This window comes from Euphorbia lathyris, chromosome 8 (genome assembly GCF_963576675.1).
Source record: "Euphorbia lathyris chromosome 8, ddEupLath1.1, whole genome shotgun sequence".
Lineage (NCBI taxonomy): Eukaryota > Viridiplantae > Streptophyta > Magnoliopsida > Malpighiales > Euphorbiaceae > Euphorbia > Euphorbia lathyris.
The window spans coordinates 55485320-55557408 of NC_088917.1; the positions used below are offsets into that span (position 1 = coordinate 55485320).

A 72089-nucleotide genomic window follows, 5' to 3' on the forward strand; every position below is an offset into this window, starting at 1 on the left:
GTTTGATAGGAACCTCACGACATGAACGACTCAGCGTGTCAAGGTATGAGCGGGACGCTCGAGATGGCCCATAGGGTACGTGCCTAAGGGTATGACTTGGACTCGACGACATGAATCACTCTATATGACAGGTATGTGCCAAAAGTTCAACTCGAACTTGACGATACAAATGACTCGACATTGGAGATGTAAGCGAAATGCACGTGATGATATATATGAACTTGCCCTAGATTCGACTTGAACTCAATGACATGAATGACTCGACATTTGACCTGTGAACAAGACGTACCAAACCGCGTATGGGGGTGTGTGCCATAAGCTTAACCCTGACTGGATGGTATAAACGACTCAGTCTTTGATATGTGAGTAAGGTGCGAGGGATGACACACGGAATGTGCGTCAAAGGTAGGTCCAGAATTGGATAGCCTAATGACATATTCGTGGACTACAAATATTGCCGATGACAAGGCGACATGTGGGACACGTTTTGACAAGGCCCAACGTATGACTAAAGTGCAAGCGATGACATACGGGATATGCACCGAAAGCTGATACGTGTTCGAAGCACTAGTGTCACATGTTTGGAATACTGACGCGTTACGATATACGGTGACACACCTGGTACGTCTCATATCGATTTGGCTGTTTTGAAGATGCGACGGGGTGTCTCAAGAAGACCAAGGATGCGCGGGTTACCCTAGTACAATGACATGTCGACATACAAGGTACGACCGAGGGTACCAATGGGGTGTGACGATGACCTACTATCCAAGAGGTTAGTACAATAACGCATAAATTCATTAGATGTGACGAGGCGACATATAAGGCGCCAGTTAAAGCGCGGATGTGACGTCGTGACTTCGTGTGAAGCGTGCGTCAGAGGGTCAATGTGAACCTGGGGTCCGGATAGTGGGATGATGTAAATACGAGGGGGCACTATGACGACCCACGTGGCGCACCTAAAGGTACAAATAGGAAGCGTGGATAACACACCAGTCAAGGGTTCGTTTCGAAGCCCAGGGTATTGCCCATAATTCTGAAATACGGAGGTGCTACGTATGGACTACCTCCCCAGATGCGAATGATGACAGGTAAGCGAGATTCGTGGGAAACAGTTAACTTGGCCCTTAGATACCGATCGTATAACAACGTAACTTTGGAGTATAGGTGTATGGTGCGCCGACATGTGTGGCATGTCTTAGCGTACGAAGGTCATGATGACAACTTACGAGATGAGAGGTACGGATAATATAACGACGTAATTTGGAATCACATGGGCATGGCGACATATGTGGGTATGTTTTGAGATACAAAAGGGGGGTGACAACGACCTGGGAGATTATGGTTCCATTCGAGTCCAAGGTACCGGTCGTAATCTTGAGATGTGTTGACTAAGGCGTAGCGACATACATGGTATGTCTTGAGGCATAAGTAGGACGTGTATGAGACATGTGACGAATGGTTAATTCGAATCTCGGGGGAACTGATGCCGTGACAATGTTTCTTATTTTTTTTTGGAACTATCGATATGTTGTCAGCGACGTGGCGACACACATAGTATGTCTTGAGTCGACCATGCGGAAAGTGAACGGAATTTGCCCCACGATGCGAATGTTATGACAAACGAGGTATGACCACCAAGCAGTTTGGGTCTGGTAAGGACGCATATCCAATGAACAATATTCCTAACCATGATAGAGGGAGACAGAGTACGTCGTGACACATGGGATATGTCTCCGGATAACTTAAACACGGTGGCAAAGACGCATGTGATATGCCACGATGCACAGGGTATACCCCCTAATGGTATAACAGGACGATGAAGATGTGTGCGGCGTATCCCACACAAAGTATAACACGATGAAGACGTAGGGAATACCTCAAGGTCTAAAGGTGCTCCTCCGGACTAATATATGAGACACATCATAACACGCGGGGTAGACCTTTTGACGGGCATGCGAGACATGGTGAAGACGCGCGAGATACATTGTGATATATGGGGCATGTCTTCCGTTAGGCACCTAGCAAGGCGAGAACTCAGGTCATGATATACGGGGCATGGCTCTAGACTAGCGTATCTGATACGAAAGACGCATATGCGACCTATCGCGATGTACGACCTTGACAATACTCGGACATAGGCGATGTATGGCGGTGCATCGAGTACACGTCTTGACTAGCGTATAGCTGACGTGATGGAGACGCATGGGACACTTCACGATATGGAAGGTGGGACGAGGCAAGGACGTATGGGATGCGTCCCGGCTCAAATGGTATGCCTTTTGTCTAACGTATATAACATGGTGAATAAGCACCTGATATGCCATGACATACGAGGCATGCAACTCATGCCCCTCACTTGGCGCAAGGAATGAGGCAAAGATGTACAGGATGCGTTATGACACACATAGTACACCTTCTGACCGGTGCGTAATGACATGGTAGAGATACAAGGAATGGGTCATAATATACGAGGCACAAAAGGAAAAAGACATATGGGATACGTCACGACATAACAGGTACGCCTCCTGATCGGTGTCTGAATGATTAATGGAAGATGCATGGGGTGCGTTACGTCTCATGGAGTATGACAAAGTAAAGATGCAAGGAATACATCACCACATGACAGATGGGACTCATGACGGGTGGACACGTGATGACACGATGCAGTAAGGATATAGTGGATACGTCACCAGGGAACAGTACGCCTCTTAATAGGGTAAGGACATATTAGAGGTGTCGCAACATACAGGGTATGCTAAAACAAAGGCGTAGGGGATACGCCATGACATAAAGGTTGTACCTTCTGACTAGTGCCTACAATACTAGAGAAATGTACGAGGTATGCTACCCTACGTAAAGTATGCTAAGGCGAAGACGCATAGGATGCGTCATGACATTATGGACATGCCTCCTAGCTAGCATACAAACGACATGGTGAAGATACATGAGACGCGCCAAGGACGCATAGGATGCGTCCCAACACATAGGTACGATAAGGCAAAGACGTATGGGATACGTCACGACATAATTGGTATGCCTCCTGATGGACACGCGACGCTGGGGCCGACTCTTTCTCACATTCCTAATAAACACTTCCTAAGTCTACGAAACCTAGAATGGCTGCACGCAATTTGGTTAGCATGCAACGCTCTATATGGTATGACTGCAATGATTCGTTAAGCATAGAATGCATTATAACTTAATTCGGACTCGACTGATGTACAAACAGATAGAAATCCATACGAACAAACTAGTTAGCGAAAATCGTGCATAACGCGTAATTAGATTGCAATGAGAAAACGTTAGATAACAATCACATCATCTCTCTTCCATCCTTATTCCTCCACACACTCGTTGGTCCAAGTCTCTTTCCTAGGATTTTGGTATGGGCTCGCATCGTGGTCCAGAGGACGTGTGATGCCGTCGATTATTGCGGAAAAATAAATCATTCACCAAACAATACAATTCTTTTTAACGCATCAGCGTTCAGTGACTAAGATATCGACCAAATCGGATTGTCCTTTCGAATAACTCGTCTTTCGTTATTTCGCGAGATGCATTAGTTCAGGTTTTGACTCCCTTTTGAGCGTATCTCGGATTTAGACGTGGTACGAGTTATTCTTTTGGTTCAATCGTTCGTTATTGACAATGACTCATTCCCCTTTATTCGCGTGGGTTCGCGTCTCGATTTTTGGATTATGACAGGATCTTTTGGATCTATCGAGATACGTAACCACGTGTTCGTTTAGTGATGAAATCACTTTTTGGATTTTATTTTAGGGAACGGACTCATCACGTAACGTGTTTGTTTTTAGCATCAAGAATCCGTTTGCTCGTTTTGGCTACGTGAGAAGACGGCGAGTCTTATTTGAGCGCACGGTAATCTTTCGGCTAGCAATAAATTTTTATTTCTTCCAATTTACGGGATATATCATCCTAGCGTGGTTATAAGAAATCAACGTTTCGTTTAATCGCATGCTTATTCGAAGCAGGGATATTACCGTTCTTTTTCATTTAGGCACGAGTTAAGCAAACACACATGTCGGGCCATATTTCTTGCAGTTTTGGTAACGGTCGAAATGATCGAGCCATTAGTCAAACCCACAGTCTCGTCCATATGGTGCAATCACACGGTTTCTTAGCTTAATCCGGCTTCGTGATTTTTGAGCGGCGTATATACCAGTTCGAGGCACATATTTAACGACATTGGTTCATTTTCTTTAACTACTCTCGGGATTGACATATATCGTAGATACAGAATGATTTTGGTCGTTTGTTTATTTTTGCTTTTCTTTTATTTTCTTAGTCACTTTCGCGAATACGTCCATTTCTCCTTAGAACAACACAAGGTATAACGTAAGAGCTCATTTTTTATTCGGAAGGGACGGGCCAGGTTCATGAAACTCTTTACGTTACAACGGGGTCATTCAAAATAGAAATGTTCTTCGTTTCCGTTTTGTCATAATCTCGTTTTATCCTAACGTATTTAAAGAATGTGAATAACGGCTACCGTTAATATAGTCTTTTGAATCGAGATATAACTATCCTTAATACCAAACTGATTCGTACTAATACGTGCTTACGTCACAACGTATTTCCTGAACATGTGCCTTCTTCGGGACACGGAAAGCGATCAGGCGGGTCGCACAAATTCATTCATACGAGATGACTAAGTCGTCTTTAGTCCGAATCGTTTTGATGTTTTCGGGGTAGTTTATATATCGGTTCAAGAGTATATATTAACGTATCGTTTCATTTTTTTTACATAGTTTAGGATTAGACACGTATCATGGCAATTTGAAAACATGAATTGATTCATTTATCACACAAAAAATGGTAACGGGTAATCCTATGGCAACTTCTAAGGCTACTATATGCTGACACGGCTGATCGCGGGACCTCACAGGACCGCACAAATTCGCCCCTAACGAATGGATGGGGACCCTTTGGCGCCTTACTGTAAGGGGGAACTTACACTAGCCTCTTTCGAGCGACGAATGGACTCTCGCTAGAGGTTTCGCGGAAATTACCCAAAAGGTTTGCAATAATGCTTATGAATGCATACGAAAAGAAATAATACGATCCGTCCCCGTTAAGGGCTTAATACACGCCTTCCGGAATCAAATTTCTCGCTTCCCCAGCAGAGTCGCCACTTGTTAGACAAGGTGCCGACGGCCTCGCCCGGCCGGACCGGGGGGTGGACACCTCATGGCGACGTAAGCGGTGATTGGCGCCGAAAGCAACCAATCATGGAATCAAGCTGCTCGGTGGGACCGGAGCCCGGAGTATGGAAGAGTCGCCACCCACGAATGGGAAAATGAACACCGATCCCTTGCGGGAGACCGGTGAGGGTTCGGGAAACTTAGGTACGAGCCGAGAAGGCTAGCTCCTTTCCGGAGAAAGGCTACTAGGCACCCCGACATCGCCCGGTTATGAACCACCGGCCTCCTACTCAGCGTGTTAGGCGATAACGGACTAATCGTATATTTCTTTAAGTTTAAAATTCATTTGAAACCTTTTCTTTCTCATTTTGAAAACCGTTTTGAGCATGTCATTAAAAGCCATTTTAGTAAAGAATCACCCATTTTGCATAAATTTAAAGTATATAGGAGAGAGAGGGGGAGAAGAAAGAATTGATTTATTCACAGTGTGATTTATGCTTTATATCGTATATTACATCTACGCTAATCTCACTCCCAAAAACGAGTTTGTTTACATGGTTCGTGCCTTAATCGCCGTTGGAATGATTTAGGCACGTTTTAAAAACCCCGTGAATTTACATGATGTTCGCTCGAACCGTCGTTGGAACGATTGGAGCGTTTTGAAAATGTGGAATAAAAAACTTTAACTCCAAAAACGTGGTTAGACATACAAGTCCATTTATTTTGTACAAAACCATTTAATTAGGAAAAACGATTCAAGACTCCACTATTTACAATGAAAACGATTTTAATTACAAGGTTCGCTTAATCCGTCGTTGGAACAAATTAAGGTTTTAAAACGTGATGTTTAGGAAATGGTTTAAAATGGTAAAAAGGTCTTTTATTTACACCTTAGGAATATCTAGAAAAACCTTAGCTTAAATGAACAAATTAAACTCTCTTTTTGTGTTTTTATTTTCCCTCTTCACTCAATTAACCTTCGTTTGAATATAATTACAACAATTAATGAATTAAACTCAAATTCACCCAACCAAAACACTTTTCAAAACATAAATATATATATATATATATATATATATATAGGAAAATAGAGTAAATATACATAGATATACATATGTACAAAAAATGAGTAATAATACCCACTAAGACAAAATAGAGAAAATAATACACATTAATAAGTAAAAATAGCGATGAAAATACTACTAGGTATAATATATTTTTATTCAAATTAAAAACATGTAAAAAATGAACAAAGTTCATAAATGTAGAAAACAACCTTTAATCCAAAACTATTTTCACATAATAGATATCAAACTAATATTTAATAAACCAAGAAAACATCTATCAACTAATTATTCCAAAAGTCTCCACAAAAAGGGGAAAACTATACATATACATATACATATATATATATATAATTTTATAGGCTAAAATTAATGAACTTCAAAATATAAAATAGGTAAGTATATAATATATAAACCATAATTACATAACCCCAAAATAACCTTAATAAATATTTTACATAACCATATAAATATACATACAAGAGTAAAAGTTAATAAAGAAATAAAAGAGGGTGAAAATGCATTTTTTTTAGTTCCAGCAGCTTTAACGGAAAATCCGTCACTAAACTGCCTTTACAGAAAACTGGAGAATTACAGCAGCACTCCTTATACTTTACAGATTTATTAAAATCATTTAGATTAAACCTATTCTATCGTTTTGGACCTCCGAACTACCAAAATAGGATCATAGTCTATAACGGAGGCTCCTAAAACGACGTTTTATTTTTAAAACGTTAATTAGAAAGGCTTTCAAAACTTATAATTACAACGTTTCTTAATCCCGAACTACCTTTGAATCGGATCACGGTTCATATTGGGATGTTAAAACGAGGTTTTTTATTTCAAAACAAAACCAAACGTTTATTTAATACGAGACAAAAATTAAATAAATACGGAAGATTAAATAAAACGTGATAAATAAATAACTGACTAAGTAAATAAAACTAGGGTAATTAATTTATTAGTCCCTATATTTTGACAAAACACACTGTTTAGTCCCTGTATTTTCAAAAACACATGGTAAGGTCCCTAACCTTTTTCTCAGTGAACTGTTTAGTCCTTCCGTCTGTTTGTTACATTTTTTACCGTTTATGACTTCGGAAATGACTAAATTACCCTTTACTATTTACCTTCAAACTTTAGAAGAGTAATCCAATTTAGAAGAAGAAGCTATTTGCATGGAGAACAATAAAAAGAACAGACTCAACGCTTACGAATTTGAACGATTAAGAAGAAAATTAAGAACAAGAACACTCAAAGTTGATTTCAGATGCATTAGAGTTTAAAGGAAAGCAAAATAAAGGAAAAGAAGAACACAAATCCAAATTGACTAACAGAATCTTCATGAGAGTCTAACGGCATGGACTAAACAGTTCACCAAGAAAAACATTAGGGACTAAACAGTTCACCGAGAAAAACGTTAGGGACTTTAGTGTGTGTTTTTGAAAATACAGGGACTAAACAGTGTGTTTTGTCAAAATATAGGGACTAATAAATTAATTACCCATAAAACTATAACATAAAAATAAATAAATAAATAAAATAAAACGAGTCTAGTCCTCGGATAATACCTCGAGATCGGTATTGACAGTTAAAGTCGGTTGATTCCACGAATCGTGATTTTTCGGTGTTTTTTGTGTTTTTGGTAAAATATTTAACTTTGGAAAATTTGGATTTTTTAGGAAAAAAATGTTTTTCCCAAAAAAAATCACTTTCTCTCTCTAAAAATTTCCTTAGAGTGAGAAAGCTCTCCAAAAATTCCCCCCAAATGCATGGGGATCCGTGCCTTTTATAGGCACGGATCCCAAAAAAATTTTGGGCGTAGCCCGAAGGGCGTCGGGCTACGCCCAAAAATTTTAGGCCTACGCCCAAAATGGTTGGGCGGACGCCGTTGGGCGTCCGCCCGACGGATGTTCGACGCACGCCCCGCTACCGCTGGGCGTGCGCCCCGCTACCGCTGGGCGTGCGCCCCGCTACCGCTGGGCGTGCGCCCCGCGCTGCCGGGCGCGCGTCCAACTGCCGTCGGGCGCGCGCCGGCTGCCGCTAGGCGCTCGCCCAACGCCGCTGAGCACCCGCGAGCCGTCCACTCGACGACCGCAACCCCTACAGATCCTCTCGTGATTATTGTTATTATTATTTCTTTAAATTATTGGAACCAACCGCTTCAACCGTCTTGTTATGGGTTTTCGTCACAGGTCCTCCGACTCTGTGTCTACGGCTGTCCTACGTTAAATTCGGCCAAGCTGACCAAAAGCTGAGTTGACAAACTCACCAAAACTGTTAAGTTAGCATAAATAATTAACGAAAAAGTTATATTAGTTCCTAACACCCCATTGGAACTAATCACACGGGACCAACAAACTCGAATGCATCGTTTTCTCTACAAACTCGAAGTGTTCTTGCGTTTCTCAAAGTGTTTATTGTCGATTTCAATGGAAAAAACATAGAGAATGTAAGTATCTATTGTATTTCTGCGATTTCTATGTTTTTAGGGTTTGTGTTTACGTGTTATCTATTTGTGCGATTTTTGTTTAGTGTTTAAGGTTTAGTTGTGTTTTTTCGTTCTTTTTTAGCTATAGTTTGGGAAATGGAACTTATAAATAGTTCAAAATGATAGTATGAAATTGATTTTTCTCAGATCTTGATTTCACATATATGAGTTTATTTCGCAGTTTTTGGAAACTCATATCTGCAAAGTAGTATTTCTCTTCGCGGTTGAGTTAAACTGCGAAGCTATTGAGTGAACTGCGACTTTGCAGTTTTGTTTAACCATGAAGAAAATTCACATGATTTGCTTCGATGTGTGCGAAGTATCACATACAATTATAAATTGCTTTTCTTTCATTATTTTCCTAAAATTTTCTCCATTTGTGTGAAGGTTGATAATTCTAAGAAGGATTTAAAGAAGATAAAGAGAATAGTAGTTGATGATAGTGTGAAAGGTATCAAATTCAAGTATCCGTTTAACTTCAATACAAAAGCGCATAAGGAAAATCAGAACCGTTGAGCTTTGCACAAGAACATTTACTAGGATCTACACAATTGCCTCTACAATTGCATCCATTTGCAGCAACAAGGAGCTTAATTTTCTCTGCAATTTGAAGAGATTTACAATAAGTAAACCCAGGTGGAGGAACAAGCGGATCATCAATCATATTTGTAGCCGGAATCGCAAAACTCTCTTCGCCTCTACTGATATCTTCACACACTAAGCCTCCAATCTCTGAAACTGATTGAGGAAGTCATTTGTTAACAAATTGGACCTAGTTTGTTGTTAGTATTGGGTATCCTTCAACTCGTCTCAAGGCAAAATTTGAACACTTTGTATCCTAAAATCCCAATTTCAATCCAATACTGAGTCACCTTGTACAATTCATAGTGTGTATAGATTTTTTTAGTATAGTTGCTCACCAATATGTGTCCACTAATCACTCGAACAACCACAATGCTCAACACAATTTTTGAATGTCAAATTACCAAGCTTCATTTCTTGATCTTTAATCTGACATTTGTTTCCAAACAAATCATTTCTGCCTTGACTAGTGTAAATTATTTCATCTGTAGTAACTTTGTCATGTCGATATCCAAAAATTTAAAGTATTTTATACTCAATATTAGATTATATTATTATTGTGTTTAATTTAATAATTTTAGGTATAAATTGAAAGTTTTGGGTAAGTTAAAAAAAATTATAAATTAAGGGATAAAAATCAATATTGAATTTAATTAGAAACCACATACACAAAATTAAAACTAGAAATTTGTATTTGATAATTTCATTTTTTTGTTATGAAAATTATGAGGAAGTTGAGCAAATGTCCAAAGATGACAAGTACGTGTTCTGCAAAGAGCAACCTCGAGGGCTTCCATCTTTGGGGAAGATACCATGTGACATGGCATGGGATCCCAGAGATACTACACATATTCTTACCCTTAGTAAATTGAGATCTAAGGAGGAGGATAAAGGTTACCTTGAGACGTCTCTTGAAAGAATCAATACTCCTAGAACCAGGACCGGTCCTGCTAATTTATGGGCCCTAGGCGGAATAATAAATAAAGGTCCCTTTAATATAAAAAATTTACTTAAAAAAATTTAAAATATATTTCAATACATGATAAACAAAAAGTATTTTATTAATTTCTTATTTATCTACATATTAAATTTATTTGGTAAAAAAATTAAATCACTTGCTATGTGCATATATCACGTGTCAAAAATTGTGTTATTTGGCAAAAAAAAAAAAAAAGAACAAATTGATTAATTTTTCATCAAAATGGATTAAATGACTTAAATACTTCAGGGGGAAATGTTACCAAATTGTAGGACACAATTTTACATACCACATAGGCTAAATATGAGTTTAATTCGTAAATTAATCTTCAATCTATATTCAAAAAGTCAATTGGATCTCTTTTAAGTTTAAAATATTAATTATTTGGACTCTTTAAAACTTAAATAATTTTTAGGGCTTTTTACATGAATATCACAATTAGTGATAAAATTACAATTAAATCATATCATCAAAATTAATTTTTAATCGGTCATTATTTTTCATATATAAGAAATGAAGTTTGATTTTATACTCTAATTCGAAAAATTCAGACCAAATTCATAAATTTTAAATCCTAGTAAATATATTCTAGACTCTTAATTTATAAACCTTAACTTTTAAAATATAATAAAAATAATGATTTTATTAGTTTGACTTAATTTAAAGCATAATGTAAAAGTGGATTTTTATATAAATTTTTTAATATAAGAAATTCTTTTCCGAAAAAAAAAATCTAAAACCTGCATTATGCTGTGTTGGGATCTATGTTGTGTTTGTTGAGAAAGAATCTACCCTATGAGGAGTCTATGAGAGGTAATCTTGTGGTGAAGAATGTGAACTTTATGAAGTATTTTATGACTGGGAATGGCTTCCTGATGGATATAGAAAGGATGGAAGAAATTCAAGACTTGCAGAATAGTGGCCAAGTTAGTGAAGATGCGAGTTTAGAAGTCTCGAAATTGTTGACTCAAAGTGAGGAAGGAGCTAACACGAATGTTCTAGGGCTCACTAGGAAGTGATATGAAGGTTAGTGAAGTCCGGGAAGATTCAACTTAGAGTCATGTTGGGGTTTTGAAAAGTGCTAAAAGGATCGCCCCAAATTGGGTTAATATGTTTCACCGGGACATTCCATTTGAGGTTGGCTATGAGTGGAGAAAATTGGTGGGTAATCTTCAAGCTAGTGATGTACAGACCAAGAAGGTCCACGACCGGTCCGTTTGATATAATGTGGGAATGTGGTAAGGTGTGCAAGATATTGTTGGAAAGTAGATTGACAAGCTTCGTCGAGATATCCCATTTGATGCCGGTGGAAAGTGGGGCACAAATGTCAAGGAAGATGAGGGGCAAGTCACAAGTTAAAATATAGGATGAAGTTCGTTTGAAGAAGGTGACTCGGGAAGCTTGTGGAATGAGCTTCTTGAACTTATTTCGAACAACACCTTAGTTCGATTTGAGAGCTTTGAGCCCGTTCAAGCTTAACGAGTTTCTTCCATACTCAACAAGTAACTTGAGGTCATATTCTTTTCAAGAGGAAGTGTATAATGCGGGCATCTAGTCGACTAGACGATAGGAGACAAGTGGTGGAAGAAGCCGGACAAAAAGAGACAATGCACCAAGACAAAGGAAATACCATTTATGTGAAAATTGACCCCACAGGTCGTGTGGGTTATTAAAAATTTAGCATCAGAAGTTTCAGCACTGAACCCACTTATCGTGTGGAATCCACTCGCCGTATGGCTAGTCCACTTGCCGTATGGCTATTCCTACTCGTCGTGTGGCTATTCCCACTCGTAGAGTGGGCTCTTTAAAAAGCCTTGCAAATAAGCTTTGCCCTTACTCCAGCTCCACTCTAATTACAACTTTGTCACCCCTTATCTACAACTCATCCCTCTACCCTATTTACAAGTTTGCCACCCCTTAACCCATTTTACTCTTAACTTTACCCTTTTAATTATTTATGTAATTTGGACTTTATGTAATTTGTCAATTATGTTTTGAGATGATATAAATTCATCTCTTTTTTTTGTAATCAACTCAAATTTTATCAAATCAAAATTATATCTTTTCTTTCAAAGAGCTTGTTAGAGTTTTATACCTTCAACAATGGGGGATTTATAATTTTCTACGGATTTAAGTTCTGAAATCCGAGATTAACTCCTTCTAGTTTAGCTAGAGAAGAACTCTCTTTGTTGATTTAAGATTAAAATCAACTCGTCCAAAACCGATCTGTAATAAAAAAACACATGATTTTATAAATATAAAATACCACAGTCGTCTATTTATAAATATATATATATATATATATATGATCATTTTTATAAGTTTTCTATTTTTTCTTTAATTTTGTTATTCGGCTATAACTAAGATTTAAAAATAAAAAAGAAGGGTGAATTACATGAATATCATAATTAAGTATAAAATTACAACTAAATCATATCATCAAACTTAATTCTTAATACGTCATTATTCTCTATATATTATGATTTTACATCATAATTTAAAAATTCTAGACTCCAATTCATAAATCATAAACCATATAAAATATATTCTAGACTTCTAATCTATAAATTCTAATCCTTAAATATATTAAAAGTATTGTTTTTAACTAGTTTGACATAATCCAAAATTATGACTTGACATAGTTGTAAATAGTTTCTAAAATATGAATTTCTGTGTAATTTTCCCAAAAAAGATTGATGGAACTTGGAAAATAAACAATAGGGATAGTTACACAAATATTCCCCTTTCAATAAATAAATACAAGTTTCCACAACTTGTAAAACTAATTCTTATTTTGTCAGATCTCTAAAAAGTATATATTTCCTGTATTTTAATCCCAACTGTTTTTTTGACAAAAGCAAAATAAAAAACTGCTTATTTGATAATAGTATAAATTTATTGTGTGTATTGATAAAAAACCAAAAACAATTTACATAACTGTAAAATAATATTCAAATTTGAATTATCATATAATTTTCTCTAAACAATATTCCATTCCTTTGGGCATTAACTTCTCTTATTCCAATAGGCAGAATGTAAGCCCAAACAGGCCCGTATTAAAGAAAAATTTAACTGGGGTGAGTACTTTAAGGAATTTATTTCTAATTCTATTTTTTTTTATTTAGTACGAAAATGAATTTATTTTAATTTTTACAATTCAAATTAAATAATTAAAATGAAATCCTTAAACAAGCCCGTATTAAAGAAAAAATTAACTAGGGTGAGTACTTTAAGGAATTTATTTCTAATTCTAATATTTTTTATTTAGTACGAAAATAAATTTATTTTAATTTTTACAATTCAAATTAAATAATTAAAATGAAATCCTTTTTTTTTTTACGAATTAAAATGAAATCCTTAAAAGTAGATATGATATGAGGTTAGGCTTAACGATAAGAAAGTGATTTTTTGTAATACTTTCGTTTTAATTTTTTTTTTTGCAATCGATTGATTAATTGATTACATTTTATGCGAGTTTAGAAGGTTAAATGAACATTTTATATAAATTTATGGAGCTATCGAAACAGTATGAAAGTTTATGGGACTAATCAATCTTTTTGGATAAGTGTAGAACAAATCATGTATTAAACCAAAAAAATAAAAATAAAAATTGAAGATGGATAATTAATGTAGAAAGAAACTATTAAAGAAATGATTGACAAGGCTAGTGTTTTTAGTTTTGTCATCTAACAAACAAACAAACTCGGGAAATTTCCCCCTCTCACTAGACTGATTAGTAGATGCATCTAATCATCTAATTTAATTAAATATCACACTAATACTTCTTACCATATTCTTTTTTATTCATCTATCTCAACTACACACTTTACTTCATTGACGAAAGAAAGAAGTTAGGTACAATTACTACTATCAATCAATAAAATAAACAGAATAAAAGAATCAAGTAAGGAGAATACAAAAGCCTCAAATATAATTAACCACGAAGCAATTACATAGATTAGTATTCGGGACAAATATGGTACTGGATTCAGGTTTCATTGATAAAGAATGTTTAAAGTATTTTTTTTTTTTTAATCTACAGCTCAATTGATTATTCTTGAGAAGTTAAAGGTTGGTATATAAATTTTTATGGAGTTTTTTGAAAATTTCGATTTATAAAGTAGTAGATGTTCAAAATTTCCATCTTGAATTTGTAACAGTGATATACTAATTACAAAAAATAACATCCTAAATATATTGAGGATGGTATGATGCACATCAAACTTAAAAGTACTTAAAGAGAAATTATGTATAATTGTTGAGGAAACAATAAAAATGATAATCTCTCCGCCGCCGTCGTTGTGAGAGTCTCAGTCTTTGCATGTAGTGGGAGTTTTTCTTCTTGTTTTTTTTGTGGATTTAGTCCCAGCCTATCTTTGATTTGTTTTGTTCAGTTGCTGTGGTGGCATTCGCGAATCGTAGACTTCTCTGGGTTCTGTCGTTGTTCAGTTGCTGTGGTGGTGGCGGATGATACATCTGATGAGGCGGCTAAGATGATGCACCTGATGATGCCACGATGGAGATGCACCTGACGAGGGAACGATATCTTTTATTACTACAAGCGAAACCGTACACTTATGGAATTCGCCTAACAAGATTGGGTACTGAAGTTTGTCCATACTTATCGAGAAGGTAATCGAGTAGCGAGCTGGATAGCAAATTTCGCAGGGAGTCATCCTTTGGGTAACCACGAGTGTGGTGTGTCTCGTGCAAGCATATGAGACATTATGAGATATGACATGTGTGGAGTTAGCTTTGATAGATTGATTTTACTATTTTTGCTATTTTTTCTGTTGTTTTCGGGCCTTAGCCTTCCTCCTTCTACCAAAAAAGATAAAATAATATATTTTACTATGTTATCAATATTTAAATTTAAATAATCTCATTTCATATTAATACTAAAATAATATACGAACAAACTTAAGTTTTTAAAAGTTGAAAGGTTAAAATTAACTTGAGAAATACTTTAAACATTATACTAAATTTCCCTATCAAAATTCAGGTTAAGATAAATATGATGTGAATTGTATCTAAATAACATCAAACTAATTAACCAGTTTTTTTTAAAATAATGGTAATTAATTTACACACATATATGAAAAAATGGTACTCACTCAAATTAAAAAATACAATTAATATAGAGTCAAACTAATAAAATTACATTGGTTAACAAAAAAAAAAAAATTCTTTCTCATGCATGATTGAGGAATAAGTTAATCTTCAAAAACATATAGACTAAGACAAAAAAATTTATGTTTGGACCAAAAAACTAAAGTAAATTTTTTTAGAAATCTAGAATGATTTATATTATGAGAAAAAACTAATTTGCTAGAATGACTTAGATAAGGGAATGAAAAGAGTAATTAATTTCATAAAGTCAATATCACAAAACTAAAGAGAAAAGCAATGTAATGGGAAAATACACTAAATTTGTGAAAATAGGATTGAAGGGGAAAACATAAATTTTTGCACGGAAAAGATGGACTTTTCATCAACTTAAGTTACCACACTTCCTTTTGGTATAAGTTTGGAGGGATAACTATCTTATAGGATACCGGATAAGATATTTTTACATTTTTATCTATATCCCACCATTTATATTCCTTCTAATAAATGTCCTTTCATCTTATTAACCTCAAAACAAGTAGTATAGTTTAGTTTTCTTTTTAGTTATTCTAAAAAATATTTTTGTTAAAACATGCCAAAAACAATATTTTAAAAACCAGATCGATCGATTGGATTGCGAACCAACCATGAATCCGGTCCAATTGCAAGTTCTACGATTTAATTATATTAAATCGGATTGAATCAGGATCAAACTGGGAACTAACATCAAATTGGTAAACCAAATTGATTCAAAGTTTTTTAGGAGTCTTTTTAAAAAATAAAAATCTAAAAATCAAAATCTGGTTTGATGATAAAAAATAAAAAATTAAATCTTCAATTATAAATAGGAATAATTTGTTAAAAAAACTTGAATTTTAATATTCATATTACCGTAGATCTTAAATTATTATGAATGATTTGTGTAAATTTTAATATTTATTTAAATTATGTTAAATTATTAATTTGTTTTTAAATTTGTGAATTTTTATACTATATATATATTTTTTTGGTAGGAATAGGAAAGGAAAAACAAACAGACAAAACCTAACCCGGGATTAGTCTATGAAGGCTGACCCCAACCCTATCCTCTAGGAGGGTAGACAAAAGAAAAGGAGGAGGAACAGAAAGGGTAGAAACACCTAACATCCCCCCATGCCCAGCGGCTGCCAAGCGATCCGCCACGCGGTTTTGTTCCCTATAAATATGGGAAAAACTAAGAACCTCAAAGGCAGGACGAAGCCTTAAAATAGCTTTGATAAGATTCTGGCTATTAAGACAAAAAGCCTGGTTATCAGAAATCCTGTTGATTGCCTCCAAATTATCAGATTCCACCGATAGCCTCTTAACACCCATGCGAATGGTAAGTTTTAAACCCGACATAATACCCTAGAGCTCCGCAGAAAAGGATGAGCCCATCCCCAAATTATGGGTAAACCCAGCCAGCCAAGCGCCACCAACATCCCGAAGAACTCCTCCAACAACAATTCTGCCATTGCTAAGGCAGGAGCCATCCGTATTCAACTTCACAACCCCTTCTCTGGGCTTACTCCAACCAACTAAATGGACCACATTATCCTGGGAGGGTCTAACAAGGGGCTCTCCTTCAAAGCTTTTTGTAATAACAGAGAGCTTTTTCGAGAAGTAATCAAGTAAGTCAGGAATAAGGACAGTCTTCTTAGCAAATAACTCATCATTCCTCTATTTCCAAATTTGGTGACAGATAATACCGAAGAAAATGTCACCATGCTCCATATTGGCCAATACCTTCCCATTGGCTCCATCAGAGAACCAGTCAACTTCAGAATGAGCCATGAAAGAAGGAAGGGTGTGGTGAGGGAGAATCCCCTCCCAAATCTTTTTACTATTAGGGCAATCCCTCAGAGCATGGCACAAGGTTTCCACATGGCCTCTGCATCTACTACAGGCTCCAGACTCAGCCAAGTGCCTTCTGTGCCTATCCGCATTAGTGAGCAGCCTGTCCTTGACTCCCAGCCACAGGAAACTTCTAATGCGATAAGGGATTTTAAGGGCCCAAATGGTCTTCCAGATCTCCACGGGAGGATCAGCCCTATTAGGGGTAAAAGCTTCATAGACCGATTTACAAGAATAAGTGTCATTATTAGTCAAGGCCCAGCAGTGTCTGTCCTTATCCTCCTCTTGATTACTAATCTTCACTCCTCTAATCTTAAGGAGGGTCTCCAGGCTAAAGAAAGTGTCGAACTTAGACCAGATCCAGTCTCCCTCTGAGTCCACCACATCAGCAACCTTCCAGGGACGGATATCACTAGGCAGAGGGGAACTACACACTTCAATCAGCGGTTTATCACCAATCCAGGTGTCATACCAGAAACTAATGGATTTACCATTACCCACCTCCAGGCCAATCCCCGTACAGAACTCAGTAAACACAGCGCTAAGCCCTTTCCAGATGAAGGAGCAGTTGACAACCCTCTACTTCGGGAGAGGGTTAATGAGATTTTACTTTTCCAAAAAAAAAAAAAAAGAGATTTTATTATATATAATATGTTTATGGAACTATTTCGATTCAATCCATTGAGGCAGTGAACTGTTTGGAATAAATAACTTCATGCTGGGTTGGTGTACAGGTCTTTAAAAGATTGGTCGAAAGATAACAGTCAACACTGTTTACTGTAAGGTCGTTGAAGAATCTCATAAACGGAACGGAAGCAGAAAAGAAAAGAAAAGCCCATCCAATTGCCACGTCACTACCCCACTTGACGTTCATAACCACAACTCTTCTCTGTCTGTCCCAAGAATAGCTTCTTCTTCGCTCGTTGTCATCTTCTTCTTCTTCATCTGCTGCTTCTATTCTATACAATTATTCCTTTTACCTTTGTCCTTTGATTAAATGCCTTTTCTTTCAACATCTTCTTACTTGGAAGAAAACTGAATCCAAAAGCATGTCCTCTATTTCCATTAACGGACTTCCTGATCAAGAATCTCTTTCTGCTCCCTTACTTCCTTCGCAACGATCGCTAATCAATTCCACTTCTCAAGTCGCCATCGTCGGTGCCAATGTCTGCCCCATTGAGAGCCTTGACTATGAGTAATCGCTTTTGTCCTTTCCTTTTCGTTTTCTTCTTCATTTCTATTAATTATGCTGTTCTGATTTTTTTTTGGTACTTGATTGCAGGATTTCGGAGAATGATTTCTTTAAGCAGGACTGGAGGACCAGGGGGAAGATCCAGATGTTTCAATATGTTTTTATGAAATGGTTGCTCTGCTTCTTGATTGGCGGAATTGTTAGTCTAATTGGCTTTTTTAATAATCTCGCCGTTGAAAATATTGCTGGCATGAAGTTTGTTATCACTTCCAACATGATGTTTTCTTCTAGGTATGAAATTGCTGCTTCCTCTCTTTTCTCTTTCATTTTGTGGTTTTCGCTAGATCTGCCTTTACTTTGAATTTTGAAGGCAATGAGTTCAATTACCTTCCGCAGAGATGCAAACTTTCGTATTAGCTTATTATCGAAGCCACTTGGAATAAAGCGGGGCGGTTTGACTTGAGCGGAGAATTAAGGATTCTCTTTCTTTTCCGCGCTATTTTTAATTTAAATATGAAGGTTGGACTAATTGAATTGCTGTAAATTGTGCAGGTACGGAATGGCTTTTCTTGTATTTTCAGTGTCTAATTTGGTTCTCACGCTATTCGCATCCGTCATCACAGCTTTTGTAGCTCCGGCTGCTTCTGGTTCAGGTATACCTGAAGTTAAAGCTTACCTGAATGGCGTGGATGCACCAGGAGTTCTTTCTCTGCGAACTTTGGTGGTGAAGGTCAGTATTCTTCTGAGCTTGCCGATTGAAATTGCTTATTAGCCACTTGAAGAATGATATTATACACAATGACAGATGATATTGCAAAAAGCTGTTGATCTTGATATCTGAGACATAAATTATGAATGTCAGCTTTGCCTAAATCCTTGCTTATTAGACATAAATTATGAATATCACACACAAAGCAAGATAATATTGTGGGTTGGAATGATTTTTATTAGATTTCCCTTGCTGAAAATGCTGATGATCGTGATATATGAGTTGTAATCGGAATTCCAGATTGCACCAGAGTCTGCCGTAATAGTTTTCAAATTGTAAGTACAAAAGAAAGAACAGACAACGTTTACATTCCGATAAGTTATTCTGTTCTTTCTTTTGTACTTACAGTAACGAATATCAGATTTGCATAAATGTTTGTTATTAGAGTGAGAATTCTTAGGCGGTTTGGATATTGTTTTGTTGTTGTATCAATTTTTTGTACTTGATATGTCTCTAACACAACTGTATTTTGATCCTTTTCCGTATTTTATTATGCTTGAATCCATATTCAACAAACTTCTTTTTTTTATTATTATTGTACTGAAAAAGCAATTAGTGGAGTATAAAGGGCGGCCCGGTCGCATTACGCGTCCCCGCTGAGCGAGGGTCCGGGGAGGGGTCCCACCACAAGGGTGTATTGGGGGCAAGCCTTCCCTTGCCAATTTAATTGGCAAGAGGCCGCTCCTAAGACTCGAACCCGTGACCTTTGGTCACACGGCAACAACGTTTTACCGTTGCGCCAAGGCTCGCCCTCTAATTAGTGGAGTATATGATATTTAAATTGTTGCAGTAGATATAATAGTTGAACGGTGTTATTGGATTGTGCCATTGCAAGTGAGTGTTGTGTTACCATTCAATTCAATCCACAGTTTCTCTTCCATGTTTCCTTGCTTAATTTGCGTTTGCCTGCTAATTGTGAAAATACACTTTTGGAGAGATGCAGATGGATAAACTATGATTAAAGCACTTGGATTCTTCATTTTTGTATATGTTATGCATTTAGTAAGATAATTTCTGTGGGGATTCCTAGACAATTTTTGAAATCCTGCACATTGAACATTTCAAGTTTCTAAAAGTCACAAATCTATATGAACATCTTAATACAAATGTACTCACAAGTGAATGTTATAATTTTACGCAAAAATCTAAAATTTTGCAGATTATTGGAAGTATTGCTGCTGTGTCGTCATCTCTACATGTTGGAAAGGCAGGGCCGATGGTACACACTGGTGCCTGTGTTGCATCATTTTTTGGTCAGGGTGGATCTAAGAAATATAATTTAACTGGAAGATGGCTACGTTTTTTCAAAAATGACCGAGATAGGCGAGATCTTGTAACGTGTGGATCAGCTGCTGGGATAGCTGCTGCATTTCGTGCCCCTGTTGGGGGCGTGCTTTTTGCTCTTGAAGAAATGGCTTCTTGGTATGTATCTATATGAGGAAAACTCAATGATATAGAAATTTTGTATCTTGTTTATAACAGTTCATATCTTGCACTTTTCATGGTTTTTTCTGTGGCAGTATTCATTGCACTAGTCTACAAAATACTTTATTATCAGCTAAACCATAGACATCAATAAACATACGCTTATTGATTTTTTATCAGATATTTTTCATGTAACACTATTCGACTTTGTATTATATACAACGCATAAAATGCTTGTCCACTTGAACACATGCACATGATTTTTCTGCTCTCTTATTACCTCTAGGTGGTTGCTTGATTTTAAGTTGCATAAACTTTATAATTGTGATTAATTCCACAGAAATCATGAATGTACTCATTTGTTGTGCTGGTCGACTGATCGTGCATTTATGCTTGTAGACTTATGTTCAAATCCGAATTTTGTATTACAGTCGTGAGCCTTTTTTAAACTCAAAAGTTTATCTATACAGACACTCTGTATCCTCACAATTAAACCTATTTTCAGAGTACATATCAGGATTTCATTTTCTACCATTCAGATATATCCGGTAACTATTGCAAATGCCTCCTTCTTTACAATATCAAATATTAGTAGTACCTACCTTTTTGTTCTGCAGGTGGAGAAGTGCCCTTCTATGGAGAGCTTTCTTCACAACAGCTGTGGTTGCATTAGTGCTTCGAGCTCTAATTGATGTGTGCTTGAAGGGAGAATGTGGGTTGTTTGGTACTGGAGGGCTCATAATGTTTGATGTCTATACAGAAAATGTTACATATCACCTCGTTGATGTTCCTCCTGTGCTTCTACTTGGAGTTATAGGGGGCATGTTGGGTAGTTTTTATAATTTTCTTTTGGACAAGGTTCTTCGAGTGTATAATTTCATTAACGAGTAAGCTAACCACAAATTTCATATTTGCTAAAGGTCTGTTTCCTTTCAGTGGTCTGAAATATTTATTCCAAATTTGTTTTCCATGTTTCCCTTTTGCAGGAAAGGCGTTGCTTACAAAATTTTACTTGCTTGTTCAATCTCTATATTCACATCCTGTCTTCTTTTCGGTTTACCCTGGTTGGCATCATGTCAATCTTGTCCATCTGACGCAGCGGAAGACTGTCCAACAATAGGCCGGTCTGGCAACTACAAGAAATTTCAGTGCGCTTCTGATCAATACAATGATCTTGCTAGCCTCATTTTTAACACAAATGATGATGCTATTAGAAACCTTTTCAGTAGAGATACAGACTCCGAGTTTCAGTATTCATCAGTTCTCATATTTTTTGTTACATGCTTTTTCCTAAGTATTTTAAGCTATGGGATTGTTGCTCCAGCGGGTCTTTTTGTACCAGTTATTGTGACAGGTGCAACTTATGGACGTCTTGTTGGAATGTTAGTTGGTTCAGGCACCACTCTTAATCACGGCCTTTATGCAGTGCTCGGTGCTGCTTCATTGCTTGGTGGGTCTATGAGGATGACTGTCTCATTATGTGTCATTATCCTTGAGTTGACCAATAACCTTTTGTTACTTCCGTTGATAATGTTGGTTCTCCTTGTTTCCAAGACTGTTGCCGATGCTTTTAATAGCAACATTTATGACCTTATCATGAAAGCCAAAGGTTTTCCGTATCTAGAAAATCATTCTGAACCTTACATGAGGCAGCTGACAGTTGCTGATGTAGTCACAGGTCCACTTCAACTCTTTCGTGGTTTTGAGAAGGTTGGACATATAGTTCATGTTCTCCAAACAACAAGGCATAATGGATTCCCTGTGATTGATGAACCTCCAGTTTCAGATTCGCCAGTTCTTCTTTACGGACTTATCCTCCGTGCCCATCTTATTGAATTGCTGAAGAAGAAACTTTTCTCGTCTACTCCAATGCCAATTGGAGTTGATCTCTTTGAGCAATTTTCAGCTTCTGACTTTGCAAAGCGAGCTTCTGGTAATGGTGACAGGATTGAAGATATAGAAATTACCGAAGAAGAGATGGAGATGTTCTTGGACTTGCATCCTTTTACTAATGCTTCGCCTTATACTGTTGTGGAGACCATGTCGCTAGCTAAGGCTCGTGCACTTTTCCGGGAAGTTGGTTTGAGGCATCTACTGGTGATACCAAAGATCTCTAGTGTAAGAATATTCATTCCATCGATTTCTGTTTACAAATCTCAATTGCTAATCAGTTAGGTAGCATATTCAAAAGGGGTTTATATGTCTACATGGTGGAGTTGTTTGACTGTGGTGTGATGTCTCTATTTTATGTTTCTTTTTGTTAGTTTAATTCCGAATGAGAAAAATTGACAGTGCTTCTAATTTCAGAGATCTCCTGTTGTGGGTATATTGACGAGGCACGACTTCATGCCAGAGCACGTGCTGGGTTTGCACCCTCTGCTTTTCAAGAGCAGGTGGAAAAGATTAAGAATCAAGCTACCCCAATTTTTCAAGATTTTCTAGTTTCCTGCGTAGATGCTGGCGGATAAGAATCGTGTGTTTATTCATTTAAAAAATTTCCGGTGTATCTCAGTCAAGTGATGTTGCTCTTGACAATGAGGTTGTACATAGTCCTTATAGGCCTCCAGAATTCAGATGTTGTGGTTTGGCTTCTTCATGCCTACCAACTAGAACCAAAAGAAGACCAGAATAGACGATTATATGTTGAATCATCCGGCTAGCTGTGCGAAACATTTGAAGAGGTAAGTCATCGTGTACTGATGATAATTGAATGGAACACACTTTTGTGAAAATATTTGTACTTTACAGGGTTATTTTCATAATCAACTCCTCTTTGATGATATATTCCGTTACATAAAGCTTTTTCAACATCACATTTTTGTATCTGGCTTTATATCTAAGTAACTTATCTACCGTTAAAGTTAAGCTGTAAGTAATTAGGCCTGTAATGCATTCCATTGTATGGTACCTTTTTCTCCATAGCACCTGCTTTGATCTTAATGTCATGTTGCCTTTGTGTAGTAGGACTGTCATTTACTACCATCTTTATTGCCTTTTTGTTATTTCAATTATTGTTTGACACTTCTATTAACAATAAAATGAGATTATTTATGCATCACTAGCAATTTCCATCTTTATTGACGGCATATAATCTCCAATAATTGATTCTTAGTGATTTCAGGAGTGACTCTAGGGGTAGCCGAGGCCCTAGGTGGGTGCCTAGGTCAGCTCCCCCTAGAACCTCCCTTGTGGATATGTTATGTATATATACAAGTAATTATGTTTATTGTGTAGATAACACATTAGACTTTTCAGACTGAAGTTCAAGTTTCAACCACAGTTATTTATAACGACGATTCAGTTCTTAAAATCGGCCAACACGTCAATCATCAATTTTCATTTGCATCTTTCATGAATATCAATTTTGATATTACTGTTGTTTAAATATAGTTATTCGATTCTTATAGGAGATTATACATTTGATATAAATAAATGTTCATGTATATTATATTAAGAAAAGTGTAATATTGATAATACTTATTATATTACATGTATATTTTTAGTGTGATCCAGAAAGGAATACAAAAGGAATCATGCATATCGCATCACTTACATGAAAGGAATAACTAACTAATAAAATTGTCATGTAATCATATAGTATACAAAACTTATAATATATATGATATTATCATGTATGGAGTCTAAAGTTAAGTCTCCTAAGCCATAAAGAGTGAAGTATCATATAAGTTACATCAAATGGTTTAGCTGGTCTATTCATCACAAAATGCCTATGCACCATTTTCACCTTTCTATACATTTTCAAGTACTTTCTCTCCGATATAGCTTTCAATATCTCCTTCATTTCTCCTATTTTCTCAACTGGAATTTGCACTGAAAACTCCTTCCAATTAAGCACATCACTAAAGGGTAATGAATAGTTATTTGAAATTATAACAGGAACACATCCTTGGTATATTGAATCTACTACTCTTGGACTTGCTACTTCATACCCACTTGGACATAAACAATACTTACTCATCCCCAACATTTTCCTGTAATTTCTCCCATTTGGTGTGCTCTCTCTTACTATTATTTCATTGTCTTTTCCCTTCCAATTTCTAAACAGAATTTCCCTAATCCATCCATGAGGCCTTCCTTCAAAATAGGCTAATATCTTCCTTTTCTTTGGGGTCTGCCCCAAGTTCTCAGGGTGAAGAGGTCTCGAAATGTAGATTTCAGGCAAGGACACATCTCTTTTCGGCTCAAACCCTTCTGTTGTATTCGCATTGCATAGAACACGAATTAAATTGCTGAACAGCTCTGGATTTCCATGGGATATGTCAGGTGCCTAAACAAGTTATATTGTTAAACCTAAAATTCCATTGTTTTATAGGTAAAGGCTAAAATTAAAATTAAGGAGAATAATGTACCCAATCATGACAGGAAAGCATGAAATGGTCAGCACCGTTGCTTGTATTCCAGTACGGATACTTATTAGCGACGACCCTGACATAATCTGTGACCACTCTTCTAAGCCTGTCACGAGAATATTCTGCCATAGTTGTGATTGGCAGGTATATGTACTGTACAATTGCTGTCACACTCAGTGGTATGAAGAATAGATGGGCCTCTTCTGGATTTTGGGCCTTAAATGGGCTTCTTGGGCTCTCTATCTCGTTTATGAATTGCCCTTCAAAACCATATACTCCCGTTGATGGGCCTTCATGGGCCAACGGTATCTCCCCTTCCTTGTATGTCCATACTTTGAATCTTCTCACCATCTCTTTATGGCTTCTGCTTACATTCAATATATATCCATTTTCAATTTCAAATGTACAATTTTTCCAACATACTGTTTTTTTTTTTTTTTTTTTTTTGAGAAATTTCAACGTTTTCATATCAACAATTTGTGAATTAGAGTTCGGATTTAACATATTGGTTTATAAATGAATAGGACATAAGATACAAAAAAAAAAAATAAATAAATAACATTTAGTGATTTTATCCTAACGTTCATATGGTACAATTTTATTTCTGATGTTGGCTAGTTTAACTAATTTCAGATATTATTAGCACAAAGCACGAATTCTATTGACTCTTGACTCTGCTATATATGTGCTTAGTGTTATAACCCATTAGTAACATATTACGAACACACGTAGAAAAAATGAAAAGAGTAAGATGACTTAACTGAAAAAAGGAGTAAGGATTCAAATAAATGGATCCTCTTGGGAAGAATGTGAAATTGTTGTGTGAAGAGTAGTTTGTTGATCTTGAAGATTGGAGAATGGCAGCTCTTGCTCTAGCTAAACCTTCCTCAATCCTGTCCAAGTTGCTCTTCTTTTTCTTGTTCTTCTTAGTCTACTCATAAATAGTAAGAAAAAACATTAATCATAATTAAGAGAGGAACTTATAATAAATAATTGCTCACCTCAACATTTTTGGCCTTATTTTTATTTTCATAAATGGGCATGGAAGAAGATAGGATCAACTCATCTCTAGTAGTAACGGTGTAGTTTTGTTTAGTGAGATTGAAAGAATTGAAATGCAAAGTGAGATGGGTTTCATAAGAAGGAAACATAAAGAAGCAAACAAGAAGAAGAGGAGAAGCAGGAAGAATGAAATAATAATAATAGTTGAAGGATGCCATTGATACACACTAAAAAGCTTCTGTTAATTTCATAAAATATAAGAAGAAGAAGAGTTTAAAAAAGACTTGAATTAAGACTGTAAAATACCTAAAGATGCTATATTTGGATTATTTGATTTAAATAAACTTTTATTGGATAAGATGTCTTAATGGCTATATAAACATCTTCATAGTGAATAGTAAGTTGACTTCTCTTGTTATGAGTTTGAGTCCCATACAATTATGGAATCAAAACTTCCTTTGCAATAACGATTTTCCAAACTTTATGAAAATGAGAGCTTTTTATTGTAATTCGCATTCCTAAATGGAGCACTATTTTATACTATATGTATAAGAAAATTAAGTAGCTATTGAAATGAAGGGTGTTAGTTTGTTTCACATGTGATGCATCCTTGAGATGGGGCAATTTTATCTTGTAGTTGAAGAAACAGTAATTAAGAGGGGATTTTGACTCTATCACAAATACCTAGCTAGTTTATAGGAAAAAGCAAGTTGATATTCCATATGGATTCCCAAACTACCTCTAATTCATATCAATAGAATATTGGATCTCTAAATTTCTTGAGCTTGCAGCATATATGTATATATATTATAACTTTATTGTAAGTTGTAGTTTGATTGGGTATTTCTACTTAGTACGTGAAGTGTTATACATATGAGAATGAAAAATGAAGCAACAACTAGGTTGAGCTAACCGAGGTTGGTTTGAATGGTAGGAAGTTGAATATCTGCTTGTTAGGTTTGAAGTTCGGATTTCACTCTATCAAAATTTAACTCTTATTGGTAGGTGTTGTAAGTTCTCATCGGTTTGTCCTAATTTTGAGAATGCATAGATCTATGAACTTTTTACATGAAAATCATATCTACCTACAAAATTGCAATTAAATTATATTACAAAATTTAATTCTCGATATGTCACTATTTCTTATATAGGTATATTTTATACCCTAATTTATAATTTTATATCTCAATGTTAGAGATAATATTCTAATTATCTCTGTAAATAGATTCCTATCTAGTTAGAGTTTCAATCTGTCTATATTCCTAGCTAGGTAGAGTTTCAATACGACTATACTTATGTATTGTATTCCTATACAAACTACTATTGGCTCACTATAAATACAAGGCCTCTGAGCCAGAATCATTAAGGTGATTCAAATCAATTAGTGTGTTATTACTTATCTCTCTCTATCTCCATAATCCTCCCTTTATCAAATTATTCATTCAACATGGTATCAGTAGTATCAACTTCCGCATCTTCTGATCATCCTCAATCCCTAACCTATTCTCAATACAAAGCTTCCGTCGCCGCCAACACCGCCGCAAATGCCACTGCCGCCACCGCCGGCGTCGCTGCCGTCACCATCGCACCAAACGCGGCTTCTGATTCCGCGGCTGCTCGGAACGCGAACGACGCCCTCGGAGGGTCGTTTGCATCGTCGGGTTGGAGGTTCACCTCACCATTCGTCACCGGAGAATCTGAATTTCTAGCCACCACCGCCGCCAATCCTGCCGCAACAGTTCCGCCACAAGAGAAGACGGTGGGCGACTTTTTTCCGGCGGATGTCCGCGATGCGCTACATGCGTATCTGGCGGCCAGCACCCGTGCGCCCACCGCGGCACCCTCGATGTCTGCGACTGCGGGTCCGTCTGCGCAGGTTGCGCAAAATTCAACCGCAACAGGCGCGGCGACCTTGCTGTCTCCGGAAGTTCAGGCTGCGCTCCATGCGTTTCAGGCGGCCAGCGCCCGTGCGCCCACTACGGCACCTCCGACGACTATGGCTGGGGGGGCGTCTGCGCAGGTTGCGCAAAATCAAACTGTAACAGCCGCGGCGACCTCGCTGGCCCCGGAAGTGGAAGCTGCGCTTCTCGCGTTCCAAGCGGCTAGCACCCGCCCCCCGTTAGCGCGCCCAACGGCAACAACGGCTCCTATTCAACCTGCGACCCGTCTTCCTTTCGCGGCTCCTATTCAAACCGCAAAGCCACCACCACCGACAACGTCTGACGCACACGCTGCGGTGCTAGCCGCCATTACGGCATATCAGGCAGCCGTTCCGCCTACACAGACTCAACAATCCTCGACTCCTCCAACTCTATTTTCTCCACCAGTTCTTGCTGCCTTAGCAGCATATCAGGCGGCTGAAGCCAGTAACACACATCAGGTTATTTCTGAATCTCAGACTTCACCATTTTGTTACAATACTCAATTATCCCATGATCCCTCACCATCTTTCTTCTCAAATTCTTTTCACAACACTATTGATGAACCGTCAACCAATGTTAGACACAATTTTATTTCCTCATCCATCCCTCATAATACAAACAATCCTGTCCATCCAGAACCTATACCCACTCATGTTGAACAACCAAGACAACCACCCACAAACATCAATATTAACATCAAATTAACCCCGAACAACTACAAAGCATGGAGAATGTCCATGAAATCTACCCTTCAAACCTATCATCTTCTTCCTCACATTTTTAGTTCAACACCACCCCCACCCAAATTTATTCCTAGAACAGGTTTTGTGACATCAGCTGCGAATTTAATCATAAATCCATCTTTTATTCAATGGGATGATGTAGAAAATGTGGTTAGGACTTTGCTCCTAAATTCAATCACCGAAGAGGTGTTTTCTGAGATTGCATATCTCAAATATTCACATGATATTTGGCTAGCCTTAGAGGATGCCTACGGGCTTATTACAGGCAGCAAGCAGTTTCAGATGGGAGTCGAACTGCATGAACTTGAGCAAGGAGGAATGTCTGTCACTGCGTATATGCAAAAAGTGAAGTCCATCCTTGATGATCTGGCTGCCTCAGGGAATCCTTATCCTCGACATCTACTACCGTCAGTTCTTTACAAAGGTTTGGCAGAAGAGTATCGCTCCACTGTCCAGAATCTTGTAACTCAGCACAGTACAAACATCAACTATCAAGAGATTTTGCACAGCTTGAAGATAGTTGAGGGCATGATTCAATCAACCAGAAAGACAACTCTGCTTCAGCCCGAGGGTGTATCAGCACACCGGGAGGCCAATGTCTCCACCATGGAAACAAATCACTCAAAGAAGCAGAATCCAAAGAAGAGAAGGAGTGGCAAGTGCTACAATTGTGGTGATCCAAGCCACTAGGCTGACAAGTGCAAAAGACCAAAGAACAATTCAAGAGCACAATACAATCCTGGACCACAAGCGCACATGGCATGGCAACAACCACCGAATCCATTCATGGGTCCTAATCACCCGTGGTACCCAGATACAGGAGCAACCAATCACATGACGGCAAATCCGACTCAACTTCATCAAATGCAACCATACCTAGGATATGATACAGTTCAGTTTGGCAATGGTCAAGGTTTGCAAATTTCTCACTTTGGAAATTCAAATATCAATAATTTGAAAATTAATGATGTCCTACTTGTTCCCAAGCTTACCAAATCTTTATTATCTGTTCAAAAATTTACCCGTGACAACTCATGTTTCTTTGAATTTTGGCCTAACCATTTTCTTGTGAAGGACCAAACAACTGGGGAAATCCTGTTATGGGGCCCGAGTAAAGATGGGCTTTATGTGCTTACACCCACCCTGAAGGAGGCGCTAGTTGGAGAGAAGGTGTCTTTTGAAAGGTGGCATGCACGGCTTGGACATTGTCAGAATCAGACAGTCAGCTCAGTTCTCAAAGGAAACAATCTATCCTCTTCAAAACCAGTTAGCAATTGTTCTTTTTGTCCATTAGGCAAGCTTGCTAGAAGCTCTTTACCATCTATTAGTCGCTCTAGCACATTTACTTTTGAAAACTTACATCTGGATGTTTGGGGGCCAGCTCCAGTTGTTTCTTGTCTTGGCCACCGTTACTTTTTAATAATCATTGATGAATTCACTAGATTTGGATGGGTTTTTTGTTTAAAGAATAAGAGTGATGTTTTTTCAACCTTCTGTGATTTTTATGCCATGATCTCTAATCAGTATAGTGCAAGGGTTAAGAACATTTACTCTGATCTTGGGGGGGAGTTTCAAAAACTACAACCTTTTTTCAAACAACATGACATTATACACAAGATTGCATGCCCTCACACTCATGCACAAAACGGTATAGCTGAGAGAAAAATTAGACATGTCGTTGATACTTGCCTTACTTTGCTAGCCAATGCATCTTTACCTTTAAAATTTTGGAACTATGCCATGATACACAACATTAGGCTAATTAACTACTTACCCACCAAAATCCTAAACAACAAGTCACCCTATTTCTTGTTCTACAAGAAACAGCATGCCTATAAGGCATTACGCATTTTTGGCAGTGGTATCTATCCCCTTCTTCGTCCATACAATCAGCACAAATTTGATTTTCGCTCCAAGTTATGTGTCTACCTTGGTCCATCAGAAAATCATTCTGGGGATATATGTCTTGAATATGCCACCGGACGCATATACATCTGCAAGTTTATGAAGCACAATGAAGAAGTTTTTCCTGCATCAGCAATCACTGCATCATCACCTTCATCTAGCAACTCAGGGGTAAGCACATCGTGTCAACTACCATCTCTACTCGGCTCGTATCTAGGTAATTTCTCTAATCCCAACCCTATAGTATCTTCTTCTAACTTGGTTCCATACTCCCAACCCATCACACCTGGCCACTCTGGACCTCATCCTGGAACCCCAATTACTCCTCCCGACTCCGAAGCCACAAACAGTGCTCCGTTAGCTCCACCTCAATATATGTCGCCAGTGGTCACTGCTGCATCAACACCTGTTCCTCAGAATGATCCTACCACACCAGTTGATGCTGTGAACATCACCACACCGGAAATACAGAATGTATTACCTCATGAGGAGAACATTATGCCACAAACAGATTTTCCTCCTCCTGAAACTGCACCACCTGCTCCTATTCCAACTGAAAGGCCCAGGCCTCACAATGCACCGCTGATTGGTCCACGACAACATTATATGCAACTTCGACAGTCATCTCTTCAGTCAAGAGGAAGGTTTGAGGGACTTTTAGCTACATATCCAAATGGCACAGTGGATCCCACATGCTTCAGTAAAGCCAACAAACAATCAGAATGGCGTACAACAATGTCTGAAGAGATTCAAGCTCTTCTGGACAATGGCACATGGCAACTTGTACCAAGACCACATGATCAGCATGTCATCACCTCCAGGTGGCTCTTTCGTACAAAGAAGAAGTCTGATGGAACCATTGATCGTCACAAAGCTCGCTTAGTAGCACGAGGATTCACTCAAGAAGCTGGGATTGACTACAAAGAAACATTCAGTCCAGTAATCAAAGCTACAACCATCAGGTCTGTATTTGCCATTGCAGCAGCAAACAACTGGTTCATTAATCAGCTAGATGTCTCCAATGCATTTCTTCATGGAAATTTATCAAAAACCATATATATGGAACAACCGCAGGGTTTTCGGGACAGTGACCGACCAGATCATGTCTGCCTTCTCAAAAAGAGTCTCCATGGATTGAAGCAAGCACCGCGAGAATGGTTCACTCGCCTTCGAACATTCCTCCTCTCCCTTAGGTACAAAATGTCACAGGCTGACAACTCTTTGTTCATCAGACGCACCGATACTGAAAAGACTTACATTCTGTGCTATGTTGATGATATACTCATAACAGGGAACCACCCTGCACACATCACCAACACTATTGCAGCCATCGAACATGAGTTTCCCATTCGCAATCTTGGTAAGGCAGAATACTTTCTTGGAACTGAGATCCGATATGAGAAGGATGGCATTCACATGTGTCAAGCCAAGTATGTGGCTGACATCCTCGACAAAGTGAAGATGATTGACTCCAAGCCCACACTAACGCCCATGGCCACCACACCAACACTTTCAAAGGAGCTAGGCACCAGCTTAACCTCTGGAGATGAATATCGAAGCATTGTGGGGGCACTTCAATACTTAACATTCACTCGTCCTGACATTGCATTTGCAGTTAACAAATTATGTCAGTTTCTGCACTGTCCAACTGATGAGCACTGGAAAGGAGTCAAGAGGGTTTTACGCTATATTCAGGGCACATCAGATTTTGGCATAGTCATGTCCATCAAACCAATACAGCACATCCATTGTTACTCAGATAGTGATTGGGGAGGGTGTCCTGATGATCGACGATCCACGGGTGCCTTCTGTGTTTACCTTGGATCCAGTATTGTATCGTGGCAGACCCGCAAGCAACCCACAATAGCCAGATCCTCAACGGAAAGTGAATACAAAGCAGTAGCAAATGCCACTGCAGAACTACTATGGCTCAAATCTCTTCTCTCGGATCTCGGATTTCCATTACCCACCCCGGTTCAGTTATGGTGTGATAATGTTGGAGCAATTTATCTCACCTCAAATCCAGTGTTTCATGCTCGCACGAAACATATTGAGCTAGACTATCATTTTGTTCGTGAACAAGTTCACAGAGGATTTCTCAGTGTCAGATTTATTCCAACCGATGATCAGGTTGCAGACATACTCACCAAGCCGCTAGCTCCGGCTCGCTTCACGATGCTACGCTCTCGCCTCTTTGTTCGTGCCCGCCATCGGCTTGAGGGGGGTGTTAGAGATAATATTCTAATTATCTCTGTAAATAGATTCCTATCTAGTTAGAGTTTCAATCTGTCTATATTCCTAGCTAGGTAGAGTTTCAATACGACTATACTTATGTATTGTATTCCTATACAAACTACTATTGGCTCACTATAAATACAAGGCCTCTGAGCCAGAATCATTAAGGTGATTCAAATCAATTAGTGTGTTATTACTTATCTCTCTCTATCTCCATAATCCTCCCTTTATCAAATTATTCATTCAACACTCAATTCATAAATCATAACCTAATTCATAAAACTTAGTTTTTAAAATATATTAAAAATAATTATTTACTTAGTTTTTGACATTGTTTAAACTAATACTTAATATAGTTGTAAATAATTTTTAAAACGTGAATTTCTGTGTAAATTTCCCTAGATCCTACTTTACTTAAACTTTTTGTAACAAAAGAATATAGGATGGAAGACCATTCATAAGTGGTCCAAAAGCCCATGACAAATATATTGATTGATAATCCAGTAGGTGAAGGACTCATCTGAGCCGATCCAGCCCATGCCAAGATCTACTATCATTTCCCCCACCCCACCCCATTGTCTTGAAAGATTATTTGGCTACAATGCAACACATTTCAAGTAGCTTAAAAGGGGAAAAGGCAACAGGACTGCAACTGAACCAGTTGCTTTACTTCCCTTCAATTTCAGAAACCTGAGAACGGAAGTGAGTCAATCAATTTTATTTTTTCTATACTTGAATAATATCGAGAATAAAAACCTAGTAGAAGAAGACACTAGACAAGGACTAATTTTAGATTATGAATATCCAAGTGGCTAATATTAGTTAAGGGGGTAAATAGAACATTCAATGAGTTGGGGAAGTAAAAGGATAAGTTAAGGGGTGAGAAATACCACTTTTATGGAGTTAATGGGGTAAATAGGACATTCAATGGGTTGATGGTAAAATGACTAATTCGGACAAGTTAAGGGAGCTGGGGAGCATTAGGCCTTTTATTTTTATACATTAAAGTGTCTCTAATTGAGTATAATGAACCACTCATGATACTCATTCTGTCTCACATTAGAGTGAATTTAATATATTGAGCACTTATCAACCACTCAATAAATATTGAGTAATTTATTAAGCTTTTAACTATTTCTATAATATCTTTTTAATTTTTAAAATAATATAATAGAGTTTTATTAATTGATGGATCTTTGGTGATTGGTGGATCATTTATAATTGAATGGTTATAGAGTTTAACCATCAAAATTAATAGTTTAATAAAATAAAGTTTATTAAAATAGTCTATGATGGTGTGTCATATATATTGAGTGGTTATAACTCTGGGTATAAACTATTTGAAATACTTGTAGTTCTTTTATCTTTCAGTTCTAACTATTAAGGTTTTGATGAATTACAATTTGAATCTTTAGTTAGTATTGATAGTGACTGGGTGATTTTTTTTTTTAAGACTTGTTTGGAAAATGTTAGAAGGATAACAATTTTTAAATAATTTTTAAATAGAAAAGCTCATATTAGTTTGAGTTTGCATTGATTTTGAGTTTTTGGTGCGTTATTTATAAAAATATAATTATCATTATGAAAGTATTTTACTATATAAAAATATTAAAGTTGTGTATATTTATAAATTTTAAAGATATTAAGAATCCGATTTTAATATTTTATACAAGTCCCAATAAATGTTTAAGACAGACCGAGATAAAATCCTTATCTATTTTCCCACCAGATAAGATCTATAATAATTTTAATATTTCATAAAGGTCCTAAAGTTTTTTATTGCTTTTATAGTCTTTTTTCTTTCTTTATTCCTTCATTTTCGTGATCTATATCTCTGAATTTTTTATCTAATAAAATGATGCAATATAAATAAAGTTAGAAGAATCTAAAAATGATGAGAAAAAAGTAAAAATAAAAAAGGGTAAATTTCTCACATGTGTCAAAATAATTTTAACTATGTCAAACTTTAATAAATCTAATCCAATTTTAACAATCGAATGACACATCCTTTATCAAATGGATAAATTATAATTTTTTTATTTTAAATAATTATCCAATATCCATTGAAGGTGTTTTCTGAAAAGATATCCATTAAAAATTTAACTTTGAATTGTAGTTTTCATAGTTACCAAAAAATAATGAATTGTAGTTTTTATTTATTTGTTTTCTCTGTTGGTGATGAATCCTCGCCATTTCCATTACTCTTCTTTCTTAAAAAAAATTGGTTTACAATAACTGTAATTTGACAAAAGCATAATTAGTATTAGTTTTTCTGATAAAAATTTAAAAACTGATTTTTTTAATTGTAAAATAAAAATGAAACATGAGTTTTCGTGTAAATTCCTCAATAAAAAATGTACAGCAACCAGAACATATATAGTGTTAAGGAAATACTCAGAAAAGGACGAAAGTGGCCCATATAACTTTAAACGTCACAAAAACCCTTCCATATGACGTGGGCCACCTAACTTAACTACTAATAATATATAAATCCAATATTACAAAATTTAATATTAATTGAATTCTATGTTATTATGATCAATATTTCCATAAAAAATTGGATATATTATGTACTAATCAAATTTATAACTGCATTTACAATTTGATCATATGGTAAGGACATCCCTTTGTTCGGTAAAAAAATAAAATAAAATAAAGAAGTAAATAAGTAGAAAATAGTAAAAGAAAATACAGAATGTAAAAAGAGCTCTAATTGTAATCTTATTATGAAAATGTATTACATACACTGATGCACCAATACTATGGACTATACTTTAATTTAAGTCCACAATATACAATGCATAAAAAATTCACTAAGAATGATCTCTAAACAATTAAAATCCACATTACAACAACATATATATATAAATCATAAATAAGTCATGAAATATATTATATACACTTAATTAATTAGCATCCAACATGGTCACGATACTCCATAAATAAAAGGGTAGCACCATAATGAGCCAATGCTCCTAATACCACAAACACATGAAATATTTGATGGCTATGACCCGCTAGATCAAACCATCCCGGCTTCAATCTCTCCGGAATCCGGCTCACATAAAACCCCGTACCCGTCAAATAAAAAGTAGCCATGGCAGACTCGTAAGAAAGAATCAAGTCACGCTTCGGATTATTCCAATTCACAATTATGGCATGGACAGCAGGGATTATCCCGAATAACCCCATGGATGAGAAGAGTAGAGCTCGAAAGGCTCGAAACTTCCCAGTCGAGAGGGACGGAGAAAGGAGTGTGACAATGGTGAACATTCCCATTGCTGTGATGCCCCCGAGATACAAATATTGCCAATGCGAATCGCATTGGAAAATATAATAAATGGGAGGGAAAAACGAGGTGATTATCATAGTTGTGATTCCCACGTAATCAATACGAAGTAAGAAAATGTTGAGATTGTGGGAATGGCAACAAAAGAGGTGGCAAATGCTGCTTGATATAAGGCAGAACATTGAGCCGGCTAAGAATACATAGAACGGCCACCGGGTTACGGGTGATAATATTATTCCGGGGTGTGTAATGTCCAATGTTGAATTAGATGTAGTTATTATCTCCTTTAATTGTAGAAGCTTTGGTGTTCCCTGCAATTGAAGATATTTAAGTTTATAGTTGGAGAAATGAATTAAATAGGTAGGTGTGACATGAGAGAAATAAATATTTACCATCATGAAATCTTTTGAATTATGGGATACATTTGCTTCTCCACTTGTAACTACTGACCTGCAACAAATATAGAACAATATCTACTCATCATTTTTTTAAATATGTCACATAAATTTATTTCATTTTTTTCACAACTAAATTTTGAAAAATGTTAGTAGTAACTAATATTCCATTCAATGAAAAGTAGATATACCAACTGTAAACTTCTTCCCACTCTTTTTTAAAAGTTTCTACAATACTCCTCCAATATATACTAAACTTTATTATATCCAAATAACCTCTTATATTAATTCTTTAACCGTTATTTTATTAAGAAGCACGTACATTAAAATTATTTTAAAATTTCTACTCAATTCCCAACTTTTGATGAAGAATCCACGTCTTCATCTTTACAAATGGTGTACATTGTGAAAACTAAAATGAAGATTAAAACGAAATGAGAGAACCATTTACTGTAACTAATCCGTAAAACATCCCCGTCTCCAAGAATTTTTACTCCTCTTCCATTTCAAGGAAACGAGTCACCATTGCAACAATAAATATAAGGTATTCAACCTATATCTAGAAAAGTCAACTACTTTTAAACCGCTTCTTTATCTTTAAATTGATATATTAATCTTTAAAAATACACGTGGCAAAGTAAAAGTAGATTTTGAACAAATTAAAATATATAGCAATAGCAAGTTCAAGGGGTGCCAATCAATAATTGTAAGATTGTTCATAAATATGAATGTTTTCAAAGTAAGGAATTACACGAGGCTAGAAATGTTTAAAAATGTAGGGTCAAATACATGAATATCACTAAATACAAAATTACAATTAAATCATATCATCAAATTTAATTTTTAATATGTCATTATTTTGTATATATCATGATTTTATACCATAATTAAAAAATTATAGACTTCAATTCATAAATTATAAACCCTAGAAAATATATTCTAAACTTCTAATCCTTAAAATATATTAAAAGTACTGATTTTACTAGTTTAACATAATCTAAAATTATGACTTGATATAATTATAAATAGTTTTTAAAAAATGAATTTCTGTGTAATTTACTCAAAAATGTATTAGGCCTTTTTAAGGCTTCCCCTTCTATATTTCTATACATTATGGATAAAAAAAAGTATTGTAAAATAAATAAATCTATACAATAATCTATTTCGGAAATTTCTTATTCTCCTAAAATACATGATTTAACTTTATAATTTATGACCTTTATAAAAAATAAAAACTTTATAATTTATGACTAAAAGAAGCAATAATTGTTTTTTTTAGAAAAAGTCCCAGTGTAGAAAAGTATCTCAAGTATATTAAAATTTTCGTAAATTAATAACTTCTATAAAATAATAATTTTCATGGTTCCAATATTATTAATTTATAAAAGTTTTATTATAATTAATAAATTAATTATTTGAATAAAAAAACTAAATTACACACAAAATCCCATATAAGTTATGATCGCTTAAAAATGAGAAATGATGAAAAAGTAGTGAGAAAGATGAAAAAATGAAAAAAATTACAAACCAGGTAAAAAGAGCGAGAAGATCCGCTACTTGAGGAAATTGCATAATATTGGCCAATGTTAACCCCAAAAACAGCAGAAACCCAATCAAATGCCTAAAAAACAACACAACACAACTTAATAATTAATTTAATCAAATAAATCTTAACTCAAAATTAAAAAAACAAGAAGAAGATCAGAAGAAGAACATACGTCCAGACATTGAGAGTTTCATTATGCCATCGAAAGATGCTAAGAAGAGCTTCTTTAAGAGGCCAATGAACTCTATAATAACCCAATATGAACTCGTTATCCTTCATGTAATCCGGAAGCTCCCAAAACGACGATAATCCGTACCGTTTCCTTTTGTAATTAGGTGTTCGACACAGGTGGAGAAGATTATCATCTTCTCCGGCAGATGATCCTAATTTGTTGGTGTTGGAAGAATCCATTGATTTTCTGAGAAGTAAATATGAATTTGCAGAATTCATAAAAGAATCATGTAATTTGAAATTTGAATTTGGTTAGAAGAGAAAAAAAGGAGAGAAATTGAATGAAGTGAACAAGTAATGGAAATGGGGGAATTGGGAAAGATGCTTAACTACACCAACTAACTGCACCCATTTAAAGACGGGTGTGTGTCTCTCTCTCTTTCTATCTTACAACCAACCAATCGTAATTGTACACGTTGTTAGGTTACCAATAATATTTCATACATGTAATATAACCAAAAAACAGTTTTAATTCATAGAGCCACCGTCAACCTAACATTAATTAATTTCTCCTCCTATTTCAACATTTTTTTTATAATTTCAACCTCAACATTTAAGCCTTCAAACACTAGCTACTACTATTTCACTCTTCATGTTTGCCCTCTGAGCTGTAACATTTATAAACGTTTATCAAAATCGGAATAAATTTGAACGAATGTCTAATTTAATTACGTTGGTATAAGTTTAAAACTATCGCTGATGTTATATTGTCAAGGGATAAAGTATTAAAATAGGCCTATGATTTTTGAGGAAGTATCGTTTTAGGTTTTATGTATAAAATAACATCAATATAGGTTTAACGTTTAAAAAACGATGTACTAATTTAGACATTGAAAACATAACGTGACACATCATTTATATTATTTCGTTAAGTTCTGATTTCTCTCTCCATGTACAATTGACAGAACTTAACGGAGTAATATGACGACGTGTCACGTTCCGTTATCAAGGCCTAAATTGATACATTTTTAAACGTTAAACCTATATTAATGATATTTTGTATGTGGATCCTAAATTGATACTTTCCCAAAAACTATAAACCTATTTTAATATCTTATCCATATTGTTAAATATTTATCCAAGTCATCAAAATTTACATCCACGTGTCCTCTAATCACCACGATGAGGCTGGTCTGCTCCTTTTTTTAGTAGACTCCGCTATGAATATTCATAAAGAAATGATTGTCGGGCTCTTTCTTTCACTGCTAACCCTCTTAATGCTAATACTTTCTGTTTCGTCGATCCGCAAGCTGATGTAGATTAAATCGATCTGGAGGTTTTAATCTTAAACCAACAAAGATTACAAACTTCTTAAGCTAAACTTGAAGGTTGAGTAAACCCAAAAGGAATGAATCCTTGCTCCAATGAAGGCTTCAAAATATAATATTCATCAAAAGTTAACCAACATTACAAAAGATGGAGAATATATACTCCTCCCAAATAAAAGACAAAGACTAAAAGGCCACCCCTAGGGTTACCAACAACTAAGGAGCCCTATGGGTAAGATAGGAAATGCATAAAGATAGATATTAGGGTAAATAAGTTCAATGGCAAAGTGGCAATTAACTAAATGGCAAAACAGTAAATAAGAGTTGGCAGATTTTGTCCTTAGCAACAAGAACTTGGGGAGGAAGTATTCCTCAACCCAGGTATGCCCCGCGTGGCCTCCCTCACGTCCCACGTGGATGTGTCCCTAGACCTGGTGGTTCTTGTTGGACACTCTTATGCGTGGCGTCCTGAGACATACGCCCCGCGTACTCGACCTCATGGTCTGAACTCTCATCGGAGACTGGTTCCACGCCCCACGCCTTGGAGGGCACACCCCGCGTGTTCGACTTGCTGGGTTGTTCTACCGGCTTTGGGCTCTTCACGCCCCGCGCCCTACCAGGTACGCCCCGCGTGCTCCCCTGTTTGCCCTTTTCTTCATCTCCCTCGACTAGCTCTCTACGGGTCTCGTCTTTAGGTTCCGGGTCCGCCTCTAGAGGGTGGATGTCCTCATCATACTCTCCTTCTTTAAAAGAGTTGGACCCCAACTCATTGATAGCATAAGGATGACTCACCCCCAAGGTTGATGTTCCGCTCACCCCACTAGCAATACTCGTCTCTTGGTTCGGTTTACCCGCTACTAACAATCCGACGGGCTGCTCAACGCGGGTACCTTCCAGCGGCGTTGGTTCCCGGCTAGGGCACACAATCAATGTGGCTTTCTTTTCTCCCTTAGTAGGACCCGTCAATGGTGTGAGAATATACTTGGCCCCATCTTTGAAGACGGTGTACGTGTTGTCCCTTCCCGCATATGAGGCGTCACGGTCGAATTGCCAAGGCCTCCCAAGAAGCAAGTGATACACATCCATATCAACCACATCACACATAACCTCATCGTGGTAGGCTCCAATAGAGATAGGAACCTTGCACCGGTGAGTGACATTAAGCTTCTCCCCTTCTTTTATCCATCCCACTCGATACGGATTCGGATGCGGCTTGGGTACTAAGCCGAACTTGCTCAAAGCGGCTTTGCTAAGGATGTTCTCTTGACTTCCCCCATCTACAATTAACTCACATTTCAATCCGTGGACTAGACCCCTAGTTCTAAATAATTGGTGCCTCGGGTCATGTTCTTGCTCCACCGTCATAAGAACTCTCTTCACTACATGGACTCCTCGGTCATCTCCGGATGATCCGCTATCCACGGGCTCACAATACACCCCACTGTTTCCTCCATACTCTTCATCATCGTACCTCTCAACCATATTAGCGCTCCTCCTCCTTGGACATTCATTCGAGCGGTGGCCCGGTTTGTTGCATCGAAAGCACTTATACGGAGCCAGTTTGGTGTACGGGTTGTTGCCCTTAGGAAGGGCAGCTGTCCTAAAGGGTCGCACATCTCCCCTAGGTGGCTTTCCCCCACTCAAGATCTTAGTGCCACTTGAACTAGCGCCACACTTGTCCTTGTCCACCCTTTTGGACTCTTCGCCCTCCTCACATGTTTCCTCAATCTTCGGCCTCCGATACCCATCACGTGCTCTAACATTCAATTGAGACTCGGCCTTCAAAGCTAGATTCCTCGCATCTTGAATCCGGATTACCATTTGTGTCCCAATTCTATCTTGAATATTATACCTTAGCCCCTCTAGATACCTTGAAGTCTTTTGACTTTCGGTTTCCGACAAGTTAGCCCTTGTCGAAAGCCTCAAGAACTCCGAAGTATACTCGTGTACGCTCCTAGGCCCTTGTGAGCAGTTCTGATAGGAGCTGTAGATATACTGCTCGTAGTCGGGCGGTAAAAACCGTTCTCTCATCATCGATTTCATCCTCCTCCAAGACCTAATCGGTTCCCTTCCCCCTCTTCTCCTTTCTTCCTTCACATTATCCCACCATACCGAGGCTCCCCCTTTCAACCTATACGCCACTAACCGAACTCTCCTATCTTCCGGTATCCCCGCATAGTCGAAGAACCTCTCCACCTCGAGCAACCAATCAAGGAACCCCTCAATGTCAAGCTCCCCTCCAAATGAAGGTAGATCAACCTTAAGTTTGAAAGCATCATCCCTATCATAGTGTCCTCCATACCCCACTCTCCCATTCATTCCGTCTCTATATCCGCCCCTATCAATAACATGACCCCCATACGGATCATTCATTCCATAATTTCCCCTTCCATGACCACCTACATCATCATCATTCAAAATATCCAAATTTCCGGCACGCACATGCACGGGACCAACAACATCATGCATATTCATATCATTCACATGCCTAACATTCCCAATACCGACATCATGCTTAATACCCATGTTTCTAGCAATCCTATTCAAGTCGAAATCGTCAAATAGGTCACCGTCACTATCACTATCGGCATTTCTAATGACCATGGCGTTAGGATGCCTTACCTCATGAACCCGAGGGTCCGCTCGTTGTGGTGCTTGGTTTCTCAAAGGAGGTGGCGTGGGGTGTCTATCCGGTGGAGGCCGGACCGCATCTTCATTTTTTCGGTGAAGGTCTCCGGCGGGTTGAGTGTGGGTATTCCGAAACTCAAGAACAAGTCTCTCCATAGCAAGTTGCATTTCTCTTCTACCCGCTTCTTGCTTCTCTTCAAACTCCATCATCTTGTCATTCATTGCCTTTATACTTGCTTCTAAGGCTTCAAACCTTTGATCATTGGCTCCCATTGCTTCGGTGGTGATACGGGGTTGAACCATTTCCGAGAAGAAGTCTCCGGTCAAGGAAAACGACTCGGCTCTGATACCAACTGATGTAGATTAAATCGATCTGGAGGTTTTAATCTTAAACCAAAAAAGATTACAAACTTCTCAAGCTAAACTTGAAGGTTGAGTAAACCCAAAAGGAATGAACCCTTGCTCCAATGGAGGCTTCAAAATATAATATTCATCAAAAGTTAACCAACATTACAAAAGATGGAGAATATATATTCCTCCCAAATAAAAGACAAAGACTAAAAGGCCACCCCTAGGGTTACCAACAACTAAGGAGCCCTAGGGGTAAGATAGGAAATGCATAAAGATAGATATTAGGGTAAATAAGTTCAATGGCAAAGTGGCAATTAACTAAATGGAAAAACAGTAAATAAGAGGTGGTAGATATTGTCCTTAGCAACAAGAACTTGGGAAGGAAGTATTCCTCAACCCAGGTACGCCCCGTGTGGCCTCCCTCACGTCCTGCGTGGATGTGTCCCTAGACCTGGTGGTTCTTGTTGGACACTCTTACGCGTGGCGTCCTGAGACATACGCCCGCGTACTCGACCTCATGGTCTGAACTCTCATCGGAGACTGGTTCCACGCCCCGCGCCTTGGAGGGCACGCCCCGCGTGTTCGACTTGCTGGGTTGTTCTACCGGCTTTGGGCTCTTCACGCCCCGCGCCCTACCAGGTACGCCCCGCGTGCTCCCCTGTTTGCCCTTTTCTTCATCTCCCTCGACTAGCTCTCTACGGGTCTCGTCTTTAGGTTCCGGGTCCGCCTCTAGAGGGTGGATGTCCTCATCACAAGCTTGTGGTCCTCCTTTGAGTGTGGGTTCAATTGGATGCATCCGTCAAGTCAAGGTCAACGTATGTAGCAGCAAGGATGGTGCATAGCCTATTTTTTTCTCGTTCTCGCTCGGGAGCCAAAACTCGCCTGATACATATTGTACTGGACCTTCGACCAGGCATTCTACCCTTGTCGAATTAGAACCAACGCATGTAAAGGAACTAAAAAGAAAGGAACTAAAAAGCGAGTCTCTAAAAAGAAATATAAAATTCTCGTTTTTTTTTGTCTTTCTTGATATAGTATTTAGTAAGGCTATATTAATAATAGTTTTAATTGTGTGGGTTGAAATTTCGATAACCCACACACCGTGTGGGACAATGCATACGTCATATGAATTAACTCAAAAAGAAAGCAGAATCTTTTTTTTTGGCAACAAGTCACGTGGGTGCATTGGCTGCTCTTCTTCATTGATGCCTTGGGCTCACATGTCGCGTGAGCTATGTTTAAATGAATTCCCCAATTCCTTATTGATGCCCTCATTATTCTGTCCTTCCCAAAAAGAATTGGACACCAAATCTTTGGTAGTGTGATGGAGAGATGCATTTGACTTGAAAGGATTTAAATCCCGTGCATCAAATGACAGAGACGTCTTTCCAAACCAATTCGAGAGTGCTACATGATAAGCATTCGTATTGACTCTCTTGATGATCTTGTATGGGCCATATCTCCGAGGTTAAAGCTTGCTACTCGGGGCACTAGCTAGACGCTCTTTACTTAAATACACCATGACTTCATCCCCAACTTCAAATTCCACATCTCCTCAGTGCTCATAGGCCTTAGCCTTCAATTTGACATTCCTCTCTTCAAACTTCTCTTTAACTTCATCATGCATTTATTGGAATTCATGAGCTAGCTTTTGAGAGGGAATACTAACATTTTCTTCTCTCGACAGACAGACTATGTCAATAGTGTTGTTGGGCGCTTTAGTATAGATCATCTCAAAATGCGACTTTTCAATTCCCGAATGAATAGGCCAGTTGTAAGCAAATTTCGTTTGAGCTACCATAAGGTCTCACATCTTTGGCTTACATTGCACTTGCTTCTCAAGAGATTCCCTAAGATTTGGTTCACCATCTTGGTTTGTCCGTCGGTTCAAGGATGGGCGGTAATATTAATTTTCCATGAGGTGTCAAACAAAGCCTACAATGTTCTCTAAAAGTGATTAGCAACTTAGTATCATGATCGCATACAATGCTCTTTTGGCAATGGATGAGACGTCATTAGTCTTTCGACACGGAAGGAAGTGTGCCATCTTTGAAAATCTATCCATAACCACGAATATAGAGTCCATCCCCCTTTGAGTCATTGACAAGCCTAATACAAAGTCCATGGAGAGATCTTTCCAAACCGTACTTGGCATCTACAATGGCATGTAAAGTCCTGAGTTAGTGGCATGCCCTTTGGCAGTTTGGCAAACATAACACTACTCCACTAAGTATGACATATCTCTCCTCATCTTCGACCAAAAGTAACGTGAACTCACTGCCTCCTTGGTCTTCTCTCTAACAAAATGCCCTACTAGACTCCCCCCATTCAATCCTGAATCACCTTCTCCCAGATGGAGGTACATGGTAAAAACAATTAGCTCCCCTTCATGAGAAGCGTTTCTTTGTTATTTGGACATCGTATTGAGGGTGATACTCTTGCGGATTTATTACTGCATGCTATGTGCCATCGCTTCAGCTCACAGATTTATGCTTTATGGAGTAGTGCTATTGTCAACTCGATTTGGATGATTTGGTCCGCTAGAAACAACTGCATCTTCCGCGACATTGTTCCAAATATCCACCACTCATTACGGTTATTATAGGATCAAATTAGAAAGGCTGGTATTTTTCAATTTGGGGTTGTTTGGAATTCATTGGTTGAAAATAAAATTCTCTAGTCGTTTGATCTGCAGCCTCGTCTGTGTCGGGCTCCTAGACTGATAAACGTTCGGTGGATGCCTCCACCTCATGGGTGGTGGAAAGTGAATACAGATGTCTCTGTCCTATCCACGACAGGCCAAGCCGCTTGTGGAGGTATTTTTCGAAATTCTGCAAGGTGCTCGACAGGTTCATTTGCTTTTCCTATGAGCTGCTCGTTCGCTTTCATCGCTGAGCTGAAGGCAGTCATTTTTGCGATTATCAAAGGTTCTAAAATTGGTTACTCTAATTTGTGGATTGAAAGTGATTCCACTTATGTGGTTCACTTGCTTCGGTCTCGTGCTAAGGATATCCCTTGGGTTCTTTGGGAGGATTGGCGGATCTGTCTAGATCGCCTTGCCAGCATGAATGTTGTGGTTTCTCACATCTTCAGGGAAGGGAGCCAAGTGGCGGATGCTCTTTCCAACTTCGATCGGATTAGCTCGGAACAGCTCTGATGGGAGACACATCCTTCGTTCCGCTCCTACTTCTATTTGGATAATTTGAACAGCCGAGTATTATACCGGTTTGCTTAATTTGTCTAGTTAGAGTTATTGCACTTTTATTTATTTATTTTTTATTTTCATTTCTTCCTTTGTATTTGTCGGCTCGGGTGTCTACCGTTGCTGGGGGTTCCAGCCTAGCTAGGATATCTGGCGTCTTCTTCTTATCAAATTATAAATGTGAGTAAAAACAATAGCATTTGTTATAGGACACTAGAAAAAATTTGGGATAATCTATCTTTAACAAAAATAAGTTATCTCAATTTAATTTATTATATAGTTCACAATTTTATCTTATTTTTGAAAGGAATATTTTGACACTTTTCAAGTTCTGATGTTAACACTTGTCAATATTATCCTTTATCAAATATATTAAATACTAATTAATTATGATTGATTTAAGTGAATAAAACTGTTTAGAGTTTGCAAGCTTAATTCCTAATTTATATTTATTGAACATTAAAGAGGTATTTATTGGGAATAATTAGTTCGTTAGTATTAATATAATTGTTTATCATTTGTTTGTTAAATGTGACAACTACTAAGCACATGTAATGCGTGATATTTCTTTGCGTATAAATACCTAGTTTCTTCATTTGAAAAGCTTTTTACATGTAAAAGATGGTTTCACAACCTTAATAAATAAGGTTAAATCCTAACTACTGTATTTATTAATTAAATTATAACACAAGATAAAATGTGCATGTATTGTACGACAAATTATTAGAAGCACCCGATTTTACATGTCAAATGGAGGATCTCCCATACATATTTGACATGTGTAACATGAATCCACATATATTATAAGAGGTCCCACTTTAATTATTACGTTGGGGTCACAATACACATGTCCAAATGTGAATTGGAGGTCCTCACAGTGACATGGAAAACTCGATGCTTAATATAAGAACTCGTATTGTACACGGTTCAAGTTCAAAAAAATATTTACATACGAAATGTATCAGGATAATAATTAAAAAAATGTATATTTAGCTCCGAAAATATTTAAAATCTTGTCATTTACTCATGCGATATCATTTGATAACATTTGCTTTGAGGTATTTCTATAGGTAGCATTTAATCCATTTTGAATGAAAATTTAAATGATTTGTTAATTCTTGTCATATGACACAATTTTTTTATACATGATCCCTACAAATGACAATTGTTTTAATTTATTTTTCACATAAACTCAGTATGTTGATAAATAAGAAAAGTTTTAATTTCTTATTTATCCACGTATTAAGTCTATATGGGAAAAAAAATTGCTACATGTATATGCGCGTCACTCATGTGTACAAAATTGTTTCATTCCTTGAAAAAATAGTACATCTTAATATAAATAATTAAAAAAAAATGTAATCTAGAAGTATATCAGAGAAGCTTGAATCTGCATTTTCAATTTCATATATCGTGATAGAGCAATACTAGATGGTGTTGAAACTGTTTTTGGCACAATGATATGAAACTAACTTCATCCATAATTGACTTCATAGTCTTTTTCTACATGAATAACTTCGTGATCTTTCAATGAGTCAGATCTATGTGATGATAGATAAAACTCTCTGTTTTTCCATGAAGAAAAACATGATAACACTTCCTTCAAAAAAAAAAAAACATGATAACACCAGAGGTAGAGTCGGCCCAAGGTTGAGCTCCCGGCCGCCAGCTCCACCTTTGAGAAGTATCGATTCGGTACTTGATAGCTCGCTAATTTTAGTTTATGTTTTCGTTTTTGTTGTTTAATTTCAATATTTATGATTGAGTTGATTAAAAACTATGTTTTAATGGAAGAGGTCCTAGGTTTAAATCTTTGCACCTCATTCTTTTTTTTAAAACTTTTATTTATCAATTTGAATTTCTTTTCTAAATAACTATATTATTATTAATTACTTTTTATATCCTCTTTATCTTTTTAATTCTTTTCAACTATTTTTTTAAAATCAACTTTTAAACTTTTTTAAGGTAAAATTAAAACGAAGAAACATGTACATCAGAAACAGTCATTGATCTAACAAATTGAGGGGCTGACTATGCCAAACAAAAGATGCTTTCGTGAGAGTATCCGTCACACGATTAGCAGTGCGACTAGTATGAGAAAGAGAAATGATACGACGGGAGAGGACAAGGCCCTTACACAAGTAACTAACACTTGTCCCAATTCAGACAAATCCTTATATGTGCTACGAAAGAGATCGACCAGACCCTTCGTGTCAGTTTCCAGATGGACATGTCCTATATTTTCATCCTTAATCCACCCTAGAGCCTGTTTCAGATACATTGTTTCAGCCATGAGAACTGACCAAACACTGGAAAAAGCCCGTGTATCAATTTCTAACTCCAACACCCGTGCAAGGCTAAACTTGTCACCCATATATAAATTCATGGCTCCGTTACTGATAACACTCATATAAGGAGACATGCCCCAACCACCCATAAAGGGAAAAAAAACAAAAAACGCGAATAAAGAATAAACTACCAAATCTATCATAATAGATCAATAAAAGAATTTATTCAATAAATACGTATTTTTCAGCTAAAACTCGAAAGAAACCCTAAAACCTGGATGATGAAGAATAAAATTTGGCTTAATGCATATTTCACATTTAAACTTGGTGAGTTTTTCCTATTGGTACTCTCAACTTTTAAAATAACATATCACACGCATATAGTTGGCTTTAAAAACCTATCACATACCGATAGTTGACTTAGAAACCTATCACACACGTATAGTTGGCTCATTCGGACATTTTGTCCACAAATCATTGATCTGTCATCTTTGACAAATGTGGTTGCATGTACATTTCATAAAAAAATATATGTGTGAGTTCGTTTTGTATGCCACTTCATTTGTTAAAGATGATATATTAACGATTATGTGTGCAGAATGTCCGAATGAGCCAACTACAGACATGTGATTAATGTGATCCACGATATATCCCCTGCCTATATGCCAACCTACAACATATACAATTCCTATCCTCCATATATTAATTTGTGGAGTGAGAATATCAATTCTTATAGGGTAAATAATTTATTAATCTACGTGTTTTTATTTAACACATTGTGTAATTTTTTATTTTGAAAAACACATTATAAGATCTTCATATTTTGTCAATATTAATCATTTTGCCTTTTTGTAGATTTTTAACCGAACATATCTTAGTTTTCAGGATAACCGTAGTATTATACAAAATGATTATGTTACTTTGTTATTTTCTGTCTGTCTGTTTATGCCAAATATAACGGTTAAAAATCTAAAAAAAAATAGACAAAAGAACCAAATGGTTAATATTCACAAAAGATAGGGACCTTATAATGTGTTTTTCAAAATAGAAGAACTAAACAGTATGTTAGGTAAAAATGGGGGAACTAATAAATTATTTACCCATTCTTATATATATTGTAAATTTGACAATTTTCTATAACATAATTCAAAATTTAAAAAAGATTAGATTAACAAAATGTTTAATCTATTTTTATTTTATTTTATGGATTATGTAACAATTGCTTTACATTCAATTAAATGAAGTAGTTACATGGAAGTGTTAACTTGGGAGATTCTTCTCTTCATTTTTTAAAGCACAATTTGAAGGATGCTTTTAAAATGATAAAGTAAGTTGGTAAAAAAAATTCCTGATGCATAACTTAGTTAAAAATTAAACCGTCAGAATGATGAAAATTAAAATAAATAATGTTGTATGTTTTAGTTAAAAAGAAAAGAAAAGAGAAAAGGGTCGAGACAATATCACCGATTTGATCATATATATAATATAATTGAGAAACCATATTATAGTTGATTTATCATACATGAAAATATCTTTTAGGCGAAACTGCTAAAATTTGTTAGTAAAGGAAATAAATCCTCAATTTGGTTTATCCCACCAACAACAATATGTTACTAGTACTTTTGGAGCCATCCCCAATTTATTTATTACATAATTTAATAATTTATGTAGTTTATGTATATGGAATGTAGAGGGTACAAACAAAGGTTTTTCTTTTTTTTAAATTGTAAAATTAGTTTGAGGTTGATGAGGGATTTTAAATAGTCCATTTCAATTAAAATCTTTTACATACATCAAAACTCAATTTCGAAAATTCTAGCTTAAACCATTGACGAAGCCACACAATTTAAGGGGACAATTTGCCCCCTTTAATTTTTTTTAAATATTATTTTTTGGTAAATAAAAGTTTAGATAAAGGTACAGTTAAATCTCGATAAATGAATATTCGATAAAGTAATAACCTCGATTATATAATAAATTCTTCCGGTCCCGACTTGGGCCAATGGACTAAAGTAATAAACTCTCTAAATGCATTAAATAATAAAAAATATTTAAATCCTTAAGGGCCCAATGAAAATATAAAGTAATAATTATTAAATTATATATATATATATATATATATATATATATATATATACCAAAACCTTTTACTCAATCAACTAGAAGTCATTTCTTCTGAAAAAATGCATCTATAGTTGATTGTTTTGTCTTTCCACCTAAACCAAAATGAACACCATTTTTAACTTTTTGTAGTGCAAACACAACTTCTGATATATTTTGCTCATGTTGTAACAAGTAGTTGTTTAAGGTGACCATTGCTTGAAAGGCATCTTTTGACGATGCATTTGCGACAATACAGCTATCATCTGGCTCTGGATCATTTCCATCATCATTGTTCATTATTAACTGAATAATTTCTTCGTCTGTAAGCGATTCTATAACTGCATCATTCTCGCTAGGATAGTTCAAAAGATGTTTGACATCCATCACATTTCTATAGCATAAATTAGAAATGACATCACTTAATCCTTGGATATCTTCATCTAATTGACTAACTTCTGGTTCAGGAACATTAGCATCTTCTGAACGAATCTTGCAATTATTTGATTGATTTGTAATTATGCTAATGTGATAATTACAAATCAATCAAATAATATATTTCCTAAACAAGATAATTACATATCTAATGAATATTTATCGATAAATGAATAATTTATTAATTTATCGATAAATGAATAATTTATTCATTTATCGATAAATAAATAATCTCGCTTAATGAATATTTTTTTCCGGTCCCAATGATATGCATTTATAGAGGTTTTACTGTATGCATATTCAATCTCAAAGTCAGGGCAAACCACATATCACCTACCAATAAAGACTAAAAGAAACATGAAAGAAACATAACATAACATGTGAATCAATGAAAGAGTTGTTATTGTGAGTTACAACTTTGGACTATTTCACTGATTCAATTAACGTGAAGAAACCTTTAAATAGAGATATAAGAAAGACTCCTAATAGGAGAAGAATTGAAAGAGAAATCATTGAGATAGGAAGTGTTATTCCAATGAGTTATCGAATAAAAGGAGTTTAAATGTATTATTAATACTAACAGCCCCCCTCAAGCCAATGCCGAGAGCATATATTGAGACGGTCTCGGAGAACGAGAAAACGGGTGCTCGAAAGAGGCTTGGTTATAATGTCTGCAACTTGATCTTCAATCGGAATGAAGCAAACAGAAAGAAAACCGTTCGTGACTTGTTCACACACAAAGTGATAGTCAAGTTCAATGTGCCTGATACGAGCATGAAAAACTAGATTGGCGGTGAGATAAATAGCTCCAACATTCTAAAACCAAAGCTGAACAAGGCGAGGAATGGGAAGACGTAATTCAAAAAGTAAAGGTTGAATCCAAAGAAGTTCAGCAGTAGCATTGGCAACCACTTTGTATTCACTTTCCATAGAAGAGCGTGCAAGCATAGGTTGCTTGTGAGTATTCTGGGAGATCAAGATGTCGCTGAGATAGAGAAAAAAAGCTCTAGAAGATCGTTTGTAATCTGGACACTCACCCTAATCAATATCATAGTAATAGTGAGCAATCTGAATTGGTTTGGTGGAGAACATTATGCCAAAGCCTTGAATGCCATTTATGTACCGAAAAACTCATTTGACTCCTTTCTAGTGTTCATCAATTGGACAATGCAAAAGATGACATAATTTGTTGACTGAGAATGCAATATCTGGATGAGTCAGAGTGGAGATACTGAAGAGCGCCAGCAATGTTTTTATATTCATTGCCATATTGAAGAGGAGTGCCATGTTCTCTTAACAAGTTTGGTGTGGTAGCCATCGGTATGGAGCATGGTTTACACTCACTCATTTTTACCTTATCAAGAATTTCGCCATTATATTTCACCATCATTTTTACCCTATCATATTTCGTCATCATTTTTACCCTATCAAGAATTTCACCATCATTTTTACCCTATCATATTTCGTCTAAGAGAGGTGAATCCCACGGTTGGTCTATTTGATTTTAATGCCAAAAAAGTAAGAAACTTGTCCAAGATTTTGAATTGGGAATTCTCGCTCAATATCTTGCATAGTACAATGTATGAGGGATAAATTACTATCAGTAATGAGAACATCATCATCATAGCACATGATAAAGATCTTGTTAGTGTTTGTGTGATGAATAAAGAGTGAATTTTCTACGACAGACATAGAGAATCCCAGAGATCGTAAAAAGGTTTTTAATCGGGTGAACCATCTCGGAGGGCTTGTTTGAGACCATACAAGGATTTTTAAAGAAGACAAACATGATCTGGTTTATCTAAGTCTTGGAATCCTAATGGTTGTTCTATGTACATGGTTTCTGTTAGATTGCTGTGCAAAAAGGCATTAGAAACATCTAATTAATAGATAATCCATTTATGAGCAACTGCTAAGGAGAAAATGATGCGAAAAGTGGTTGTTTTGACCATATGGTTGAAAGTCTCCTTGTAGTCAATACCATATTGTTGAGTGAAGCCCCTAGCAACACGACGTGCCTTGTGTCCTTCAATGCTCCCATCATCATTTCTTTTAGTTCGGAAAATCCAATGACATATGATGATGTTGTGATTACTTAGTCTTGGGACAAATGTCCATGTTTGGTTGTCTTGAATAGCTCTGACCTTGTTAGACATGGCCTCACGCCATTCCACATATTTGTGAGCCTTGGTGAAGTAGGTGGGGTCATCTTTGTTGGATTTGAGACAAGTTGACAAAGCTGTAAAGCGACCCTTAGAATTTAAGGTTGAAGAGCAAAAGGACATGGGATAAATGCAATCTCAAGCAGTATTTGTTGTTTTACTTACGGATTGGGAAATGGTTTCCAATTATTTGGAAAGGGAATGAGGTGGAAAATTAGAAGTGCATGCAGCTAATAGGAGTAATGGTGTGAAATTATTAGATGAGTTATCAGAAGAAAGCAAATTAGAGATCACATTATTTCTAGGAAGGTAAATAAAGGCTTACGACTGTGCAGTGTTGACAATTGGTGAGTTAGTGCATATTTCTTGCACTTTTTTGGAGAAGGATGAGACATCATGAGGAGGTTTATGATTATGTGCTAAAGGCGTCGAAGATGCGACCGGCAATGTACCTGTAGCATGCATAATTTGAGATGGAGAACAAGGAACATTAGAGTTGAGGAAGGATGATTGTTGATGTGCGGTATAATCATTGATCACATGTAGGTAATTTTATCGGTTGGAGGCGTCTTTGTTGGGCAGGATATTTGGAGGAGACATCATGATAGGTGTTGCAGGTTTGGTGGCAGATGGTGTGGAATTAGTGGGTGGAATGGAAAAAGAGAAGTTTTTATTGGAGGATGTGTTGTGGTTTATGGTTTTTAAATTCCCATTGGCTCGGGAAGGAGAAAGGCATGCATTGTGCGTAGGAAATTGTTTAGTATTTTTGTGCATGGAAATACTTTGAGAGTGGGGTATTAATTTACCTGGTTAAAGACCGAGAAAAGATGGTAAATAGCTCAGACCATCCTTGATCGGAGAGGATTAAAAAGCATTTGGCAGGACAACTATAATTCTGTATAGAAACAGTTCTTCATGAAATTCAACATGTCTACAAATGTAGATTCTATTCGAGGAGACAGAGATACCCGCTATGATTAGGAGAGTCACCGATTTAAACACATGGTTTTGAATGAAAATCAAATTTGTGTTTATTTTACAGGCAAAGAAGAGGAAAAGTGTCACAGCGAAAGATACGTAGCTTTGTAAGGTCCGATAGTTTTTGTAAAAAAGCTTGACAAATGGTGATTCAAAGTTCAAACTTTAGTAGAGAGAAAGTTAATTAGCTTAACACTAAGAGAAATAGCATAATTCCAGTATTTCAAAGGGACTGATGCATGAGCAAGAAGAGTTAAAGCAGTGTCAATTATATGTCTAATTTTCCTTTCTGAAATGTCATTTTGCTCGTGTGTGTTTGCTGATAAGCTAATTTGTGTAAAATGCCATGTTTGTCAAAGAAAGGTCGTACTTTTTGAAATTCTCCACCAAAGTTTGAGTGAATTTTTTCTAACTTTAGCATCAAATTGACGAACAGTCATGGCATAAGAACACAGATTGCACATCACTGTCATTCTTAATGCAATAAACTCAAATGAAACGAATAAATTCATCCATGAACAAAATAAAATATTGATGTCTTAAATTGGATAAAATAGGAGTGGATTTCCAAACATGAGAATATAAAGTTTCAAAAATATAATTGCGAGAACAAGAAATAGAATTTAAATTAACTATATATAACTTGCCCATAAGGCAAGATATGCATTGTCGAGCAATTTTGGTGGATGAGAGATTGTTTTGAAGAACAACTTGAGAGACGGTATGAGGATGACAATGACCCAGACGAGCATGCCAATGAGCAAACAGAATATTTTCTCCAACCAAAGCTTGCTTAAAATATTGGGCGTGATATAAAGACCATCTCTACTCGATCCTCACAAGAGGATTTCCTTACTATCACAGTCCTCAATGAGAAAGAAAGAAGGCCAAAATTCAAAATAACAAGAATTACCTTTAGTGAAATTTTGAACAAAGATGAGAGATTTAGTAAGACGAGGCACAAGTAAAATATCTTTAAGGTGAAAGTTATGTAAGATAGAGTGACCCGAGTGAGAAGTATTCAAACCTGGCCATTTCACAATTGAATGTTGTCGAAACCATGATAGGGAGCCATGTTGGGGTTTAGTGTTCTATAGACAATTGTTCTAGGATACAAACTTAATGTAAATGAATTGTTCTTTATATCATTTGTTTAATGAGGTATATGTTTTATAACTATATAAAGGCAATCCCTTTTAAGCACTAAATAAAGTCTAATAAAAGGAAATCCGTAAGTTTATTTAAAGTGATTATAAAGTGTTCATACAAGCATGAAGTGAGACAAAACTTTATAGTAAACTGATAAACTTAAAACCACCCCAAGTTAAGTGATATGTTTGGGATTGACATATCACTGTTGAGACTTGTATGTAACAATGTCTTCTGTCCGACAGAAAGCTGATCTCACAAGCTTCATATATACAGATATCTGGACAGTTACATAGATCCGATGAAACGTTGTTCATTAGGATTGGGGATCCGATTTGAGATAACAGGATGGGTAGATTCATCATTGTCACCTGTTCATCTCATTGGTATTAATAGGTATAACTAATCCTCAGACTCAAAGGAATATTAATTGGTATTCTGGATTACGGAATGTGATGCTTTGACTCTGGTGTAACACGATCCTTAACAGAGATGACTATGGGGTGTGAATAGTAGACGTTGGGTATCACAGGAAGTGATTGCGGAGTCATTATATATTGGATTGAGCATTTATCACTCTCGATAAATGGGAGATACATCCATAGATCGCTTGTGGAAGACTCGACTCTAAATCCTTGCAAGGTGGTAGCTTAAGAGTAAGAAATACATATTTCACTTAACCTATCTTTTTGAGTTGACTCGGCCTGTACAAGTAAAACGAACGTCTTGCTATATGTGACTTGACATCACCCATAGTCATAAGATTCAGTTCAAGGATGTAGTTGATAAAGGATCGAATTATACTGTAACTAATACGGAAAGGTTAACGACAGAATCAACCTGTCTTCTTATAGCTCTGAGGGAATGATTACGGACTTGCTAATCACATACTCTGTACATCATTCCGTTATGCAAAGATTAAATATAATTCTTTGAAAATTAATTTAATAACGTTGCATACGGCTAGAAGCAATAAGAACCTAATGGGTCACACATAAGACTTGGAACCTAAAAGAGAGATAGATGTTAATTAATTGATAGAAGCCCAATTGAGCCCAATAAGACCCATGGACATAAGGGGGTCGAAATTCATGTAGTGATATACATGAATAATTAATTTGATTTTGTTAATCCTAATTAGATTAGGAATATGAATTAAATTAATTAAGAGATAATTAAGTTAGGAGTTTTAATTAGATTAATATACTCCTATTATTATCCAATAAGGTTATTATTATTATCCTTAATATATTAGATATATAATGTGATAATAATTAGGAATTCTATTCCGAATTGAATTCCTATTCAGTAACCTAATTCTATCTAACTAGGGATTAGATACAAGAGATTATAAATACCTCCTAGGATTTTCGAAATCCCCAAGAGAGCAAGCCCTAGAGATTTTCGAAATCCCTATAGTGCAAGAGAGAGAAAATTCGACACCCCTAGTTCGAGGACGAGATTTCTCTACGGCTTCCTTCCGATCAATTGATTTCATCTATTTCTTTTATCCTTGATCTTGTGTTGATTAATTAGAGGCAATCTACTTTGGTTGCTATTCAACGGTTGATTCTAAATTAATCTTCCTGTGTTTTATTTCGTGTTTGGGAACTCAAAGAAGAAAAACAAACAAAAGGGAGAAATTCGTTTTACTACTCCTACATCAGGTCAGTTCACGATTTCGCGGATTCCCGGAGATTGAACCGTCGGATCGTCGCGATTTTTGGACAGGAGCTTCTAGACATATTCTTCCACGTTTCCACCGAAGGGATTGTCGTTCAGAGGTCTGGAAGGTCTGTTTCGGATAGGGGCAGATTGGTAGATAGTTTCTATCTCTTTTGAAGTTGTGGGCACTTCGTTTGCAACGGTAGATAGAACTTCTAAAAGGTTGATAACAACCAGAGAAATTCTGATCAACTTCCGTCCCTGTGGGGGCGTCGTTGGGTTCGACGGGGGAAAGCTCCGATGCCAAAGTCAGTAAGGTGAATCAAGGGAACAAACTGAATTGAAAAAGGATGTGAGAATGTGTACCTTGATTGCCTAGGGATGTAGGCTATATATAGCTAGGAAGTCGTAACCTTTCAGCAACTAGAAAGTCTCCATTAATGCTCCATTAATGGCGGTTACAGGTTACCTTTAACCTGGTGGTTAGCTAATTGATAGCTCATTAATGGTCTTTATGGCCGAGTCAGCGTTCAGCCGTTACAGTGGCGAATCAGGTGAATGAGGAGATTCGCCTCCTAGGTTCGCCAGCGGATCCCTTCAAACTGGATCAAGGAGATCCGCCCGCCGGATCTTCTTTGGGGATCTGTACACATCGTTTCTCCAGGTGAATATCCCTTTCGGTCCTTGGGATAATATCTCAATGTTATCAGAAGCCCCCCCAAAAGACCCTTAAAGTCCTTTAGGGCTTTTGAGCTTCCGCGCGCCGTCATGAACACCGGTATTAATGCGCACTCTGTTCGATGCCAATCGAGGAGTGACACGTGTAACGGGCGCACTGTCCTAGGAAAGAGAATAAGTCATTCTTTCTCCCTTGCTTTCTCTCTCTTCTTCATTTCGTCTTCACTTTCTTCTCTACTGCTTGAAGCTTTTCCTGGGAATTTCAGAGTTCAAAGCTTTTCGATTTCATGTAAGTTCATCTTTTCTTACTTGATTTGTTCTGAATGTTTAGGAGTTCTTCTTCATCTTCTAGATCAACTTCGGAGCTTTTTAATTCGACCCCCTCCCCTAAAATAGTAGTTGATTTTAGTTGGACCACTTCGTCATCGGAGAACTCCTCTTTCTCCGAGGACACGGTTAGCTCCAATTTAGCTGGGTTTAGTAACTCGGCGTGTAATCGTTACCAAACTCGTTCCACTAGGAATCCAGTTCTTTCTACTTCTGTCTCCGGTACCGCTCCGGCCGTTAAGTCTAGGTGTTTTCCGGGGACAATGGCCTCTTCTTCAATCCAACCTAGGAAAAAGAACCCTCAAGCAGAGTATACTCCATCGCGTATGAGTGCCGCGGATCTAATGGATCTGGCGAATCGCTTCCCTTGGATCAATAATTATGAGACTCAGTTAGCCGCAGCCCATCAACGACCCTCCTGTCCGCCTAGCGGTTTTCTAACAGTATATTGCAGTCATGTGGAGAGAGGGTTCCGACTTCCTCTTCCAAAGATGATGGCGGACATCCTCTCCTACTTTGATATTACGGCCAGCCAACTGCATCCCAACGGTTGGTTGGATATTGCTTTAGACTGCTACCTTGCCTCAAATTTAGGAGTGGTATATACGGGTCGTGTTTTTAGAGTTTTCCATAAACCCTCGAAACGGAAGTACGAATCCTATCTCACTTTCGCCAAATTCGGAGTATATTCGCCATTTAGTGACAAAATGTCTAATGTCCATTGCTGGGATGAGAAATTCTTCTATGTGAAGATAAAAGAGGGTGAATCACTGGGTTTTCCCTCGTTTTGGAATCCCAAGCCTTTACACGTGGCGGGCGATATGCGAATATTGACCGATAGTGATGAAGTGGTGGCGGAGCTCATGAAGAAGATCAAGGCGGATGCATGGACATACACAGACGCTTTAGCCTTCATGATGAGCGATATTCCGTTGATTCGCCGAGAGGGGGAGCAGTTCATTTACTCCAAGATTGCGCAATTTGACAAAGGTAACTGTTATTTCTTCTTGAACTTTGATTATTTTAATGTTTTCTTTGGCAGGGGTTTATCTAAGGCCAATCACGCTATTGCAGAGAAGCGTAGGAAGTTCTTAGAGGCTGAGGCGCGTAAGAAAGATCAAGTGGCGAATCCTCAAAAGGATACTGGAAAACGTCCTGCGGAAACAGTGGTTGAGCCGCCACTGAAAAGGAGGAAACCTGCAGCTTCTGGAGGTTTTAAGCTTATGGCGGATGCCATGAAGTCCGCCATGCCTGTAGGGGAGATGGAACAGGTAAGTTGCCTTTTATTTTTATCTGTTCATCAAGTTTTGGACTTGAGTTTTGACCCTTGAATGTTTGTGCAGATGGCGAAGCCTGATATGGGCGGATACTGGTCCGCTAAATATGGCGCTCAATGATCTTTTGAGACTGAATCCATCATAAACGACTTGGATGAGGCCCTGGGTAAGGTGGGCAAAGTGCAAAGGAATCAGAACCAAATTCCTGGTTCCATGCATGCGCAAAAGGGGAAAACGGAGCTCCTTATGGTGAGTCCCTAGAAAGGATTTCTTTTTGTAGAGAAAGTTGTTCCTTTGCTCTTTTCTTTTAACGAAATTGTTTGTTTTTGACAGATGTATACTCGCATACATGCTATGGAGGCCGAGCTCCTTCAAGGTGTGGCGGATAAGGCAACCATTGAAAAATTGGAGAAAGAGGTAGCGGATGCCAATGCGAACATTGCTTCTGCTAATGCGAACCTTGCCTCTGCCACAGCCGCCTTAGTCCTTAAAGACGCAGAGATCGAGAAGCTAAAAGAAAAGATTGTGACAGACGCCAAGAACCATGAGGACGCCCTAGGCGAAGCTGAATATACGGCGGGTGAGCAAGCCTTCTATTATGGCGAACTGCTCATGGCGTACTTTTCCCTGGCGCATCCCGAGATTGATTTTATAGATCCGCAGTTCGCCGTCCCCGAACCAGAAGACGTAGCCAAATATGACAAAATGTCAGACGCTAAGGAATACCTCCGTGAATATGTTCGGAGATGGATGAAGGGACCCATGGAAGAAAGCAAACCTTCCACTAATGTCACTCTAGTGGAGCTTGAGGAAGTGCCCCCCAAGGCGGGTGAAGAACCGATCACTGATAACGCCCTTCCTCTTGGTCCCACATCTTCCGTGGAAAAGGAGGTACCTTTGGTTGGCGTATCTGAGGCTGTGGAGAAGGAGGCTTCCCAGGCAAGCACCGTAAGCAAGGATAATGTAAAGGAGGATGCTCCCATTATTATTTAGTTGTTTACTTGTGATTTGTAAAAAATCGTTAAGTACAATTTGTTTTAATCCTTTATGGCAGCTATTTATTTTACCATTACGTTAGCGTAATTAAATATATAGGCATCTAGGATTTATTTTGGAGTAGGTGGCCAGCCGTACTCCATTGCATGATACTTTGTGAAGGTTAGAAGCTGTTTTATTCCATTGAAGGAAGTAAAGCTGCCTAGGGGATCAATTTGCTACCTGTCTTTGAGGTGAAGTGATCCGCCCATAGGACTTGTGAATCCTTTTTTGGGAAGGATATGTAAGAGAGTGTAAAGACCTTGCGTCCAAGGATCGTTTTAACTCTATCAGAGATTGGGATCCTCTCAGAGATGGATCCGCCCATAAGATAGATTTTCTTATGTCTAAGGAGAAAAAGTAGCTATGAGATAGTGACACTTTGTTAATGCGGAGAGCGTTGGATGCCCCCCTTCTTTTTAAGACTGGAATATTGATATTGCTGCAATAAACTTTAAAAAGAACACAGATAATAGAACAAATGATGTTTATTAATGGGAGAAATGCTTTATTACAGCAAGCAGGTCTTATAGGTGAGCCTCGTTAAAACCTTTAGTAAGAAAAACCACATGGGAAAAAGCTTACTAAAGGAAAAAGAGTACTCAAGACCGTGTGTACACCTCATTTTCTGACAAAATATTTGCGGAGATTTTGGAGGTTCCATGTGCGCGGCAATGTGTTGCCCTCCATGTCCTGAATTTTAAATGTGGCGGATCCAATCTTGTCCACTATCTGATACGGACCCGTCCAGTTGAGCCCTAACTTGCCCTTGCCTTCTCGAGACTAGATTTTGTCGGCCTTTCGGAGCACAAGATCACCCACATTTAGATCCACAAGCTTGGTATTTTTATCATGGTAAGCGGCGATCCGTTGTTTATACGCCGTCATGCGTACATAGGCTTGGTCTCTTCGATCTCCTACCTGATCCAGACTTTCCCTTAGCCTTTTGCCGTTGTCCTCCTCACAATAAAAGGCCACTCTATCGCTTGGGACCTGTATTTCGACTGGGATCACAGCCTCTACACCATGAGAGAGGGCGAATGGTGTTTCTCCTGTGGCCGTCCTAGGAGTGGTGCGATAAGCCCATAAAACGCTCGTCAGCTGATCCGCCCATTTCTTATCATGCTCTCCCAATCTCTTCTTTATCCCTTTTACGATCGTCCGGTTCGTGACTTCGGTCATTCCGTTGGATTGTGGATAATAAATGGAGGCAAATCTGTTTAGAATGCCTAACTCTTCACAGAAAGTTTTGAACTCGCTATAGTTGAACTGTGTTCCATTATCGGTGATAATGGTATGCGGAACACCGTATCTTCCTACGATGTTGTCCTTGATGAATTCCACCATTCGTTCTACAGTGATGGAGGAGACAGCTTCGGCTTCCACCCATTTGGTGAAATGATCTACTGCCACTACCACGTACTTCCTCTGCCGGCGAGTTGGAGGGAATGGTCCGACGATGTCTATTCCCTAGAGGGCGAATGGCTGTCCTTCTATGATGGGCCTCTGGAGATGTTTGGTAGTATGTGATTCATTCGCATGAATCTGGCAACTATGACAAGATTCTACCAATTTTTATGCATCCAGTTCGGCCGTGGGCCAGTAGAAACCTGCTAACCTGGATTTCTTTAAGATGGTGGCGGATGCTTCATGGGCCCCACATGATCCCTCATGTAGCTCCTTGAGGACTTGTTGTCCCTCTTCCGGCAGAATGCACTTTAACCAAGGGTGGCTGAAAGATTTTCTATAAAGGCCATCGTTGATTATGGAGAAATAAGCCGCCCTTCTAACTATCCGCCGTGCCTCTTCCTTATCCTCAGGTAAAGTTCCACATAGCAGATATTGGCGAATAACCGATCTCCAATCATCTTCTACTGTTGTGAGTGGGGAGACTTCCTCTGAAGCGAAGGCTGGAGCTATTTTAACTTCGAAGGGACAGTCTGGATCTGTCCAGTTCTCCTCACTAGAGGCCATTTTGGCCAAATGATCCGCCTCAGTGTTGGACTCCCTGGGTATATGAATCAGTTCCCATTTGGTTTCTTTAGCCTCAAGGTGATCTAGCAATTTTTTGACTTATGCTACATATTTGGCCAAAACATCATCTTTTACCTCATAATTCTTGATTACTTGATTGACCATTAGTTTGGAGTCACTATAGATCACAATCCGCTCGGGAGTGATTTCTTTGAGTAGGCGCAATCCCAATACCAAAGCTTCATATTCAGCAGCATTATTAGTTGCATGAAAATTCAATTTTGCTGCGTACCGTAACTTTATGTATTGAGGACCCTTGATCACAACGCCTATGCCAGCTCCATCCGTCGAGGAGGCGCCGTCGGTGTACATTGTCCACTCTTCCATTGGAGGCTTAGGATGATCAATCCCCTCTTCAGTGAATTCATTCACAAAGTCTGCCAAGACCTGACTCTTCAAAGCTGACCTGCTTTCATATCTCACATCGAACTCACCAAGGCGGATTGCCCATTCCATCAACCTTCCAGAAGTGTCCGGCTTCTGCAACACCTTTCTCATCGGTATATTCGTTCGAACCACCACAGTATGAGCCTGAAAATATGGCCTAAGGCGGATTGCCGTGGTGACAACAACCAGTGCCATTTTATCAAGCTTAGAATATCTAGTTTCGGCATCTTTCAGAACCTTGCTCACATAGTAAATCGGAAACTGCTGGCCATCCTCCTCATGTATCATGACCGTGCACACAGCTTTATCCGTAACCGATACATACATGTAAAGGTCCTCACCTTTCATTGGCCGACTCATCATAGGCGGCTCCGTGAGGAACCACTTGATTCCTTCGAAGGCCATTTCACAATCCTCATTCCACTCGAACGTCTTTTGCTTCTTGATGACCTCGTAAAAGGGCTGACATCTGCGAGCTGAACATGGGATAAACCTGCCCAAGGCTACGATCCGCCCATTAAGGCGTTGTACTTCTCTGATGTTCCGTGGTGCTTGCATTTCTAGGACAGCCTTAACCTTGTCAGGATTTGGGCTAACTCCTTTTTCGCTGATCATGAACCCTAAGAATTTTCCATACGTCGCACCAAAAGTACACTTCTCCGGGTTCAGCTTAATATTGTGGCGTCGGAGTACGTCCAGTACCTCCTTTACATCATCTGCATGCTTTTCCACGGTTGTGCTTTTAATGATCATGTCATCCACATAGACAGAATAGTTATCACCTTTACTATCTGCGAATATCTTGTTCATCATCCTCTGATAAGTGGCACCTGCGTTCTTAAGCCCAAAGGGCATGACTTTGAAGCAATAAGTGGCCTGATGTGTTACGAACGAGGTCTTGATTCTATCTGAGGGCTCCATAAGGATCTGATGATATTCACATCCGTAAAGGAGTACATGGCGTGACCGGCGGTTCCGTCCACGAGCATGTCAATACATGGCAGAGGATAGTTGTCTTTGGGACAAGCTTTATTGAGATCCATAAAGTCAATACACATGCGGTAGGATCCGCCCGCCTTCTTTACCAGAACGACGTTCGCCAGCCATTGAGTATAAAGCACCTCCTCAATGGCATCCGCCCGTTGGAGCTTGGTGATCTCTTCTTATCAATGTTGAGCTTGTGAGTGATCACGTCTGGACTAATTCCGGGGAGAATCTCATCCTTCCATGCGAAGACATCCTTCGCTTCACGGAGTACCTTGGTGATTGCATCTTTAATCTCGCCTTTGAGCCCTTTAGCCATTCGCACCTGCTTTTCATCCGCCATAAGGTACATTTCTGTCTCGCCCAAGGCCATTGTGAGGAGCTCCTCTTCATCCTCTTCTTTAGATTGGGGGCGAATCATTAGTGATGCCGAATATGTCTCATGGGCCACCTTTTGGCTACCTCTAATCATTACACCTCCTTTGGCCGTGGGGATGTAAAGCGTTAAGTGGCGTATGGAGATAAGGGCTGCTACTTCAGAGATAAAGGGTCGTCCGAGGATGATATTGTAGGCTAACTGACCATCCAAGACAGAAAATTCCAGATCACCTTTCCAGACCTGATCATCGTCTGTAAGCTCACAATCCAGAGTGACTTGGCCTTTTGTTTGGATAGTGTGTCCCGTCACTCCTAGGATATCAACCACAGTTGGCTCTACCTGGACTGGATCAATCATGAGTTTGGCGAAAGCTATCTGGTGATGACATTGCACGAACTTCTAGTATCAATCATCACTCTTTTCATCTCCCAGCCTTCCACCACCATAGTGACGACCAATGCATCCGCATGGGGAGAGATTTCAGGACCTACATCGGCAAAGGGGCGATTTAACGATGTTCTGTCAAGAGCGGTGGTCTTTTCCTTTTTCAGCATTGGTTGGTATCCAGGTCCGCCTGCTATGACATTAATGGTACCCTTTCCCTTCTTCTTTGGGTCCTCCTTGGATCTATCGCCATCTCCTTTCTTGCCATCACTTTGGATGAACCGATCCAATTTGCCTCTCTCAATGAGACGCTCGATTTCCCGAGCTAACTCCCAACATGCATCGGTGTCATGGCCATTTTTCCTGTGATATTTACAATAATTTTTAGGATTTTTACCAGTATTGGTGTACTCCCCCCCCCCTTTGGTTCGGGGTATGAAATGCTCCGTTTGTGTTGATTGTTCTCGATCCACATAAGGACTTCACTTTTAAAAGCGTTGAGAGGTGTGAAAGAGGTGACAAACGTTGATTTGTTCTTAGAACCTCTTTGCCTGCTTCTAGAGGAAGAATCCTGATGCTTGTCTTTGTCTCTATCTCGATGGCGAGATTCACCCTTGTCCCTTTTAGGCGATGACAGTGATCCTCGGTGAATGTCATCCACCTCGATAAAGACTTTACAACGCTCCATCAATTCTGCCATGCTGGTGGGTTTCTTTCGAATTAGATCTTCTTGCAAGCTCTTACAAGTGGTGTTTCTCACAAAACATTCCACTGCTACGGAGATATCCACATCAACGATTTATATGCACAATTGGTTAAAAGTGTCCACGTACTCCCGAAGGGATTCGTTCGCCTTCTGCTTTAACTCAAAAAGCTTCCCTGATTTAACCACTGGAGGAATACAGCCGGCGAATTTAGCGCAAAATTCCCTGCTCAATTGATCAAAACTGTTTATCGAGCCCGGAGGTAGAGACTGAAACCACCCATAGGCTGGACCCCCTAGCGTGGTGACAAACATTTTGCAGAGCACCGGCTCGGTGGCACGATTGAGTTTAAGCAGTATTCGGTATTTTCTGACGTGAGCTTCCGGATTGTCAACACCTGTGTATATATCGAGATTAGGTATTTTAAAAGCTCTATCTGTTTCCTCTGCCTCAATCCAAGCTGCGAAAGGCGAATCTCTATTGGCGAACGGATTATGCCTGGCATTTTCCTCATTCATACGGAGTACCAGAGCTCTAACTCTATCATCAAAATTCTCCGGATCCGCCCTTGGGCGACCCTTTCGCGGAGATCTGGTTGGAGAGGAAGAAGAGCTTGACCCAGATGATGGATCTGATGGCGAACGCCTTCCTCCGCTTCCGCGTCCGCCTCCTCCTCCGCTACTACCTCCTCCGCCCCCCCCACCTGGGGGAGCTTGCCCACTACCCCCTCCATGGCTTCCCGACAGGATGTGACCAACAGTTCCTGGGGGTGGCGGCGGCAGTGGTCCACTCAAATGGGGTGTCTCCCTTGGCCTTTTACTCCGTCTACGACCAGTAGATGGGGGCGATCGGCCACGACGGGAGGATTTCGGTCGTCGAGGCGAAGGTGATTTAGACCGCCTACCTTTCTCCTTCCTATGTTTTTTGTGTGTTCGCCCTTCGGATCCGCCAAGGGAGAGATTTGTCCATGGGCGCCTCGGGATTTTGGACCCACCTAGATTTAATCCAGGACCCGTAGATCCGCCCGGAAGGGTTGAATCATTCCTTTGACTTCCTTCTGCGCCATCAGGGAATAACTTCCAATTGATTTGTCGTTCTCCAACTGCCGCCGTAGTAGTTACCATGGAATCTGTGTTGTGAGCTTGGAGAAATGAAGAACTCTGGGCGCCCGGTCCAAAGTTTAACAAGGGCCAAGATGATACAGCCGATGTGGACGCCATGCTCCAATACGGGGGCAGTGTCATAAACGACCGCAGGCGATTCCCTGTCTCGGGTCCAAACCGCTCTCCGATTGCTTGTGCACACATGTTGATGAAAGCATCAAGGTTCATACTACTTTCAACGTGCGTTGCAGGAGTAGTTGAATCTATGCGGCCAGCACTAGACGGTGTAACTAATGGTGTTTCAATCCCTGAAGAGGGATTCTGATCTCCAGTTGTCATAGTTTCTTAATGTGAACGAAAAACCCTTTGTTTGATTAATGATTCCACGTTCACCGCACCAATTGATAACAAGCAGAGAAATTCTGATCAACTTCCGTCCCTGAGGGGGCGTCGTTGGGTTCGATGGGGGAAAGCTCTGATGCCAAAGTCAGTAAGGTGAATCAAGGGAACAAACTGAATTGCCAAAGGATGTGAGAATGTGTACCTTGATTGCCTAGGGATGTAGGCTATATATAGCTAGGAAGTCGTAACCTTTCAGCAACTAGAAAGTCTCCATTAATGCTCTATTAATGGCGGTTACAGGTTACCTTTAACCTGGCGGTTAGCTAATTGATAGCTCATTAATGGTCTTTATGGCCGAGTCGGCGTTCAGCCGTTACAGTGGCGAATCAGGTGAATGAGGAGATTCGCCTCCTAGGTTCGCCAGCGGATGCCTTCAAACTAAATCAAGGAGATCCGCCCGCCGGATCTTCTTTGGGGATCTGTACACAGCGTTTCTCCAGGTGAATATCCCTTTCGGTCCTTGGGATAATATCTCAATGTTATCAAAGGTATTTCTTCTTATCCTTCTTTATATGAATAACGGTTAACAGATCTTGTGGTTAAATGGAAATAGGTTAAAATTTCATATTTCCGCTGCTATACCTTAGCCTAATTTTCAACAGTGGTATCAGAGCCATCGTTAAATCCGTTATTTCATATATGAAAATTTAGAAGTTTTTCAATAGGATTGAATAAATATTTATAGTTAGGATTAATTAACAAATTGTTTTGATTAATTAATTCTAAGGATAAATAAGTTTTAATTAATTATTAATTAAAATAGATTATGCGTATGTTCCTAATTATTTTGGTTGATAATCATGATAACGAAATCTATTAGTTTTATAGTTAGATTGATAAAATCAGTTTTATTAATTCTAAAGATAAAACAGAAATCTATAATAGTTTTTCCTATTTTCTGAAAATCGTTTTAAAACCGTTTTAGAACTGATATATGTATATTTAAAATCGTTTTTATATTTAAATATATATGTTTCAGAAATTGATAGTTTTCTGTTTTGTTTATCGAATGAAAATTTGTTTAAAAGTTTGTTTTACCAATTTGTAAATCAAAATGTTAAATGAATTAAAATCAAAATAATTGGGACGTGCATAATTAAAGTTTTGTATAGTTATATTAATCTAAAGATTAATATAAAAGATACGAAACTATTAGAAGTAAAATTGGATGAAAGTTAATTTGATATGTTAATGTGGTTAACATAAATATTACATAAGATAGTTATGTAATCAACCAATTAAATTTATTTAATTGAGTCTATGCATGTTTGGAGTTATGGACATATTTGGACCCTCTTTAGTCTTTTGGTATTTTTGAAATAGGGCCTGCGAGTTCTGCCTTTTTACTATCTATTGTAATTTCTCCTCTCATCTGATTCCCTTCAATTCAATTGAAGTTTTCTTTAGTAGTATAGAAATTAATATGTAATTTCAAGGCACCATGGAGAAGACGGATGACCTAAAGAGAAATATGTAATAGTTAGTATTTCCTTAGGTTTGCCCTTTTATTCCGTCTCTGGCTCGACGGAATAATTTAGATGATATGTCCATAACGCCAATGTATGTGAATGTATGTGTCTGATGTATGCTAAAGCAAATCAAGACTAAGTTAGATTATGAGACCTAAAATAAAATCCCTCATTAAAAAGTTAAGTAAATAAACAAGTTATTAAAATCGGTTGCCCCTCCCCAATATTATAATTCAGCCGGCAGTGCTGAGGGCCTTTGGGTTGTTGAGTAAACTCAAGCTCGGGGTCCTTTCGGTAACACCTGAATTATCGAAAATCATTTTTCATGAATATGGGGTAATACTTAAATTAGATTATGATAATTGGATGAGTAAACTCATGTTGTCATAAACTAATGGGCAAAACGGTTAGGATTAATATGAATAGCATATTAGTTACTAATGTGGTTAGTAACCCAATAACCTAGGAATCACATTAAAGATATGATTGATTACATGAATCTACCTAATGAATGAGACTAGCTTGTTGAGTAAACTCAAGGCGAAATCTCAGGAGTTAGGATCCTAGCTCACTAAAGGATTTGTGAAATTCTTCGAATTAATATGGAGGGCTATTAATTTGGCAAAATTGTGGGAGCAATCTAAAATAGACTAAAAGGCCTATAATTTTAGATTGATATACTTTAAGCAAATGAATGACATACGTTTACTCTTTCTCACTCTCAGGTTTAATTAAACCCACTCTTATAATCATGACTAAAACCAATCTGCAAAACATTCTTACCGATAACAAATTGAATGGTTCAAACTTCACCGACTGGTTTCGTAACCTCAAAATTGTTTTGAAGTTTGATAAAATAGGGTATGTACTTGATACATCGATACCCCCTCTCCCTGCTGATGATGCTCCCATTGAGGAAATTGATGCTTACCAGAAGCATAAGGCTGATGATGATCATGCCGGATGCATCATACTTGCATCGATGACACCGGAATTACAAAGGCAACATGAGGAAATGGATGTCTATTCCATCATCATGCACCTAAAGGAATTGTTTGGGAAACAAACCAGGTGCGAACGCTACGAGATATCCAAGTTGTTATATCGTAGTAGGATGCAAGAGGGCACATCTGTCATGACACATTGTGTCAAGATGATTGGCTACATTACCAAACTTTCTAGTATTGGATTTGCGATGGATAACGAATTAAGTATAGACTTAATTCTTCAATCCCTCCCAGAAAGTTATTCATAGTTCATTATGAACTATCAGATGAATGACTTGCAAACCTCTCTTGAAGAGCTTGCAAATATGCTCAAGTCAATTGAGCCCAATATGAAGAAAGACAAAGCCATACCGGCTCTTGTCATTGAGGGATCAAAGAAAAGGAAAGGGAGCTATCCTAATCCTAATTATCCCAAGAAAGATAAGAAATTCGTGCCCTACAAAGCTAAGGGAAAGGAAGTGAAGAAGCCCAAAGGAGAGTGCCACTTCTGTGGTAAAGACGGGCATTGGAAGAGGAACTGCAAGGAGTACCTAGCCTCCCTCAAGAAGGGAAATGGCGGTGCTTCAACATCTGGTATGTTTTATATTGAAATAAATACAGTTTCACGGTCTGAATCTTGGGTATTAGATACCGGATGTGGATCTCATATTTGTACAAATATGCAGGAGCTAAATCAGACTAGGGAACTAAAGAAAGAAAGCATAAACTTGCGAGTAGGAAATGGGGCAAGAGTTGCCGCCCTCGCAATTGAAGATTATGTTTTAAATTTGCCCTCTGGGCTTGTAATAGAATTAAGGAATTGTTTATATGTTCCTCAAATGTCTCGCAACATTATTTCTATTAGCCGTCTTGTTGACGACGGTTTTCATATTTCAATAAAAGACAAGAGTTGCAATTTTTATAAAGATTCGATCTTTTATTTTTCAGGAATTTCACAAAATGGGATTTATGTGTTAGATAACAAAATTCTTGCTTTTGCAATTGATACCAAAAGACATAAGCTAGATAATTCAACTTACTTGTGGCATTGTCGTTTAGGCCATATAAACAAGAGACGCATGCTAAAGCTACATTCAGATGGGCTTATAGATCCAATCGATCCCGAATCATTGGAAACATGTGAATCATGTTTAAAAGGTAAAATGACAAAGACACCCTTTAGCAATAAAGGTGAGCGTGTATCAGACACTCTAGGACTCATTCATTCAGATATATATGGTCCTATGTCAGTCCAAGCAAGAGGAGGATTCAGATTCTTCATAAGCTTCATAGATGACCATACCCGATATGGTTACATCTACTTGATGAAGCACAAGTCAGAAGCTTTTGAGAAATTCAAATGCTTCAAGAATGAAGTAGAAAATCAATTAGGAAAGAAAATAAAGACGCTTCGATCTGATCGAGGTGGCGAATATCTTTCAGATGATTTTCTGAATTATCTAACTGAATGTGGGATATGCTCACAATGGACACCTCCCTATACACCACAACACAATGGTGTATCCGAGAGGAGAAACCGTACCCTATTAGATATGGTACAATCCATGATGAGCATGGCCTTACTTCCAAAGACGTTCTGGGGCTATGCCTTAGAAACTGCCCTCTTCACCCTAAATCGAGTACCAACTAAATCCGCTAGTTCCACACCATATGAATTGTTCGTTGGTAGGAAACCCGTGTTTTCATTTATGAGAGTATGGGGTTGTTCAGCCTTTGTCAAACGCATTGCGTCCGACAAACTAGATTTGAAATCTGATAAATGTTTCTTCATTGGATACCCTAAGGAAACTATGGGATATTACTTCTATCATCCAGATGATCAGAAAGTAATCGTATCCAAGCACGCAACCTTCTTAGAGAAAGAGTTTCTCGAAGAAACACAAAAGGGAAGCATGATTGAACTTGACGAAGTTCAAGAAGAAGAAACACCAACTGAAACAACATAGGCGGTTGAGGTACCCGAAGGAGTCCCATTAGATGAGACTCTAGTGCCACCTATTCGTAGATCACAAAGAGTTCGTGAACTCCCAGTTAGATATGGTTTTCTAGTGGGAGATGATAATGAGGTTCCCGTATTAGACGACGAACCCGAAAACTACGAAGAGGCTCTTACTAGTCCAGATTCTAAAGCATGGCTTGAGGCCATGGATTCTGAAATGGATTCCATGTATACTAACCAAGTGTGGACTTTGGTTGATCCACCCGAAGGGATAATACCCATTGGGTGCAGGTGGATCTTCAAAAAGAAGACAGGCATGGATGGAAAGGTTAGCACCTACAAAGCTAGGTTAGTAGCGAAAGGATATCGTCAGAAGCAAGGAATTGATTATGACGAAACTTTCTCTCCTGTGGCTATGTCTAAATCAATCAGAATCATGCTTGCAATTGCCGCTCACTACGATTATGAGATTTGGCAAATGGATGTGAAAACAGCTTTCCTAAACGGAAACTTGCTTGAGGATGTATATATGATGCAGCCTGAAGGTTTCATATCGAAGGATGCAAATAAAGTTTGCAAACTTCAGAGATCCATTTATGGACTCAAGCAAGCATCTAGAAGCTGGAATAAGCGTTTTGACGAAACCATAAAACAATTTGGTTTTGAACAAAATTGCGAAGAAGCTTGCATTTACAAGAAAGCAAGTGGGAGCTCTATAGCATTTCTCATACTATATGTGGACGATATATTATTAATGGGAAATGACGTTGCTCTCTTACAGTCAGTGAAAGTATGGTTATCTGGTAACTTCTCAATGAAAGACCTTGGTGAAGCAGCTTATATACTTGGTATAAAGATCTATAGAGATAGATCGAGAAGACTGCTTGGTCTTTCACAGGCTACATACATTGAAAATGTGCTAAATCGGTTTAGCATGCTTGAATCGAAACGAGGTAACTTACCCATGTTACATGGAGTAAAGTTAAACAATCATCAATGTCCTAAAACCGATGATGATAAACGACGCATGGCTGTAGTCCCGTACGCCAGCGCAATCGGTTCGATTATGTATGTTATGCTATGCACTAGACCTGACGTAGCATTCGCGTTATCTGTAACGAGTTGTTACCAAGGGAATCCGGGAGATGAGCATTGGATTGCCGTCAAGAACATTCTTAAGTACTTGAGAAGAACTAAAGATATGTTCCTAGTGTACGGAGAAGGTGATCTGAAAATAGAAGGATTTTCAGACGCAAGTCATCTCACAGATGAGAATGATTATAAATCCCAATCAGGATACCTGTTTATCTTGAATGGGGGCGCGGTCAGTTGGAAGAGTTCCAAGCAGGGAAGCGCAGCTTTCTCTACGACCGAGTCAGAGTATATCGCAGCTGTGGAAGCAACAAAGGAAGCGGGTTGGATTAGAAAGTTCATTACAGAACTAGGTGTGGTGCCTGACATTGTCAATCCC

At 38.0% G+C, this 72089-nt stretch overlaps 3 protein-coding genes across 3 annotated transcripts; 1 reads left to right on the plus strand and 2 right to left on the minus strand.

Moving 5' to 3' along the window:
• The first annotated feature begins 18108 nt into the window (after positions 1-18108).
• On the plus strand, positions 18109-23427 carry LOC136202571 (putative chloride channel-like protein CLC-g). Its single transcript, XM_065993268.1, has 7 exons — positions 18109-18454; positions 18542-18742; positions 19004-19181; positions 20380-20642; positions 21263-21532; positions 21632-22763; positions 22953-23427. The coding sequence occupies exons 1-7, from the start codon at positions 18309-18311 to the stop codon at positions 23085-23087; spliced, it is 2325 nt and encodes a 774-aa protein (XP_065849340.1). The 5' UTR covers positions 18109-18308; the 3' UTR covers positions 23088-23427.
• Positions 23428-23747: 320 nt separating this feature from the next.
• On the minus strand, positions 23748-26233 carry LOC136202572 (xylogalacturonan beta-1,3-xylosyltransferase-like). The gene is made up of 4 exons (XM_065993269.1): positions 26017-26233; positions 25777-25946; positions 25016-25379; positions 23748-24933 (listed from the first exon to the last, which is right to left on the minus strand). Exons 1-4 carry the CDS (start codon positions 26164-26166, stop codon positions 24274-24276), a joined length of 1344 nt encoding a protein of 447 aa, XP_065849341.1. The 5' UTR covers positions 26167-26233; the 3' UTR covers positions 23748-24273.
• A 9287-nt stretch (positions 26234-35520) lies between these two features.
• On the minus strand, positions 35521-38629 carry LOC136201909 (heptahelical transmembrane protein 1). The gene is made up of 4 exons (XM_065992287.1): positions 38225-38629; positions 38035-38127; positions 36504-36561; positions 35521-36422 (listed from the first exon to the last, which is right to left on the minus strand). The coding sequence occupies exons 1-4, from the start codon at positions 38500-38502 to the stop codon at positions 35733-35735; spliced, it is 1119 nt and encodes a 372-aa protein (XP_065848359.1). The 5' UTR covers positions 38503-38629; the 3' UTR covers positions 35521-35732.
• Between the last annotated feature and the right edge of the window lie 33460 nt (positions 38630-72089).

What these genes read in the sequence shown, in the direction of transcription:
- LOC136201909 (XM_065992287.1), bottom strand. Translation starts at nt 38,502, where the DNA reads ATGAATTCTGCAAATTCATATTTACTTCTCAGAAAATCAATGGATTCT. An exon ending in GAAACTCTCAATGTCTGGAC is followed by an intron (nt 38,128 to 38,224) that starts GTATGTTCTTCT and finishes GTTGTTTTTTAG; the next exon opens with GCATTTGATTGGGTTTCTGC. An exon ending in CTTCTCGCTCTTTTTACCTG is followed by an intron (nt 36,562 to 38,034) that starts GTTTGTAATTTT and finishes TATTTGTTGCAG; the next exon opens with GTCAGTAGTTACAAGTGGAG.
- LOC136202572 (XM_065993269.1), bottom strand. Translation starts at nt 26,166, where the DNA reads ATGTTTCCTTCTTATGAAACCCATCTCACTTTGCATTTCAATTCTTTC. An exon ending in AATCCTTACTCCTTTTTTCA is followed by an intron (nt 25,380 to 25,776) that starts GTTAAGTCATCT and finishes GAATGTAAGCAG; the next exon opens with AAGCCATAAAGAGATGGTGA. An exon ending in TGCTTTCCTGTCATGATTGG is followed by an intron (nt 24,934 to 25,015) that starts GTACATTATTCT and finishes TAACTTGTTTAG; the next exon opens with GCACCTGACATATCCCATGG.
- LOC136202571 (XM_065993268.1), top strand. Translation starts at nt 18,309, where the DNA reads ATGTCCTCTATTTCCATTAACGGACTTCCTGATCAAGAATCTCTTTCT. An exon ending in TGCGAACTTTGGTGGTGAAG is followed by an intron (nt 19,182 to 20,379) that starts GTCAGTATTCTT and finishes AAAATTTTGCAG; the next exon opens with ATTATTGGAAGTATTGCTGC. An exon ending in CTTGAAGAAATGGCTTCTTG is followed by an intron (nt 20,643 to 21,262) that starts GTATGTATCTAT and finishes TTTGTTCTGCAG; the next exon opens with GTGGAGAAGTGCCCTTCTAT.